This window comes from Anguilla rostrata, chromosome 5 (genome assembly GCF_018555375.3).
Source record: "Anguilla rostrata isolate EN2019 chromosome 5, ASM1855537v3, whole genome shotgun sequence".
NCBI classification, from domain to species: domain Eukaryota; kingdom Metazoa; phylum Chordata; class Actinopteri; order Anguilliformes; family Anguillidae; genus Anguilla; species Anguilla rostrata.
The window spans coordinates 18,935,700-18,992,776 of record NC_057937.1 but is presented as its reverse complement, the minus strand read 5'-3'; the positions used below and the strand labels follow the sequence as shown (position 1 = coordinate 18,992,776).

The 57,077-nt window shown below is 42.8% G+C and overlaps 1 protein-coding gene across 6 annotated transcripts; it reads right to left on the bottom strand.

Moving 5' to 3' along the window:
- Positions 1–37,145: 37,145 nt before the first annotated feature.
- kcng4a (potassium voltage-gated channel, subfamily G, member 4a) lies at positions 37,146–50,430 on the bottom strand. Of its 6 annotated transcripts, none has more exons than XM_064335490.1 (3): positions 50,329–50,430; positions 46,767–47,643; positions 37,146–38,429 (listed from the first exon to the last, which is right to left on the bottom strand). In XM_064335490.1, the coding sequence occupies exons 2-3, from the start codon at positions 47,514–47,516 to the stop codon at positions 37,569–37,571; spliced, it is 1,611 nt and encodes a 536-aa protein (XP_064191560.1). In that variant the 5' UTR covers positions 47,517–47,643; positions 50,329–50,430; the 3' UTR covers positions 37,146–37,568. The 6 variants fall into 6 exon arrangements, with proteins under 6 accessions (XP_064191560.1, XP_064191561.1, XP_064191559.1 ...); XM_064335491.1 differs by lacking the exon at positions 50,329–50,430 and adding an exon at positions 49,910–50,310; XM_064335489.1 differs by lacking the exon at positions 50,329–50,430 and adding an exon at positions 49,747–50,309.
- Positions 50,431–57,077: the final 6,647 nt, after the last annotated feature.

Here is a 57,077-nt window from a genome sequence, read left to right as displayed (position 1 = left end):
TAATTTTAAACTTTATTTTTATCTGCTTTAGAAAGCACTTTGTGCTCCATGCTTGAAGGTGCTATATAAATAAAATGTATTATTATTATTATTATTATTATTTTTACTTTATTTATTTAGCACATTTCATACAAGCAGATGCAATACAATATGCTTCACAGAAGATAAAAAGCACAGCAAAACAACAGATAAAAGAGAGGAGGAGAATAAAAACTAAAAATATAAGAGGAAATACAACAGGACAGCACAGCAACTTCTAAGAATGGGCCAGACCAAAGAGATAGATCCTTAGTTTAACATTTAAATGATTACAGTTTCAGATTTTCTCAGATCTACATAAGCATGAAGAAGCTGCATGTGCTGTCCAGTGAAGCCACACCCACCTCCTCATCCAGCACAGCAATGAACCGTGAACATGGTGATGTGAATCCCTCCAGCACACAAAGGACAGAGGCTAGAGCAGCAGGATGGCTACCAGTATGGTCACAGTTGCCATTAGCAGTCAGTCTGTGTACACCAGTCACAGGTTAGCCAGCCAGACGAAGACCGCAAAGACCTGCCAGGTCCAAGGCAGCTGCCACAGACACCAGCACTGTGGCCTGGTGCCCCTCTGCTCCCCGTCTGTGGGCGTATGACACCAGGAAGAGGGCGGGCGTAAAGAACCCCAGCCATAAACACACTGAAGAGTGAGTACACCGTAAATTGAGCATCGCCCATAAGCACGCAGTCCACACAGCATAAGACCCGATTCCTCCAGGCCAAGTCCTGGCCCAGCAATTTGTGAGGCAGTGATACCCAACAGCACAATTTAGAGTCCACGTGAATGTACATTTAATATCTGTAATAAAAATGTAGTTTCACATAAATGTGCAATACACACTGTCAGTTTGATGTGTAAAGACATCATTACATTCAAGATTATGAGTCAATAAGCCCCACTAAAAGCAAACAACAATAATAATATTGCTCTGGCTTATTTTGTTTTAGTAGGGCTACTGTACCAAAACTGTGAACTTGGACCGAGCACCATGGGGTTGGCAGTTCTGGATGGTAGAAATCGACCATGAAGTACATTGGTAAGTAGGATATTGCAGTGCACTTTCAAGACTTCAGACATTTTTAAAGCATGTATTAATTTGTACTCAGAGCACGTAGGCTGTATGTGAGGAGTGCCATCTCGTGGTGAGTATGATGAATGCAACATAATGCAGCACTCTCCGCATGCTGTAGTGAATAGTGTTGCCAGTGTTCCCCTGCAAATGCGTGAACTTGCACACATACACACACAGACACAGTCATATATACAGATATATATACAGATATGTATATTGACCTTTATTGACTTACCTCAGAATCTTGAGTTTGAGGATTGTACTGCAGTTTCAATAAATATGTCATGTATGTGTATGTGTGTGGGTGTGGCTGAGTAACTGTGCACAAATGCGTGTGTATGTGTGTGGGTGTGGCTAAGTAAACATGCACAAATGCGTGTGTATGTGTGTGGGTGTGGCTAAGTAAACATGCACAAAAATGTATGTGTATGGGTCTAGCTGAGTAAACTTGTGAAAATGCTTGTGTGCGGGTATATGCCCAGGATGGTCACGGGGGTCAATGTCACCAGTATGGACAGTGGCCACGACATTGGAAGTGATCTTGGATGTCCATGTTGCTGTGACATAGATCCCTACATTACACACTCCAAAATCCTTGATCACTGTTAAGGTCAATCAAAAGACATAGGAGGCAAGGAAGCAGGATGGGGGGAACCCCATTTTACTCACTGCCTCCTTATGGAAGAGTCCATTTTGTGGGGATGCAGCTCATTGCAAGTTTGAACACAAATTAGGGATATTTATTTGCTAGCTGAATATAGTCAACAGGAAAAATTACTAGTGCACTTTTAATACCGTTTTGCCTGGAGATAGTCCTATCAGTTATTTTATGGAAAACAGGCTGAGAAACAAGCTAAATAAACTTTGTAATCATGCGCTATAATTTACATATGGCACACCAGAGCCATTTTCAATGAGAAATAATCGATGAGCCCAATGGAAGTAGCACTGCCTTGATGATATTCTGAAAATGTAAATTTTACTTTAAAAATGCAACTAAATTGTCTGGGCTAAACAATGAATAAGAAATGTTGTTGATGTTTTTATTGGATAGAGCAAAGCTAGCAGCCAAAAGGCCTTCATTAGGATGGATCATACGTCCACTGTGACACAATGTTAGGCTCTTACTCAAAAGGCCGTTAATAGGCTTTGCCTGCGGACCAAATTTAACGATCAAGCATTTATCTTTTCAAAGGTTAATAGAACAAGTACTTGCTCCAGAAACAATGAGCATATCTGAACCAGAAGTTCAGCCCTGACAGAAATAGCATTCAGTAATATACAGAGAAAGAAATGTAATCCTCATGATCTATGACACCACTACCCCTGCCCATAACAAAAACATTATTATCAGCAAACAGAAACTGCTCATATCGGTGTATGAGTTATCGGGATACTAATTTCATACATATTTAATCATTACTTATGTTGTTGCTGTTTTTATTCACTGTGATTGTACTACGGATTTACAGTCCTCACAGATAGAATTTCATTCAAAACTTTCAGGTACATAAACCTGGCAGGAACAGCAATTTTAATGGAGACAGCATTGATCCACAGGTCACTATCACATAACACGCACTGACCTCTACACTCGTTAACTTTGTACTACACAGTTAACAGCACATTAACGCAGCCAGGTCTCCCTGAATCTTTGACTCTTTCCTTCGTTTCGATGCCTGAGATGGTGTGGATATGTCTGAATTTCCCTCTGGAGAGGTTTGAGCCTGATGAGTAGCTTTTGTACGGGTTGACCTTCTACAAAGGTCTAGTTTGGACATGCTATGCCTGGACATACAGGAGAACAAACAAAGACTTCCTACATACCAATCACTCCTCCATGAATTAGATGGGTTTACTTGCCTGTAGTGGAGCAGAAAAGGAGAGTGTTAAGTGTGCCTCATGTTGTGCAACCGGTTGGGACCAAGCGGCCAAAACCAGACTTCGTTTTTGAAGCTCATTTCCTGGTCTTGTTGTTCCTGGTTTCTCACTATCGCCACTGTGGTTGGCTCCAGTATAGGTGTTTTCATATCCGGTTTCCATGTGAGTCTACGGTACAAATGCGATCAAAATACAAAGTCAATAATTTTTTCTCACAAGAATAAATATTCACAATATGTGTATTTTATTTGTCTTATGACTGTCCATGGGTCGATTTCATGATTTATTGTGTCATTTGGGCACTGTCATAATATTTGTTGTGGACCAATGAGGTACAGTTTGCGTCACTTCCTGATTACTGCGGACAACTAAGCTACAGTAGGGGCTACAGTCTATGGTCACTGGGGTGGGAGGTGGCGCCTCTTGGCCTTCTGAGGCCTATTGCAGCTCTCACTCATCGTACACGGTCCACCTGTGCGAAGTCAAAAAATGCAGGCATCCCATTTCGTAGTGATTTCATTATGGCGTGTGCTATTTACAGCTGCACTAGACGACCATAAAATAATCCTCCTCTGAGGTTTTTTCGGTAGCCAAGTCATTTTTACTATTACCTTTAGCCTACTTAACCAAATAATTAGTTGGCAGAAAGCGTAATCAGCTTGCTATATTTGGTAGTCCAGTAGCCTATGCTAAAACAGTTCGCAACTTTGGCTACCAAGCCATTTGACTAGCTAGCTAACCCTAACCGGCAAATATTCAACCTGTCAAATGTGTTTGACGGCTTGTCAGTCGTGTACATTCCGTAAATGTACGTACATTTTTGTGTCTAGGTTTATTTGCTGGATAACATAGGCTACAACGCACGATGAAATCACACACACAGAATTTAACGAAATTAACCATCATTGTAAGACTGGGAGGAACATGTTTTTAGCATTTAAGAGACCGACAAGAGCATTTAAGCCAGTGGTTTAAAAGTGACTTGCGAATGATCGGTCAGCTAGCGTCACCCAGCAAGTGAACACCACAAACGGCGATGGAGTAGCAGTTACTGGCTCATTAACTGACTGTGGCGAAAACCTACAGTGATAACTTACTCTGTAACAGCAGGTCTACCAGACAGTTATATGAAAATTAGCCTAGTCAAATCACCAGTACACATCTCTGATTGACTGACTATCAGTGTAGTCGATGTTCTTCCCCTGTGATTCATACGGTTTATGGGTTCATATGGCTAATGCGTTAGCTAACCACGGATAGCCTACCTAGCTCACTGGCAAGCTGATATGCTAGCTAAGCATATTCGTTTTGCTGAGAAACATAAATTGAAGATAACTGAACATAATTTTATTATTAATGTCATACATATAACGTGATTACATGACACAGTACAGTCACGGATGGAAATTAAACTCCGTAAACATTTGATAATATATTTTAAGACATAACGGCAGACAGTCAGCTTGCCTCGAGTTCGTTCTACAATCGTTCGTTCAGGTTGATGGGCTTTTCCGCACCGGACTGTCAATCACATTGTAAAATCACAGAACCGCTTAACTCTATGGTTTTGGCTCCAAATCGACAACATGGCCGCGCCCGCCATTGAGCTTCAAAACGTGTTTTAGAGACCCATGGAGAGTCAATGGGTGACGTCTGCCAGCACCAAGCTCTCGAGGCATGGCCTCCATGTGCCCCAGGAGGCTGAAAGGAATCCTTGTTCTCTTCTGCTAACCTTTCTGCTCCTGCTCCCATTCCTCCTGGTTCTCTCTGCTGCTTGTCTCCCACTCTTGCCCCTGTTTTTGCTCCCTGGTCCTTCGCATTTCCTGGTTCTGTTCTTCTTCAGCTGCTGCTCCTGTACCTACTCTTAATTTTTTTTACCATTCCAAATCCACTCAAGCTGCTACTCCTGCTCCTGTACCCGCTCCCTCCCTGCTCTTCTTTCTGTTTTGGGCCTAGCCTGAGCTGTCCGTCATATGGCAGCTCACCCCTCTCCACCTCATCTTCACAAGAAGAGACACTCTGCCCAGAAACTATGGGCTTTTATCTAATCACTGAGGATCTTCTGGAGTATAAAGGCCTCTTAGAGAGAAAGAGAAAGAGAGAGTGATGCCTCATGTTACAGAAATTCAAAAACATTGATGCAAAACGTGTGTGTGCATGTGGAAGCAGTTACATCAATTCCAGTCATTTTAACCATTCCACTGTCTGGGACCAACTATTTTTTTTCCATCATTGTGAGGAGGATAAGCATTGCCATTTTCATAAACAGCGCTGTCAGCCATTTTCAGCAGTGATTTACAGTCTCTCGTATGAGTACTAATCAATGATTAATGTTTCGAATCTAATACTTTTCTGTTTGATACAAGGTCAAACTGTAAACTGGACTGAGCAGCACCTTTGGACTAAAATAAATTTCTCCAATAAAGTGGATCACTGTGATTGATGAGGGTAAGGCCCCATAAAAGCCCTTCTGGGTTTCTAAAGCCATCCTGTACTGTCTATGTTCATTTTTCAATGAAATGTTATGTCCTCTGTTTTGAAACATTCTGAAACTAAACTAAACCAAACTAAACTAAACTAGATTAGACTAAACTGAACTAAATCCACTTCTGGGCTTTGATGATGCTTCAGTCCAGTCCTTTCAGTGTCTCAGGTCCACACTATCCCTGTTTGCCCAGTTGGGGTAAAGGAGCCTGGTCAAGGTCGAGGGTTTGGTTACCACAGGTAGCTTGGCAGTCACCAGTTTGAAACCAGCTCAATGTGTTTAAGCATAAAAACTGACGCAGTGGTTTGAATGTAAAAACCATCACGGTTACCTGCTTCACAATGATAAGTCAATAAATAGAAGGAGAGATTCAATAATGGCGCATCTCTGATTTTGCTTTGTTGAGTATGAGCCCTATCCACTTTTCAGTATTAAGTTAACACTAAAAAGCGGCTGCATGGATGGTGAGCTGATGGTGGACAAGCAAATGGACCAGCAGACTCTGGCACAAGGCTTTCAACTAACTCAAGCTGGCTGGCCAGACCGGAAATGCAATTACTCACAGAGCCCAGAGCTGACCAAGAGACGGCTAGCCTGTGGGGCCTAGCCTGTGCTGGGAAAGAGCACTGTTAGCTTGAGGCTCCAGGGACATGATGCTGAATTTCAATCAGGGCTTCGGGCAGGGCACCAGTGAGTCCAACATGCGGAAGAGACTGTGAAAAAGTCTGTGAAAAAGGCCTTTATTTAAACACATTGTTTCCATATTGTTTTTTTGATGCAGGTGAAAACTTTAAAATCGTCGATGATAAATTAAGAGCCATGGCGCGTGTTAGTGAAAATGAAAAAGTGATTCTGAATGCGTTTTGTTCTGACCTGCTCTGAACCCTGTGGCCTTATACATTTTTTTGTCCAAATCACACTCTGTTCAAAGCCACCATTATAACAGATAAAGTGTGTGTGCCTGTAATAATGTGTACACCTGCAAGTGTGTACTTTTGTGTGTCTACGCAAGGAAGCAGTGGTGTTAGGACAGTGTGTGTGTTTGTGGGAGTATGTGAGGAATGTGCTTGTGTGCCTGTGTGTGTGTGAGTGTGTGTGTGTCTGCGTGTATCTGAGTATGTGTGTGTGCATGTGTCTCAGAGAAGGATAGTATATATTTCTCACAAAACACATGTATTCATCTCTGTCCATCTCCTCCAGTCTATTTGTAGCTATTTTTGCTTCATTCATTATTCAGACAAAACTTCAGGAATTTAAGACCAATATCGATCTTTCTCTCACCCCTGTCTCCAGCACGGAATCATGAGCTGGTTTTCAAACAGATTGCTGTTTGCCTCCTGGTTGTCTCTCCAAAAGAGCCGCAGGATTATTTCGATCGAATTTAGGCCTTTTCTCTGAGGACTCAGAGATGTAGATGCTCTGTCTTCCCCTTTATGATCGCTGTGCATTTTCATTCATATTAGCCGAGGTTATTATGATATGCTATCCATCTAATGGCACTGAATATTCAGAGGGTGTATCATGATACTTTACTCAGTATATCGGGTGTGAAATTAGCGGAGACTGCTCCTAGTTCAGTGCAAGGCGATTAATTTTAAGTTCCATTTGCTGTTATTACGACTGTTTCTTCAAGCATAGCCCATTTTTCTTTAAACAATCTAGTTTGGTCACAGAACAAGTACAATTCAGGAATTATAAGACTGTCAGCATTCTATTATTTGAGTTCACACTGGTGAAATGCAGGGACTAAATCTGTCTGTAGCCCCTGCCTCACCTCTCCTATCTCTCCCGTTCTGTCTTTCACTCCATCCAGCTCAACAGGTCAGTGCTTTTATAACCATTAATCTTGGAACGGATGTCTGTTTGTCTGCTCAGAACCAGTGAGCTCATGCTGTTTTCAACTTTAATCTCTGGAAATATTTTACGAGTACAAAATTGATAGCGGGGGAATAGCGGGGATATAGAGATGTTATCAGAGATTGTGAAGACACACTAATAGGTTACACTTAAAAAGGCCAATGTGGGCCATCCAGATGATTTAGAGATCAGCGAGTCCAGGGATCTCGTGCATTAACCTTTATTAGGTACTTCTGTTACTGTAGGCGCATTTTCAGAATCCCAAAGGAGCTACAGCCAGTTAACTAACGCTCCTTTTTCAGTCAAGATATAGACTACAGTATGTCCAAAATATTTTATATTTCAAGAATGGTTTGGTATTGAATTTTATAGTATTAATGAAAGAATGCAACAAGTAGTAAATTTCCAAATGAGAAACAAGGCAGGCATGTACATGTGCTTGTTAGGAACAGAGAGAGTGTACAGTATATCAAAACAGGCTATCATACTCCTAGCATAGCCAAGCTTTGTAAATCTATTACAGTTTTCTATTGCTGGCAAGCTAGAACTGTGGCTAGCTACAGTCAGGTTGGCAATATTTTAACTGCATAGTTAATATTTTTTTAATTTCACCTTTATTTTACCAGGCTAATCTGTTAAGGTCAAAGATTTCTTGTGAGAAACCTGGCCAAAAGGACTGCGCATAAAACAAATCAATGCAAAAACATGGACGCTAAATGGAAGCAAAGTGATAAGAAAACAAAAGCAGAGTTGATGAAGGGATAATACAACAGAAAAATTAAGAAAAGAAATTAAAGAGAAAAGGCTGTGTAAAAAAATAAAAATAAACCAAAAAAAAATTGCAGTAGGGGGATAAAATAGCATGTTTACCACAGGCTGTAACAATGTGCAAATTGTGCATTAAAACACTGAATTATTTTAAAATGTCCAGGACTTGAGTCTTACAGTCACTGAGAGCTGTGAAAGTTTGTAAATGTACAGGTTTTTTAAGTCCATTTCAGACAGGAAATGCAAAAGCCCTCTTTCCAAACCCAGTCCAGGTTTCAGGTATTAAGGCATGTACAGAAAAAAAGTTCTCTGAACATAATTTGTAATTTAGGTTTGATGGAAAGGTTACATACTGTATGCAACACAGCAGAAAGGCAGCTGACTAGGTACTGCTTTGTAAATTATGCCAATGAAACAGCCAGTGCACAGTCAAGGATGCCCCCTCTTCCAGAATATTCCACAATATTATCTGCATAAAAATGAATGTTTGCATTAAAAGCATTTTACTCTACATTATTTGTGGATATACACTCTCAGAAATAAAGGTACACAAGGGTACAAATTCTGTACAAGTACAAAACTGTACCTCTAAAGGTACTAGTGACAAGTGATTGTACCTTTCTAGGTACTGAATGGTAGCTTTTTTCTGGTAAAGGTACAGTTCTGTACCTTCAAGGGGTACTGGCAGAGTGACAAGCGATTGTACCTTTCTAGGTACTGAATGGTACCTTTTTTTCTGAGAGTGTACTAAATAATAAAAGACACAACACTGAGCCTTGTGGCACTCTCTGTGCACGGATAAAATATCAGCAAGGTGATGGTAAAGATAAAGTGTGGCCAGCTAATGATGTTCTTATTTTAGACATTACTCAACATATGTATGAATCATTTATATAACTGGCCAGCATGTGGAAAAACATTCAATGTGACTTCACATTCTTCTGCAGTAGAAAATAATATGTTGCTCATTTACTTTTCTGGAACCAAACATTCATCCTGTAGGCTTATATCTCACCTTCCATTAATTAAGTCTTTTTGCGGATGAATGGACATATGATTACTTGCAGCTTAAACAAAGCTAACTGTATTAACAGTGGTTTTATGGATGGTTTCTTTAAGTCAGCTGGCTTACTTAACCCCTTCATACCCTTTCTTGAATGATTGATCATTTGATTTACTGTGAAGTTATCAAACTTGATAAGTTCTAAGTATTTCTTATATCAATAATAGGTGTGAATGTATTTATTTATTTATTTATTTATTTATTTATTTATTTATTTATAACTGGAGTTTTAAACATAGAAAATATGAAAGTCACAATGCATGTAGAAATGTCAAAATATGTATTCCAGATTTATAGATAGTAGTGTTTGTAATCTTTTGGATTATAGCTCTTTCACATTCTTGTTTTCAGAAGCAGCTTGTGAGATGATTCAAGTTAACATTGTTCTGTAGACCATTGTTTCATTTTAAATAACCTTATATTTCTTGGATCTCTTTCTTTCCTTTCCCTAATTTGGAATGCCCAGTCATAAAAAACTAAACTATTTCCAGACAAGGTAAGTGTCTGAAATAATGGTGTATAAGGTTTGAGTGCACTCATGCCTTAGGTTTATGCAAACTGTTGCAGCAAAATTTCTTCCCACAAAACAAGGATGTCTTTCAAGATGACAATGCCACCATGAGTAGTTGGCCAATGGTTTGACAAACATGACAGTTTCTCAGTCCTAAAATCCAAATCAATAACGCATTTATGGAATATTCTGTAACAATGTCTAAGAAAAAAATTTCAATTGTCAACTAAGCATTTTTTTGATGAAACTGGAAAAGTGGTATATTCCCCCAGCAGAATTCCAGATGCTGGTATGCTCTATACGCCAGGGCATATACAAGCTGTACTGGCTACAAGTGGTGACCTAACAGTATGTGAAAACTGAAAGTGGCTTTACCTTGTTTTCTTTGTTTGCTTTCTCACCGCTTTCTCCCAATTTGCAATTCTCAATCATATCTCAAAGCTCATAACTGGACTGTCAATTCAGGAGAGCGCAGAATTCTTAAAGCACCACATCTTATCTTAGCATAGATTGCATTCTGGGATCACGCAGGGGTGAGTCAGGGGAAGACACTAATGGGGGTCACTGGAAAAGACACAGATCTCTGTCAACTGAGCCCTCCTGGATCCTTGTTAATGCTACTGCTAATTATGACCAATGAAATGCATTGAGTGTGCATGGAAAATGTTAATATATTTATATAAACATTAAGGGTCTGAATTGCTAAGCTGTTTAGCATGTGCAAAACCTTTCAACACAGCCAAAACCAATAACATGGCCAATGATAACGGTGATTGTTTTGCACTAAACATTGGTTGTGTTATTAGTTTTGTGAGCAGTAAAAGGTTTCGCACATGCTGAAGATTCTTTACATAAAATTATCCAATGTTCTGGCTGCATTTCGACTTGCTTCCCTGGGCTTCTTATCTCATCTACTAATGAATAAGTAGACTACTGTATTTTAAAGTTATGGTCTGGCACTTAGTTTACAGGCAATGACAGCCCTAATGAGTTGATTTTATTTACTAAAAGCAAAACGTTTCAAAGAATACACCACACCGTATGCTGCTGAACATAACAAGACTACAATAGGCCTACTATTTAAAGATAACCGCTACATAGCCTAGTCAGGCTTGCTTGTAAGAATTATTTCCAGTGCTCTATTGCCACAGATATTTTTGCATTTCCCTTCACATCAGTTATTAGTTGTTACTGTCCCTCAATTAATGAAATAAAGTCAGTAGGTGGAAAATCCAGGTTCAGAAAGTAAAACTTCTTCCCAGAATTGTGTTCCAACCACCTGGATTTGCTACAGTTCTTCAGCCAGGAGGCAGAACTAATTAGTGAAATCAGCTGGCTGACTTCATGGGCGGAAGAAACACAAGGCTTGAGTTTTACTTTCTAACCCCTGGACTTTCCACCTCTGGTGTAGGAATTAATTTCAATTCTGACCTAAAGCTCGCCAGAACAAGTTTATCCACTAAAAGTTTTTTTTTAAAAGAATTTACAATGTAATGCGTATCCATCATCCACACAGAGACAGCCAACATGTGAAAAACATTGTTGAAATCAAAGTTAGTCTCAAGATACAGTACACTGCTGCTTTTTCAAAAATCTGCCAGTTTGTATTGATTCCATTCCAGTAGATTAAGGTTGCGCAGGGCTTGGTTTTGCTTCCACAGAGTTTGTTAGTATCACATACATTTGACCGATTGAACAATGTTTCAACAAGGAGTACACCTCCGGCGCAGTAGCATCCACATTCTCAGATTTCCTAACGACAGAATCAAATTCCTAATGACATTGCGCATGAAAGACAGGACACATTTGGAAACTGCAGCATTATTTGCATTGCACTCTGCAGCACATCTCCAACATTCACACTTCTAGATAATGCACAGGCTATCATATTTCCCGAATGACAGAAATATGATTTCAAAGCTGGCCAACACTTTAAGAACCTCCGGATTTGAGTGCGAATGTGTCTCAGTATCTTCCTGTACATTCCTGCAAAACTCATTTTTTTCACTCTTTTCGTGTAGCATGAAAAGTCATCATACACCTAAACAATGAAAGCTCCGACATGGCAACTAGTTCTGCTGGGGATTTGATTGGCTGTTTTTACTGAATTGTTTATAAAGTGACGCTTGCAGTTGCTCTTCAAAATGGGTGTCGCTTCTTTTAATTTTCTCTGGAAAATATACTAATGTTATCACAGATTCATTATCAGTACCTGATAGATTGACGGCCTGTCCAGGGTGTATTCCTGCCTCTCGCCCAATGCAAAATGGGACAGGTTCCAACTCCTCTGCAACCCTGCCCAGGATAAGCGGGTATAGAAAATGGATGGATGGATTACCTGTACTGTTGGCACTGACAAACAGGCTGTTGCTCAGGCTGTTGATAGTGACAATCTGTTGATAAATGGCTTCATAGAAGTCTAGTAATGCATACTTAACACCCTCAGTTGTATAGAAGTCAAATCCTGGATTGTATATGGAAATTTAGTGAGTTTAGTGTGGCCACATTTGGATGCATTTGAACAGGCATCAAAGGACTGATTGGTCTGCAATTCTTTTGCCAATCACTCCTGGATAATTAGGCTTCTCTATGGAATAAATGCTAACACGTGACATAGCCTATCACGGAACACTGCCAGCACTTGATTGGATACAAGCTAGGCGGTCCTTGGTTTTGGCTCCCCTTTTCAAAATGGAACAAAGCGTTTATAAACTTTCTCTTGTTCCACCGAAATATTCCACAAAAATATATTCATGAAAACATTTCAGGCAAGACATAGGCAATGCAGTTGCGGAATCTTGGTTAATATTTGGTTTGCAACACTTAGTTTGAAAGCTTGATCCGAGTTTCGTTAGCCAATGCCAGCTATGTTGGATGCCTTCCTTAGCATAGAACAAAGATGGAGTACATTCTGTGCAAATACAGGACCAGCGATGGCACCACACCACTCGCTGGACTGCTTCCATCAGGCACTACGCAGCCTGTCCTTAGAAAATGAATAGGGAACATCGAGTGCCAGGTCTGGTATAAATCCCCCCTTTACAATGTTTGTGTTAGGGCTGATCAATTTTCAGCAAATGCAAACATGTCACAATGTGGTTTTTTTGTGATTAAAAGAAATGTCATGGTAATTCAGGCCTCCTGATTAAAACACAGCTTCTCCTGTACTTATTTCACCAAAAATCTGCACATTTGCTCAATACATGGGTGAAAACCCTCACGCCAATTTACAGTTCTCTGTCTGACACGACATTGACACATTGTCCCTCTGAGCTGTGTAGGCCTAGGGGATAGTGGGGGATGCCACACACACACACACACACACACACACACACCTAACATGTCTCACCCATAATCACTTATAACTATAGGCTTGTGTGTTAATTACTTTTTCTCCTATCTTGGTCTTCATTTAACTCACATTTTCAATTGAATAGTTTATTGCCTTTTTAAAAGTACTTACAGTTTATTAAAATCATATGGATATTTTCCATTGTTTAGTATATTTGGTCAATATACCTGTATGGTTGTCACACCAATAAATCAAAGCCAGCTTTAATCTTTAAAGTATACATACTGCACAGGTCTATCAGATGTTATCTAAGACTGTAGCCTCTGTTGTCATGTTATAAACAGTTACTGCTGGATCAGAGCTGGATCAATGCCAAAAATATCAGAATGCTGTTATAACTATTCAGCTGGCTTCTGCTCAGACATCATTAATTATGTTATATATCAGTTTACTATAAAGATTATGCAGTCATAACAAGCTATTGTAGTATTCTCTTTTATTTCCTTTAAAATATATATTTTAGGCTGCTCCGATATGTGGTAGACTACAGCCTCCAGAATGCGGTGCTAGTTTTTTCTCTTATTTTGTAAAGTGTCGTCTGAGTTTTTGTTGAAATCCTACTGCTTTTTTGTGAAAGTATATACATAAGGTAATTTGAGTTATTTGTTTTTTTATTTTTTTAAAAAAGGTTAACATTAACATTTGCGATTCTGAATTTTGCAATACATTAAATGTCACATGAATATTCATTAAATGAATCACTGTTATGAACTCTTTCTGCGTTTTGCTATTCTTGGCAAGGGGATTTCGTAAATATCCGCTCAGGCTCATAAAGGTCATTCTGTGATTTTCTGCATTTGGGTTTTTAAAGGCCTGAAGCTTAGAGTGGAAAAAAATCTGTTTAATCTAAAGCTGCAACCATGTCCTGGGAGTAATTTAGGAAAAAAGAGATTCTGCTCTGCGTATTTTGGCAAACTTGTTTCCATATTATTCTAGCATAACCTTGCTAAGATTCATTTTAAATGGAGATTCAGTTCAATGATTCTGTTTGAAAGTAGATTTGTTATGGTGACGGAATCTTAAGTAATACATTTCAGATGATCAGCTACGAGCTGCTCAGGACAGAGGAGTTATATTGGTGAGACACTCTTGAATAACACTGAATAATTTATAAAAGTGACACCTCCTTAGAATAATAAATCCAAACTGGCAGTGGAATAATTTATCTTTGAATTATAGTGCATTTATGCCCACATAATAGATTTGTACTGTATTTATGTTCACATGAACTATTTATAATGGTTAATCGTTCCCTGAGTAATGAATTTACAATATATTGGTGACTTTCCCCTTGATTGTAATATATATATGATGTAATATTTACACAGGTAAATCCTTTCCTGAAAAAAAATCTGTTGGTGTACATTTTAATGATGCTGCTGGTAGGAAAGATTCTGGTAATTTAAACAGACATGCCTTCTCCTCAGTGAGTCATTTAGATTTACACACCTCTCCTCAGCCTGTAATTTAGGTCTACGCCAATTTTGTAGTATATCATTTGGAATGACACACGTCCTCCTCTGTCTGTTTTGGATTACACACTTCTCAGTGTGTAATTCAGATTGACACACATCCTCTCAATCATACATTGTCAAATCTTCAGCAAATATTTATATATTCAACAAAGTGTTAAATAGATAACACACTGTAGAATTGGCCCAGGTTTTGTGCGTGATGTAGGGTATTTTATATACTTTAAAATGATCTGCCTGCCTTAAAACGCCTAGCATTGGGGCATTCATGGATTTGTGGTTTAAAGCACACCAATACACTTCAAATAATTTAGTTTGTAGGGCAACATAATATTTGCAGACGCGATACAGTACACATTAATTTATGGCAATTATTCACAATAAAAATCTTAATTCCCAAGGTTAAGGACCAGACAGCCACTCAGCTAGCCTAGCCAATGGGTAGCTGCATTCTTGCATACTTAATGTACAGCTACTTACAAATTGAAACCAAATTTATTTCACAAATAAATTACATTTGTGGCACATGGCAACAGTATAGCTGACCAGATTTAGCAGACTTTGCTAACCAAAGGACATCCTCTATGGGACAAAACATTTTTGGCCTAAACAACTAGATGCCCTTGCTAATGTGAGAACGTTGGCAAAACCAACCATGGACATGTGAGCAGAGGCCTGTTCTTGCATTGTTTTTTTTTACAAAGATGTAGAAAAGAAGCACAAACACAAATGCCCTGAGCACTGTACAAACCCCTGAGCTTGTGTGGGGCCAGTAATTTGAAGCTCACTGCAGTTACTCTTTTTTTTGCCATTTCCCCCCCATTGTCTTTCCAATTTAGTCGTTATTCCAATTCCCTGTGTGGACCAGCCAAATTCCTGGTCGATGTGCTATCCTCTGTTGGTCTGGGGAGGGTGTAAACTTGTCACTTGCCTCCTCCAATACACGTGGAATCACCAGCCGCTTCTTTTCGCCTGACAGCAAGGAGTTTCCCTGGGAGAGCGTAACGCGTGCGGAGGTTCACACTATCTTTCCCAGATCCCCTCCCTGCTGAACAGGCGCCCCCACCAAGTAGTACTTCTGCCGGGAATTGAACCCAGGGTCTCTGTGCTGGTAGTTGAGTGCTTATACCTCTACACTACCCAGTCCCCGATCTTTCTATATAGGCCCTGCACACGTGAAGCCATTTGGGTCATCCCAAAGTAATTCCAGGGTTTCATTAGTGCAGCGCCACACTGGTTTTCTGTTCAAGGTTTTGGTGATCCACAGATGGGTTTTGGGTTATAGCCCTTCAGTGGGCTGGTATCCGGCTTCTTCATCTGGGCTGCTTCAAGGCATATTCACGCGCACATGCACTCAGGTGTGGGCTCCATGAAATATTTTGGCAAGACAAAAACCAAATGTGCAATTCAGCCTCAGATCCAATATGAACAGGGTTTCTCAGATGTATCCAATGCAATGATATGTAGTCATGTGTGTCTTCCTCTTGCTTTTAGTTTGAGTTTTGGCATTGAGGTGCTGGCCCTCAAACTCTGACCAGTGTGAGGAAAGTAAATTCAATGCAGAAGGACATTTTGTGGCTGCATTTTCATGCATCATAGCTTCAGGGACTCTGAGCTGATTAACAGTCTCAAGAGGAAGAATCAATGCAGATTCTATGGCCTTTTCCTGAGTTATCTTCACCCATCCAGATGGAGTCATTTCTCTGACTTCTCTGAGTATGTGTGTACCCATCTGTCGTCTTCAAAGTGAGTGTAAACTCCTGTGTGTCCTTTGTAAGTGGGAGTGCACACTCCTGCATTCTCTCTGTGAGTGAGTATGCACTCCTTCCTTCTCTCTGTGAGTGAGTGTAAACTCCTGCCTTCTCTCTGTGAGTATACACTCCTGCTTTCTCTTTGTGAGTGAGTATGCACTCCTGCCTTCTCTCTGTGAGTGAATATGCACTCCTGCATTCGCTCTGTGAGTGAGTGTATACCCCTGCCTTCTCTCTGTGAGTGAGTGTGCACTCCTGCATTCTCTTTGTGAGTGTGCACTCCTGCCTTCTCTCTGTGAGTGTAAACTCCTTCCTTCTTTCTGTGAATGAGTACGCACTCCTGCATTCTCTCTGTGAGTGAATACGCACTCCTGCATTCTCTTTGTGAGTGAGTGTAAACTCCTGGCTTCTCTCTGTGAGTGAGTGTAAACTCCTGCCTTCTCTCTGTGAATACGCACTCCTGCCTTCTCTCTGTGAGTGCACACTCCTGCCTTCTCTCTGTGAGTGCACACTCCTGCCTTCTCTCTGTGAGTGAATACGCACTCCTGCCTTCTCCCAGTGAGTGCACACTCCTGCCTTCTCTCTGTGAGTGAATACGCACTCCTGCCTTCTCTCTGTGAGTGCACACTCCTGCCTTCTCTCTGTGAGTGAATACGCACTCCTGCCTTCTCCCAGTGAGTGCCACCTCCTGCCTTCTCTCTGTGAGTGAATACGCACTCCTGCCTTCTCTCTGTGAGTGCACACTCCTGCCTTCTCTCTGTGAGTGAATACGCACTCCTGCCTTCTCTCTGTGAGTGAATATGCACTCCTGCATTCTCTCTGTGAGTATGCACTCCTGAATTCTCTCTGTGAGTGAGTACGCACTCCTGCCATCTCTCTGTGAGTGAGTGCAGACTCCTGCATTCTCTCTGTGAGTGAGTGCACACTCTTGCCTTCTCTCTGTGAGTGAGTGTGCACTCCTGCCTTCTCTCTGTGAGTGAGTGTACACTCCTGCATTCTCTCTGTGAGGGAGTACACACTCTTGCATTCTCTCTGTGAGTGAGTACACACTCCTGCATTCTCTCTGTGAGTGAGTACGCACTCCTGCCTTCCATCTGTGAGTGAGTACGTACTCCTGCCTTCTATCTGTGAGTGAGTACGCACTCTTGCATTCTCTCTGTGAGTGAGTGTGCACTCCTGCCTTCTCTTTGTGAGTGAGTGCACACTCCTGCCTTCTCTCTGTGAGTGCACACTCCTGCCTTCTCTCTGTGAGTGAATACGCACTCCTGCCTTCTCTTTGTGAGTGAGTGTACACTTCTGCCATCTCTCTGTGAGTGAGTGCACACTCCTGCCTTCTCTCTGTGAGTGAGTGTACACTCCTGCCTTCTCTTTGTGAGTGAGTGTACACTCTTGCATTCTCTCTGTGAGTGAGTATAAACTCTTGTATTCTCTCTGTGAGTAACTGCACACTCCTGCCTTCTCTCTGTGAGTTAATACACTCCTGCCTTCTCTCTGTGAGTGAGCACGCACTCCTGTATTCTCTCTGTGAGCGAGTGTACACTCCTGCCTTCTCTCTGTGAGTTAGTGTACACTCCTGTATTCTCTCTGTGAGTGAGTACGCACTCCTGAATTCTCTCTGTGAGTGAGTATGCACTCTTGCATTCTCTCTGTGAGTGAGTGTACACTCCTGTCTTCTCTCTGTGAGTGTGCACTCCTGCCTTCTCTCTGTGAGTGAGTGTACACTCCTGCATTCTCTCTGTGAGTGCACACTCCTGCCTTCTCTCTGTGAGTGAGTGTGCACTCCTGCCTTCTCTCTGTGAGTGAGTGTACACTCCTGCATTCTCTCTGTGAGTGAGTGTACACTCCTGCCTTCTCTCTGTGAGTGAGTACGCACTCTTGCATTCTCTCTGTGAGTGAGTATGCACTCCAGTATTCTCTCTGTGAGTGAGTATGCACTCCTGCCTTCTCTCTGTGAGTGAGCACGCACTCCTGTATTCTCTCTGTGAGTGAGTGTACACTCCTGCATTCTCTCTGTGAGTGCACACACCTGCCTTCTCTCTGTGAGTGAGTACGCACTCTTGCATTCTCTCTGTGAGTGAGTATGCACTCCAGTATTCTCTCTGTGAGTGAGTATGCACTCCTGCCTTCTCTCTGTGAGTGAATGTAAACTCCTGCCTTCTCTCTGCGTGTATGTACTCTCATCCACCCTCTGACAGGAATCTCTCAGCAGAGAGAATTATTGCCCTGCCGATCCTCAAGGGACCTGGCTTGCTGATGGTGTCAAGACCTGCCAGAATACTGCTGATCCCCCTCCTTCTGCTCCACAAAGAATGATCACAGACACCGCGTGCTTAGCAATAAATCTGACATTCAACCACTGGCGTGCAGTAAACCTTTCCTGCACCCTCTCTTACTAGCAGGACTTGTGGAATAGCTTCTCCTGGTTGGGCTCTAACCACACGGAGCGTATTATGGCGCTATAATGTTAATGTGAACGCTGGTGTCTCTCTTCCCTATTGGCTGGGTCTCTGGGCCAGGCACCTCAGGCTGTCCTCAGCTTACCTTGCCCCAGCCCACACATGCTCCACCTCCCTGCCTCAACAGCTGGCCCCACCATGGGACACCGTGTACAGTAGCGAGCTGTAGGTAAAAGCCAAGAGGGCCAGTCACCGACGGGCCACCTCCATTAAAACCTAATCGGCGGAGAGTAGAGCCGGGACCAGCTGCACTGAAAGCATGTCATCACTCTCCTTAACAGGAATTGCCGGAGATTCGGGAGATTATTAGAGACTGAGAGGCTGCATTTAATTTAAAATCAATTTGCTGCTATTGTCGTACTTCATTTTAGAAATGATTTTTTTCCCCCACCCTCGAACGCAGATGCGCGTTTGCTTTTAAGGACTCCTGGTTTTGAAACAGACGGCATGAGGAGAACACGTTCACCCTGAAGGAAACCTGCCTCTTCTGCTGGTTGGTAGGGCAGAGAGAGCCGTGCTAGGTTACGTGAGTGTTAAACGTTGGATTACATATATAATTAAATTAGGGTGGCCGCATATTGGATTTCAAAAAAAGGAGGACAGGGGCTGCTGTGCATTATGAACATAATACGAAGCTGCTTGTTTGTTTATATATTATCCATGGAGCCTGAAAAATCCTAACCGGACATTTTAGGAATTTATAAATCCAGCACAAATGGAAATTTTCAGTCTCAGAAAGAACTGTCTGGGAAAAAGAGAACGTCTGGTCAGCCTAATCAAATTGTTTTCCGAACCCCAGGACTGCATTAGGAGTTTTTAAATTATATTCTATAAGTTTGAAGACCAGTTATGCTCCATTACTGTAGGATACTTTCCCCACTCGGTGCCCTCTCATTTAATTATTGTTCATCATTAGCACACACATGTACACACACGTGAACACAAAAACACAAATGAGCACACGCATGTGCACACACACACACACACACACACACACACACAGACACACATGCAAAGGCACATATACAAACACACACACACACACACGCACACATTCATACACATGCATGCACATGCACAGGTGCACGCACACAAACACACATTCGTACATACACAGGCCTGTGTACATTAGACTTGTGCAGCTATGACTGCTCTAGGGTGGACAAGAAGAGCATATCTATTTCTCGATTTCTTGCAAACTTCTTTTCTTTATTATTTTTCTAGCACAATCATTAACATGATGGTACTCTGACAAAATCAGCCAATTTAGCTGAATTCCTTGAGAAAATCATGAATGACTGCTGAATAATGATCTTGTGTCCCTTTATGAAAAGTTTTATTGTTTTTATTGAATCGATGAGTCAACTGCCATTTCTATATACATAATTAGTTAATTTAACTAGAGTGACTGATGGACACAAAAAAACATACACACATTAGCCCTCCAGAATTGGCCACAACTGCTCTATATCTACATATAGCACTGAATCATGAAAAGTCTGAAGTAACTACTGTGTACCTATGGCACTGGTGCACAGCCCCATTCCTGGAGGGCCAGTTATGTGTTGGTTTTTCTTTCCTGCTATTACCCTGGCTCAATTCGCTAATTACCTGTAAAACAACAATGCCAGTGCACTCGTAGGTTATTACACAATAATTATGATGCAGTATGTGTCAAATAGGGATGCAAAAACATTCCTTAGCTGTCAGTCATAAATTTATTGAGAAATGCAGCTTAAAGGTCAGATAACATAAATTCTTGGGGCTAATGAAAAAATGAAGAACAGATAAGTTAGAATGAAATCCAAAAATTGAAGCGACCCTCCTGGAGTGGGGTACCCCATCCTTGATCTCACCCCATAATGCACCGCCCCACTTTACTGCCATTTTGTGGACCCTCTCATCCCATTTCACTGCATTGTCCTGTCTGTTTCTGCAGATCCATAATCTCAGGGAGACCCATTAAATTCCACTCTGTGTGACAAGCAGAATTAAATGGTAGAGCTGGTGACGGGTTTAACATTCTGTCATAATTAAGAACTGCACCAGCTGATTTGCATCATGTTTTTGTGAAAGAATGGAACTGGCTTGTCGCTGGAAAGAAGCTTAATCACTAATAAAAAATAAAATAAGTAAAGGAAATTGTATTGAAGGTATGTAGTGAAAGGTGTAATTAATAAAATGGTGAGGAAAAGATAAAAGCAAAAGGGAAGTGCAGCTGTAGGTCAATCATAAGAGCAAGATTTATGAATGACTTTTACTGGTACATTTGTGCAAGTTATTTAAAATTGGTTTTTGTATTGCATCATTATGGAAAGTATCCTGAAGCTCACTTGTCAGTGCTCATCTATCTATTGAAAGTTAGTTTCTGAATACGACAAATATCACTATATATCAGGCCATACAAATTTGATTTCTATTTTCAGAAAGGGTGAGTAGAGTTGACCACACTAAACTGTAAACCTCACTGTATGATTGTTGGCAACCCCAGGACTTTGGGATAGTAAAGCCCCTCCCCTTGAAGTTGTGCGGTTGGGAGTTCATACATGGTTCATGAACGTCCAGCCTAGATTGATAAAATTATGGAAAAGTTACATTTCAGAGTACTTGTTAAATAAATGAAATCTAATTTATGAATTTTTTTTAATGAAAGATGTTTTGAAATTATTGTCAAGAAATTAGCAGAATTATCAATAGCATAAATGGTTAAAGGCATACTATGAAGGATTTTTACCTTTTAAATATTATAACATAACCATGCTATGGCATTGTCATGGTTTTGGCTGATGCCACATTTCTTTTCCTTCCTGCGCCTTTTCTTCAGTTATTACGGCCATTGGTTTTTTTATGCGCCTTTTCTTCAGTTATTACGGCAATTGAGTTGATTGAATTATACACCTGCAAATTTCTTTTTACAATTTGCACCTGTTGGCGTTCTATTTAAACCCCAAGCAAGCTGATAAGCTTTGCTTCAGTGTCACTTATGTTGCACGAGAGCCGGTATTCTGACAAGCGAGGTAAAGGTAAAGGTAAAGGTAAAGGTAAAGGTAAAGGTAAAGGTAAAGGTAAAGGTAAAGGTAAAGGTAAAGGTAAAGGTAAAGGTAAAGGTAAAGGTAAAGGTAAAGGTAAAGGTAAAGGTAAAGGTAAAGGTAAAGGTAAAGGTAAAGGTAAAGGTAAAGGTAAAGGTAAAGGTAAAGGTAAAGGTATTTGATTGTTGTGGCTATAAAATTAGCACAACAATCTTTAGCTTTTTTAGATTGTTGGCAACAAGTTAGTGCCACAATCTAAGCTCAGTATTCTTTCTTTAGGGTGTTATTTTTTCAGCCTCTGTTCGAGGTCTGTTTTCTTTGAGTTGCCTCGTTTTCTGCTCCGGCAGTAGTTTTATTTTCATACTCCTTAAGCTTTAGTTTTTTTTTTTACCCAGTACGTGGGTTGTGTAGAGCTTTTCTTTGGGATACTCTCCCTAAGGAGTATTGTTTTCCTTTCCCTTATTTTTCCGCTGTCCTTGTCTCTTGAGACTTTGTGGCTATTTTTCCTCTGGTGAATAGCTTAAAGAACCCCCTGTTCAGTCGCGGTTGGTCTCCCAAAACCCCCACTACCTCACAGGCATATCAAAGATGCTTGGAAAATCTCGGTCTTTAAGCACTTTCATCAAGTTTATGCACCTTCATCTGTATTTCATGTTCATGTTTGGTACATTTCTGGGTGTGGTGCTCTTTTCTGTGTGGGGAGGGGTTGGTGTGGCTACAGAGCCTGTGGTTTGGGATAAGAGTTCAGTGGCAGTGAAGACAAGAGACATAAAAACAAAAAGACAAGCCAACAGGACTCGTTCAAGAACTAGTTAACCTTGAAACTTCTTTCCTCGGTGGTGTCATTTGAAGTTCACCAAGGGGATGAAAAGTGATGCGGAGTTGGCATGTTTTCTGTTGTACGTGTAAGTAATGTTACCTCTAGCAATCCAGCGAGCTATGTCAGGTAGCTAGATGGCCAAAGTGAGATACTCGAAGTGAGTGGGTGGGGCTGAAGATGGAGGAGGAGATTTATTTTATTGTAAACACAGGACCGCAGCTAGGCAAAAAAAATCATGCATAGTCTGCCTTTACAGTAAGTAAATGTGCAATATGTTTCTTAATCAAATTAACAGCCTTGAAAAAATATTCAAATGTTCATAAAAAAATACAATTTATAGAAGACACTAACACTAAATCCAGAGAGAGGGAAAATTCAATCTAAATGTTGAATGCAGGCAGAAAAAGTGCATTTCTGGCTTACAGCACTCTAACCATACAGACGCTATGAGATCATTATGTGCTATTCAGCGTCAGCAAATTCAGTTTTATTTCTGTAGTGCCATTTAGAAAGACATTGTCCAAAAACTTATGGTGTGGAAAAGATACAGCCCATAAAGCCTAGCTGTTAAAAAATGTGAATAACAGACTATGCTGCTGATGAAAGGCATGTTTACTTCAACAACAATAATTATGGCTAAACAAGTTTGCTGCTACAGAGGATTAAGCAGAACAAATGTGTGGTGCATTCTGAAAATACTGATGTTGCTATTGCAGCATTGAATTCAGTTTCGGGTTCAGAGTTGTCTGTATTGATTCTCAGAACCTGCACAAAACGTTAATATTCAGCTGAGAAACGGAGTAATTGATGTTGATAAACTATTAATCAAGTTTGTATGTCCTCACTGTTTCCTATAAAACAAGGCGAAAAGCAAAAACAATTCCAGTCCAATATATCCTCTCCTTAACAAAGGTAAGAGATTCACAAATGCATTCATGGAAGACAGAACAGAAAGTGTAGTGCATTGGCCTTATACCTACAGGCGGCTGCCTGGTGTGCATCAGCTGTGCAGCAGGTGCATCTGTGGTGTTTTTTAAGGCATATTCCATCTGTTTTCCGACCGTGTTGTGGATATGTTCCAGGCAGTTTCTTCCTCTGTGCACCAGTCACGGAATATTTCAGGTGCTGTGTGATCAAATTGTATCTGAAGGTGGGCCCTTGTGACTACAGACCTTTCACAGGTAAACAACAGGGAGATGAGTCTTTGGCTTAACATAATAAACACACCTGGGAATCTCCAATTCGCTCTGCCCTTTTATTAAAATTTACATTACATTCTCCATTCAGGCAGAGTGACGCAGTGAATAAAGTACATCAAAAAAAAAGTCAAAGTGTTTTCAGAAGTCTAAAAAAAATCATGTTTTATTTACTGCAGAATGCTATCTGAGGTAAAATATTTAAATAAATAAATATCCTGGAAGACCGTCTAAACTGCCACAGTATATTGATATTCTCCAGAATGATGTGTGGACTGCGATATCTTATTTAATATCAGCATGGTGCAATAGTATTACATCATGTGGTAAACACAGTAATAATGTACTTGAGCTGGCTTCATGTGTGGCAGGGTAAAAAAGAAACCAAACTAAAGGTCTGTCTCTCTCCCGCAATGCAAAAACACAATTTCAGAGGAATAAAAACAAAATATTCCTATATGACATTGGCAGTAGGTTAAGTGACAGCCTTTGGTTCAACTTTAATAACAAGTATGTAGGCCTTTTTACATATGACATGTGGGCTTTGGGCGGCATGGTGGTGCAATGGGCAGCACTGTCTCCTCACAGCAAGAAGGTTGTGGGTTCGAATCTCGACTCAGAGTTTGCATGTTGTCCCCATGTCCATGTGGGTGTCCTCCGGGTACTCCACAGTCCAAAGGCATGCAGGTAGGCTAATTTGTAAATGTTCTATACAAATACTCTAAATTGCCCATAGAGTAAGTGAGTGAATGGTGAGTGAATGGTGTGTGTGTGCTAAGATAGATTGGCGACCTGTCCGGGGTGTATTCCTACTTCTCCCAGTGCAAGCTGGGATAGGCTCCGGCACCCCCCTCGACACTGCTCAGGATACGTGGGTATAGATAATGGATGGATGGATGTGCGGGCTTTGACTGGCAAAAGGTCTGGAATCCTGAATCCTAGCTGTGGTAGTACTGGGTGTGGTCATCAGCCTTGATTGGCTGTGGCTTCACTGAGGGGAGGTGTGATTGTAGTCTAAAATGGTCGATTGGATACCTGCTGTTTGTCTATGCCAGCTACATATGAGCGTCCTCCAGCCACACTGCTCGCTGCCTCTTATTTTCTCATTGAAAGCAGGTCAAAGTTGAACTTGATCATTCCACTGGTGATTCAGACATGGACTGTGATTCACAGGGAAGTGGCTTAACTGCATGAGGATAGTAGAAAATTGCCTTCTGAGAATCTGAACACTGTCTGGCACATCCCTGGCGTGCATATCACTGCTATAGCAAAGGTTGCTTTCAGACAGCATGATGAGAATGTATCGATTTGACTGTCTGGGTTACAGGACTAGAGGCAGGCATGCTGGTCTCAGAAGGGGGGGGGGGGGGGGGCATTCACATCGTCAGATGAAATTTGGCGGATAGATAGATGGGGCCTTTAACTTCTACCTAGAACTCTCTTCTAGCAAGAAGCCTGGCATTAATTGAGGGCATGCTTGGACATGGGATGTGTGTGGGGCAGAAGCAAGGGTCTCCCAGTGAGCTTCCTTATATCAGGTATTCAGTTATTATTGTATCCTGTCTCACTTCTGTGCTGTGGAGCTGACAGTTCCACTGTGAGATGTGTCACACTAATTGAATGTTTCCTCGACGCCCATCACCTATTGGAGCCAGGAATGAGTCGGGCTCTTGAGCGAGGGTTGTCATATCTTGGCTGGGGAAAACAAATCTTTGCCAGAAAAATCATTTAAATATCATTGCACTCCTCACTTTGGGTTCCCTCCGAGGGGGGGGGGCAGTCGGGCCTCTTCTCATCATCCAGGCGGGACACGTTCCGGAAAGGGAATCGCATTACTGGACACATTACAATGCAATACATTCCCAAGGCGGAAACGGCCTTTCTCTGTAAAGCGATTAGCGCAATAGCTTCCCTTATCCCCATCCGGACCACCCTGGCCGGGCCTCCTATTTCCAAAGTCTGATCCAAAGCAATCCCATTCACCTGCATTACTTGTAGAAGTATTTTTTTCAGATTTCATTTAAACCCAAACATGCGGCCTTCTTGTGCTGATGCGGGTATTAGGGTTATTTTATGAAAGCAAATCTCTCAAAAAAAAGGAAAATATCCACCTGGTCTTTTTTCCTTTGGATTTTCTTCAGTGTTACTCAGGGTTACCTCAGCACATGGATATTTTTAAACTACTTAATAAGAATTGAAAAACGATGCACAAGGATAAGGCTTGCTGTAGTTTCTTTTTACCATTTATTTGTTATTCAAACAACATTATCCTAAGCAATGAACAGATTATCCTTTGAGGCATTCAAGCCATATAAGTATCTTGTTCAAGGTTGGCTGAGGGAGCTCTATAACTACCAAGCCACAAAGTTATTATTTCTTAACCACATTGCCACACTTATGCCTGTTGTAATCCTATGGGTGGGTAAATTAAATTAAACATGCTGGTTCAGAAGAATAAGTTATGGGAATCTAATAAAAAAGCTTTTTATCTTATGAATTCCCTGACAATTTATGGTTATGACACTTCTAACGTATGTTCTGTTTATGTATTATACTTTATTTAGGTGGGTGGGTCCACTGAGGATTCATTTATGATTTAATGTGGTTGTCTGGGGCAAGAAGGTAGGGGTTAAGAGGTTTTTTTATGACTGCGGGACCGTGGTTGCGGCATCTTAAAGATGGTGTCCCCTAAAGCACAGTGTCCCCATCAATGCACTGAGGAATTGGTCATTTTTATCCACGATCCATGGCAGGGAGATATGACCCCTAATGAACCACTAATGCCCCATCCAACTGAAACCTGGTTTCAGGAGATGACTTCAGGGGGTACAGCAACTGGCTGTTAAGGTGGGTGGGATTTACACAAAGAGGTAAAAGAGTAGCAGTTCACATGGCTAGAATATTCTGTGGGTCCGAGTCTGTAGACAGGATAACATCTGACCATTACGACAAGGTTGTTGACTGCGTACATCTCACTATAGACAGCACCACATGGTACTTATGGTATAGACTGGTCTTATCTGGTGAACTGGAAACAGGAGAAGGAGGCCCCCTATTCATTAAAGCTGCTTCCTTTTATTTTCCTTGATTAACAGTCATCCAGTTACAATGATCAGAATAATCTATTTCAAATGGTATTACTAATTATGTCCACATTTTTAGTGATAGCATTAAATGGTAAATGGACTGCATTTATATAGCGCTTTTATCCAAAGCACTTTACAATTGATGCCTCTCATTCGCCAGAGCAGTTAGGGGTTAGGTGTCTTGATCAAGGACACTTCGACACGCCCAGGCCGGGGTTTGAACCGGCAACCCGACTGCCAGACAATCGCTCTTACCTCCTGAGCCATGTCGCCCCGCCCCCGCCCCGCCCCACCCTGCCCCGCATTATTTTTCACTACATCACAAAATAATGCAAAGTTTTATTATACCTACAGTTTGTAGATAAATGTGCTCTTTTTTCTCCATGCTCAGATTCAAGGAATAGTAATGAGTTACCACATGACACTACCCTGCTGAGGTCACTCCACTGGCTACCGGTCACTGCCAGGGTCAGGTTCAATGTCCTGACCCTGGACGGCACTGCAGCCAACAGGACAGTCCCCGCCTACCTACAGGACATGATTCAATCCTACACGCCAGCTCAACCACTCTGCTCTGCTGCAGCAGGGTGACTTGCACCCCCTGCCATCCGGGTGAATGGTCCTCACTTGTCCCAACCACTGAGCTTCTCTACCCTAGCTCCCCAGTGGTGGAACATACTCCCCATTCCTCTACAAACCACTCAGTCATTGCCCATCTTCTGCCGTGGTCTGAAGACGCATCTCTTCTGACTGTACCTGGACTAACTATTGTACTCTGCCGGGCACTCCAAATCTAGGATCACTCTTATTTGAATCCTTCTAATTTGTTCCTGTAGCATTTTTACATTACACTTGTACCTCCATCCAGCACTTATACTGAATGTTGTTATCTTGATGTTGTAGCTTGTTGTCATGCCTCCTATTTTGACTGACCATAACTTTCTGACCTGGCCTATGCTTACTGTGTGAACTGGACTTAATTTGTTCATGGCTATTACATAATGGACCTGTATTTTGCAGTTGTTCCAATGACCTTCAAAATGCACTTATTGTATGTCACTTTGGATAAAAGCGTCTGCCAAATAAGTGTAATGTAATATAATGTCATGACATACTGATGAAGGAACCACAGCATCTTGATCTGCAGATCAAATCCTACTCTCTGACTTTCTGAAGTGTGCTTGCTAAGTTTTATAGAACTCAAAGGTGATGAGATACAGAGGCAATGGGATTTAAATTAACACTATTCTTCGAAATGATTTCATTCATTTGATTTTGATCATGTAAATGTTGTAGCTTAATGAAAAGAGGATGCTACAGAATGAGATAATGAAATGAATGCTTTGGGATTACTTGCCAATGGATTATTCAGATAATTCAAGTTCTTTTTATTCAAGCAAAATGCATTTACAGTTGAGGACCGTGATCCGATTAAAGGCAAGATTTATAACTCTCTTTCAAGCTCGCAAGCTGCTTCTGGTACAGAAAAGATCCTTGATCTGATATGTGAAGATGTACAATAGTTGGAAAGGAGCAGAGAAATTGATTAAAATTCTCGATTATTCTTTCATTTCAGAATATTCATTGGTTTAAATGAGATTATAAGTACAGATGTTCTATACAAAGCACAGGGGCCTAATTTATAAAAATGTTCTTCGATCTAAACTTGAACTTAATCGCATGATTATTTTCCAACTTGTGCTTATACCTGATTTATAAAAACAACAGACTGAAAAAAGTTGCTTACATTAGTGTAGAGTGGTGTATCTGTGTCTCAGACACCAGTAATATCTAAAGCTCACATGATCTTGCCTCTAGTGTATGTGTTTCACCATTACCCCTTCTTGTGAATTCAGCCAATAATCAATTTTCCTCAAAAAAAAAGTTGTATTTCAACATTTCTTGCTCTTCATGCCTAAAATTGATTATCAAGTAAATGTTATTCTTAAAACTTAAACTCAGCCTGCCTCAGGGATTTTCATGTGATCACACCCCTTTATGAATAGTCATGATGAGCCAACAAATCAGAGCAGAGTTTCAACAATAGTGGCAGTGACAGAGATTTCAGTGTTGATGATTATGTGCACTGGTCAGTGTCAGCATCTGTACAGTAACTATAGCTTTTATCTTCAGGGTATGGGACTGGGGTTTTGAACCTACGACTTTTAAAGACCAGAGTTATTTGGGTATTCTTTTAACCACCACTCCACTTGGGTCTTCTGAGAGAATTAATGAGACTTTAAAAACTTGTGACACTGATCTGCTGCTGTTTCGCAAAGCGACTGCTCTTTTTCCAAGTGTGGTCACCCAGGTGTGTCACAATGTATAGGACATCTCTCAGAAAGGCAAGCAATACGTTGCCACAGATAAGATTTCCATCTCAGTTGTCGCGGTAACTTCACGTATATTTGTGGTGCCTTGTCTCATTACTCTGTTGCCATCATTGATTAAAGAATTTTTATCACCTTTAGTTCCTCCAGTCTTATTTATGGCCTTTGTCGGTTGTTAAACGCCATTGTAGTAAATCTCATACCGGTCCAGGGTTTCAAAGAGGGTGCACTCAATGACATATTATTCTTCCTGTTGTCAAATGTATACCCATGGATACCGCACATACCGTTATTTTTGTTTTTATTTTTGGGATTGGCCTACAGAAATTTGTTTGAAATTCCACAAACATAAGGGTGGTGATTACACTTAGTGATTTTTTTGTTCTTATATGCTGTACAAACCTCATTATTGTTTAATTAAAATTTTTGTTTTATTTATTCTTTTTTTTTTTTTTTGGCTTCCACTTTCTTTTTTTTTCCTCATATTTCTGGTAGCTTTACCAAAATAACACTTTTGGTTCTTGATTATTGAAATACGATACCTAGCAAAGGATATGCAGATTGTACATTTTAAGTGCCTTTAAACTGTGTACTAATATCTATGAAGGACATATATACACTTTGTGTATGAGCAAACAATATGAGTGTGTGATTGAGAAGGGAACTGTATGTGTGTGAGACCAGGGATGTCAACCTGGTGAAGTAAAACCCCATTTGAGTTTTTGAACAGATCAAGAACACACTCCAGGATGTAGGCAGATGTGTGAAAGACTACCATAATGAGAAGCATAACTCAGAGGGTTCACTGTTAGATGCAAACCACTCAAGCCTCAAGAACAGCATGGTCTGGCTAGAGTTATCTTAAAAGTTTGTTAGAAAACTGTAGAGTTCTGGAACACAGTCTTATGGGCAGATGAGTATTAACCTGTACCCAAGTGATGGAAAGAGGAAATGTGGAGAAAGAAAGGAACTACTCATGATTCAAAGCACCCCTCCATCTATGAAACATGGTGGAGGTAGTGTTATGCCTTTCTATGTCTAAAAAGGGCTGTAATTCCTACATAGATCACCCAATATGGGTGTACATACCCACAAATTAAAGCTGACAGTCTACACTTTATATTAACTGTTTTAGTTCAAATACAATGAGCTGGAGCACAGAGCAACATGGATGGCCAGGCATCACCTGAAGCTCAACCTCAACAAGACCAAGCTGCTGTTCATCCCTCACAAGACCTCCCTACTACGGGAGCGCTCTATCACTGGTGACGGCACCACAGTGACTGCCTCTCACGCTGTAAGAAGCCAGCGTATGTCCAGCTGTACCTCAAGGAGCGCATGACAGCAACCTCATGGTTCTGCAGATTCCTCTTGTACAACATCAGGAGGATTCGACCATACCTGACCATGTACTTCACCCAGCTACTCGTCCAGGCCATGGTGATCTCCCATCTATATTTCTGCAACTCCCTCCTTGCAAGCCTGTCAGCCTGTGCCATACAGCCACTGCAGATTCAGAATGCTGCTGCCTGACTTGTCTTCAACCTTCCTGAGTTCTCAAATGTCACTCCTCTGCTGAGGTCACTCCACTGGTTACCGGTCACCGACCGGATCAGATTCAAAGTCCTGACCTTGGCCGACACTTCAGCCAACAGGACAGCCCCCAACTACCTACGGGACATAATTCAATCCTACAAACCAGCTCAATGGTTTTCACTCGTCCCAACCATGGAACTTTTCCACCCTAGCCCCCCAGTGGTGGAACAAACTCCCTATTCCTCTTCAAACCACTCAGTCATTGCCCATCCTCCACCATGGTCTGAAGATGCATCACTTCACACTGTACCTGGAATAACTATTGCTACACTGCAGGGCACTACCAGTCTAGGATCATTCTTATTTGAATCCTTCTAATTTGTTGCAGTAGCACTTTCACGTTATACCTGTATCTTCATCCAGCACTTCTATTGCACTTGGATCGTTATCTTGATGTTGTAGCTCATCGTCATGCCTCCTAGTTTGACTTACCATAACTTTCTGACCTATGCTCACTGTGTGAACTGGACTTAATGTTTTCATGGCTATGAATAACAGTTACATAATGAGTATTGCACCTTATCAGACCTGTATTTTGTAGTTGTTCCAATGACCATCAGTATGCATTTAGTCTACATTGCTTTGGATAAAAGCGTCTGCCAAATAAATGTAATGTAATGTAATGCGTGGGTGAGCTCTAAACCGGGAGGGGCTTGGCTATGTGTTTTTGTAGTTTTGCACAGTTATATATAAAGAAATAAACAGATAAAGAAATATATAATGAATAGGGCAGATAGCCAGACAAAGTTAAGAGGGAGATACACTAGATAAATTATAGCCAGAGATATGTGCCCACAGGCTATAGCTAGAGAGGTACATAGATGGTTTAAAAGACAGCTAGGTATATAGACTGGAAATGGTCTTGTTCATAGAAGGGGCATTCATATTCATCCCTTTGGCCAAATCCATAAAATATACAATATATAGGCAGCTAAAATATGAATATAACTGCAACTAGTACTTGCAGGTATCCAGACCATCAACAGCAGTCTGAAAATGTGACTTCCTTTCAAATAAATGTATTTTAAGCTTTGTTTAAGCATGAGGAAATAGAATCAGTTACTGTAATATATAGAGGATAGGTAAAAATATGTATTTTTGTGTATTTTTTTATTCACTGCCAACCAAGGCCTAATTTCCCCACTGGCAGTTTTCTCTTTTATACAATGCACCTGTGTATTAAATACCTAATGTAGGCTTTATAAAAAGAGTTCTGGCCCTAGAATCACCCCCACAAAAATAAAAACTCTCTACCATGCAGTCCAGAAATAATTGTGAAATGAATAAAGACAATTTATATTAAGTTTTTGCATTGGGTGGGACCATTTAACATTATAATCAAAGTATCTTCCTCAAACATCTCCACCCTATGTTTGCACCCAGACCCAAAATAGTGTGGACCAACATGTCATAGGTATGATAGACAAAGACTTTGCAATGAACTATGGGAGACTGAGGCAAGTCTTCAATGTTTTTGAAGGTAGTTTGAAAGTATGAACATTCCATTAACACTTGCTCAATTCACAAGGACAAGTTCCTGCACAAGCGTACTATTGAGTTGGAAACTGCAAAGATAAAAACAAGAGCATGAATGTCAGTGAACTTACACTTCATCAGAAGTAATCTAACACCCCGCTTTCCTGCAAATAAAGGTGTTACATGGATCAAGCTTTGGGTGTTCGTTTTGTATCTGAAGACAGTAAAATATTTTTTGGGTGAGTTTTTTTACTTTCAACATTCCATATAGCTTGGCCCTCATTGGATGAAAACTTTAGCAGGTAATTATCATGAAGAAAGTTCTATTTTATGGTCTAAAAGTTTTGCTTGGAACAGTTCTCAGACAAACTGTGTATTTATGTTGGGATTGATTTGTGGTTGATGTGTAGTGATGAGGTCGCTGTGATTCATGCCTGTTGTTCTGTAAGACAGTGAAAAATACAACTGACTGGCTTGTGTTTTGTTTTGTTTTTCATTTTTTTGGTTGGAAAAACTTTTGGCTTAAAAATGAGGCACACACAGTGTGTGCCTCCGGTTGCTTTTGCAGGTGGCTGAAATGTCCTTGTCTGCTTTCACTTCAATTAGAGAGCCCTGCCCTGGGGGCTGATCGATCAAATCTCTGCCAGGATTTCAGAGATAAATCTAATTACCCGTCTGTTAAGATGTGATCATTAATGTAAATCTATAATAGGTTTTAACAGCCTGGTTTAAAAGCTCTGGCTCCTTTCCCTCTCTCTTCCTCACATCCGTTACTGTCCCTCTGTCTCTCTACTTATTTGAAACTATAACTGGGGATAGACAGTGACAGAAAAAAAACATTCAAAATGTCACCCAAATAAATGGTTCAGGTTGTAGGCTGCACAGAGGTGGGTGTAAACCATACAAAAAGAGGGTCTAAACCTGTATGAGGGTTGCATGGTTATGCAGCGAATAGCACTGTAGCCTCACAGCAAGAAGGTATCAAGTTTGAATCCTGAACAAAGGTCTTTTTGTGTGGATTTTATATGATCTCCCCATGTCTGTACTTTTGCTTCCTCCCACAGTCCAGAGATGTTTAGTAGGCTAATTGGATACTCTAAATTACCTGTATGCATGAATGCATGAGTGACTGGTGTGTGTACCCTGGATAGACTGCTGCCCTGCCCAGGGTATATTCCTGACTCTGCTCACTGTATACCTGAATAGGTTCTAGCCCCATCCCCAACACAACCCTGACCAAGAATAAACAGTTTAGGAAATGGATGGATGGATGGACACACCTGTATTACATACAAAACACATTTGTGCAAATCGTGTACATATTTCCGAAATGTGTACAGCCCCCAGCTCTACTGGAGGGCTACAGAGTCTGCTGGTTTTTGGTTTCATGTTAAAACCAGAAGCCAGAAAGAAGACACAGGGTATGGTGATAACACAACTGCTTTTTAGTGATCATTAAGTGCTGCATAACCACGAAAACCACCAAACTACCAAACTTGCTGCTTTCCAGGACCAGGCTTGCAGACCCCTGACCTAATGTGTTGGTCACAGACAAGTCTACCTTGTTTAGTCATTGAGATCTGGGTCTGTATTCAAAAAGCATCATTTCAGAGAGTAATACAAGTCAAATCCAGCCACCTTCAGCAACTCCGAAACAATTTAGGAGAGGGTGTTGGGAGTCTTGTATGCTTGTGGATTTAAGTATTTACTTGTGGATATACTTTTAAGGCACAAAAGTGTGTTATGAACAGCTTTATTCTTAGGTATAAAAACATTTTGCACTTGTTTTATATTCTGAGATGTTGAATGCAGACCTTCATCTTCACTAGTCGACTGCCTATAATCTCAGATTCAATTTTGCTGCACGAGAAACAACCGGACCCATTTTATAGTCTCTGTAACTTTATTTGCTCCTGTTACACAATGGCAATGCAGTGAGAGAGCGGTCAGACGGTATGGGGTAAAGCAGCTTCAGCCTGGTTCTGGTTGTGTGGTGGTAAAGGTCTGCCACGCCCATTTCCCACTCTGTAATCGTGGTTCGCTGTCAGTCCTGGGGGAGCTTCTGCGACTGTGACTGCTCCATTTGTGAGACACCCGGCACAGCAGGGCTCCCTGACCCTGGTTTCGGAGAACCGCAGGATGCGCTGGTGTCTTGTTGCCACGTAATTGATCAATTGACGTGGTTGGCACTTCACAACTAACTCGCCTTACCTGTTTTCTTGGGTCTGAATAGGTTTCCCGTTTGTGTGAAAATGACAATCAGCAGACTCAGACCTTATGGCTCTCCAGGACCAGGGCTGAAGAACCCTGCAGTACAGCATCCGGTCAGGATCATGCAGACTGACTCAGCGTGTTACCTTTATTCTTTATTCTGCATAGAACATTGTCACCTCTGTACCTCTGAAACACGCACACACACACACACACATGCACACATACACACATACACACACACACAAACACACGCACGCATACACAAACACACACACACACATGCAGACCTTGTAAACATCTTTGTCTTCCTGCCTCAATTGCACATCAATTGCATCCATATCAGGGGAGGGAGGAGAGAGAGAGGAAGGGGATAAAGGGGGTAAAAAAGACAGAAAAAGAGAGAGAAGAGTAAGTGAAAAGACAGTGAGAGAAAGTAGATTTGAAAAAGAAAGAGGATGAAAAGGAATGGAGTGAGAGTAATGGAGGAGAGGATAGAAATGGATCCTTCATCCAAACCTGGTTTATTACAGCCATTATAGGCGGCTCAGCACTTTGACTCAACGTGTCATGTTCAGAATTTCAAATAGGACTTTTCACTCTTATTTATCTACCCTTGCTCTGTTAGACTAACACCAAAGACAGACAAAATGTGGGCAACTTTGTGTGTACAGAAGGCCGACCCACCCTTAACTAGCTCCCTATCCTGGCTGTCAGATAGTTTAAAGGATCTTCCTAATGGAACCCCCCCGCCCCCAAAACTGGCTCCAAGTCAGTGAGGGTTACTGTATCCGCACTCACACCCAAACCCCCCCACCCCCCCCCCACCCCCACCGCTCTCATCTTATGGCACAAACCCAGATCTGAAATCATTCATGCGCAAAAAGAGAAAGGGAAGTCACTCCACCATTAAATTGCGCTTAGCTAGCAAGAAAGCCTAAAATATTGTATTAATAAATGCATCCCTTTAGCCAACTCAAGGTCATCAGTGAATCGCAGGACTAGCCCGATGCTAAGCCTCGCTCTGAAATGGCCCCGTTTCAGTCTTTTTCTCAGTGTCTGCTCGGACGTCACAGTGGCCGGCGTCGCAAAAACTCGCGGAGGAGGAGGAGGTGTTCAGACAGGTGATGGGAATGCAAATGCTTCCCTTCATCTGCCACCACAGCCCTCTAAAGTGTGCTGAAACTGCAGAGAAAGTGTCTGAGAGGAGAACGTACTTAAATTTCTGTTTCTCTCCCTCTCCCCTTTCTCTTTCTCCTCTACTCTATACACACGTTCCCCTTCCCTCATCGATTTCAGTTCAGCTGTTGTTTTGTTTAATCTGTCGTACATGTTATCTTTGTTTTGGTAGCATTGTGGAAAGCCATGCAAACAAAACAATGCAGTGTCAAGCTATTGCGTAAGAAATAATGAAAATGAGACTGCTGGAGAAACTGAATAAAAATACTAAAAGAGGAAAAGTAATATAAATGTGTTCTGAAAAATACACATAACACATGGTCAGACACACAAGCACACACATTCAAAACACATACTGTACTAACAACTAACAGCACAGACATTATAGCCTCTCAGAACCCAAGCAATATACTGAGAAAACCACTCATAACACTGACATTCTACTGCACAAAACACTCAGACCACTGAAATTCTACTGCACAAACCATTCAGAGAATTGAACTCCTACTGTACAAACCACACAGAACACTGGCATTCTACTATACAAACCACTCAAAACACAGACATTCTAATGCACACACCACTCAGGACACAGACATTCTACTGCACAAACCACTCAAAACACAGACATTCTAATGCACACACCACTCAGGACACAGACATTCTACTGCAAAAAACATTCAGAGCACTGTGACATTGTGATACAAACAGAAGGTCAAGTTGTGATCGTTAATTATTTAATTAAGGAATCATCGATTGTACAATACTGTGAATATACTGTCTTTCATGAGGCAAAGGAGTGAATATTATGTTATCCCATTATACTGGGCCTAACAGTACTAGATAAATGGGCTATCAGAGCATATTATAAGTGCCTTTTGCTCATGTCAGCTGTTTGCTGTTTACAGACTCCTGCAGTGACCTGACAACGTGGTCAAACTTCAAATCAGCAATCCTTTTATCAGAGAGAGGGAGAGAGAGAGAGAGAGAGAGAGAGAGAGGTAAAAAAGACATTTTCGTTGGGACGTGCCATGAATAACTGCAGAGCGTCAGCGCATCCCCCGCACCCCCCACCCCCACCCCACCCCCCCACGCCACCTGCAACCCAGAGCTTCTGTGCTGATGTCTAGTTACCCATATGGAAAGAGAGGAAACAAGATGTCCTCGCTATGCTAACTCCCTTCCTCGTCAAGATTAAGCCCTGCATCTGGCATTGCACCGGATGGCCTTGGTCCCCCCCATGCGACCTTTGAACCTCCACGGTTCGTAAAAGGATGTGAGAGACCTCACGTAAACCCTGGGAGTTTTTTGTTTGGACATAAACAAATCCACATACAAACAGCCCCACCCCCCTTGCCGGGTGCCCCCGAAAGCCAGCCAGTGAGCAGATGGTGGCGGCCCTCCTGGCCAACCCCTGTCTCAGTTCTGATGGAGGGAACCGTCCTCTGGATCAGCATTAATCCAAAAACCAGATTACGCTTCTCAGAAAAAAAGATTACACGCAATGCAGAGGGTCAGTGGGATTATTTGTTTTTTATTTCGGTCCCTGATGAAGTTTGTCTCTTTTTAAAAATAAAAAAAGAAGCTCTATAGCCATAGTTTGTCTAGTGCCCTTTGGTGTTCGGAGAGGCAAATGGTTCTGGAAGACAGTGAAAGAAAGGGAAAAGCACAAGGAGAAGCAGAGACCGTTCTGCTGTGTCCTCACAGGAGGATACAAGATAGAGGCGCAAAGCAGAAGTGTGGTTCTTCAGAGCTCAGAGAACCCATGTTTCATAGAAGGTACCCACCAATTCCAGCTTTTCCATCGACAGCGAAGGCCAAAGTCTGAGTCGACAACAGATTTGTCCGTCAGACTGAAAAAAGCCCGCCCCCAGCCCAAGGCAGAACCAATGTCCCCAAAATGTCAAAGGTCAGATGTCAGGGGTAGCTCAGGAGGCTCAGAACGCCCCAGCCGGCAGGGTGTGCAGATTCTCCTCGGAGGGCTCCAGCAGAGTGAAGGACTCTTGAGTGAGGTTTGGGTTCAAGTAGAAGTGGCTGGAGGGTGGGAAGCGGTCCTCCCCCTCCTGTAGGTCGTCGCCGGCAGCGATGGCGGCCGCCTCCGCCGCAGCCCTCTCCTCCTCCTTGAACACCCTGTCGTGCTCCTGCTTGAGCTCCTGGTAGGAGCGGGAGAACATGTGGAAGATCGAGGTGGCGGGGAAGGCCATGATGAGGATGCCGCTCAGAATGCTGCTCAGCGCCACCACCTGGCCCGGAAGACTGCGCGGCACCATGTCCCCGTAGCCCACTGTCGTCATGGAGATGATGGCCCACCAGTAGCAGGCGGGGATGCTGCTGAAGTCGTGCGCCCCGGGCGTCAGCTCGCTCTCCGCCAGGTGCACCAGCGGGGAGAAGAGTGTGACGGCCACGCAGAGGAAGAGCAGGAGCAGGCCGAACTCCCGCGTGCTCCGGCGCACCGTCAGGCCCAGCGTCTGCAGGCCCAGCGAGTGGCGCGCCAGCCGCATCACGTACAGGATGCGCAGCGCCCGCATGATGCGCAGCACCAGCCCCAGCTTGTCCAGGTAGCCCTTCCCCCCGCCGGGCCGCTCGTGCGGCGGGCCCGAGCCCTCGTCCTCGTCCTCCACCAGCAGGGACACGTAGTAGGGCAGGATGGCCAGGGCGTCGATGATGTTGAGGGGCCCGCGGGCGAAGGCCAGCTTGCTGCGCGCCTGCAGGAACCGCAGCAGGAACTCCAGGGAGAACCAGGCCACGCACACCGTCTCCACGATGAACATGTGGTAGCACTTCTGGGAGCACTCGCCCTGCGGAGAGGGAAGGACACAGAGACAGAGGGAGAACGGGAGGAGAGTGAAAAGGTAGGGAGAGAGAGAGAGAAAGGGAGGGAGGAAGAGAGCGTATCTCATGCCGATAAAGCATTTGGAATTAGAATTTGAGAATGTGAGGAAGAAAGGAGAGAAAAGGGGAGGGAGTGAGAGACAGAAAGAAGGGAAAAGAATGAGGGAGATAAGAAAGGAGAAAAGGAAGGCATAAGAAAGAGAAAGACAGAGAGAAGGGAGTTAGTCTAGTTGACTGGGCTCCAGATTCCCCTCCTCTCGCCAGATTTTGTCTTCTTGTCCAATGAGATTGGACTTGTTCTCCCTTGGAGATCCTAACATTGCGATTTTGGTTACATGGATTATCAGTGGCCCTGTGTGAGAGGGAGTGTGTGTGTGTGTGTGTGTGAGATCTGTATTCATAGTTTCCCTTGTTCTATCAGTGCTGGCTTATATAAGGCAGACATTTTCTCTCTCTCTCTCTCTCTCTCTCTCTCTCTCTCTCTCTCTCTTTCACACACATACACACACACAACTACATGCGTGCACATTTCCCTACACATACACAAAACAATCCTTCTATTCTTTAATTCCCCATCAAAGTTAAGGAGAAATGTTGATGGAATCCCAGCCATAGATTAGGAAGAGTCACAGCATCATACAGGGAGAGTAGGAGATTAAGCTTGTTTTCTTGGCCATTACAATTCTGGATCAGTGCCAGGCAGTGTGGGAGACACATCTTCATTAACAATCTGCTGACACACACACACACGCGCACACGCACACGCACACACACACACACACACACACACTTTTGAGTCTGTTCATGTAGCATGCATAATTTACACCTGGCACCCACCACCTGTGGCACTATACCTTTGAAGCTGCAATGTCTAGACCTGAGTGTCGCCATTTTCTCTTTGCTGCGGTATCATAAAAGTTAAACTGCCTCATTTGAATATTCAAATATGGACCCTGTAAGTGCTGACTGTGACTGGCTGCACGTGATTGGACATCCTAAATTGGGGAGAAAGATATTCTCCTCTCTCTTCAGTATTGGCATCATGGAAGTTAAACTGCATAGATCAGCTAATTCCCCTCCTTCTCCAGCTGGCACAGAAGCAAGCTTAGCCAAAGGGCAATTTTTATACAAGTGGGACAAAAAATGAAGCTAAACTCAGTCAATAAATCACCCTGATTACCTTGAGGAGGAACCCTCAACATATGGCATCGTGATGAGGACATATTTCACTGTGACACTGCGGTCACATCTCAACTTTGGAAAGCAAGGAAGCACTACGCGCTCAAATGTCCCCGCACCATCTGCTCCAGTGTTCCTAAAAGTACATTAGGGACAGAAAACTGGAGACCCTGGTTATCTCTGCACTGTGAACATGTTCTCTGGTCTGCATGACCATTATGTGACTGTGTACACAGGCCTGCACTATATGACTTTCACATGGCAGTTTAAACATTACATAACTACAGTATATGGCCTGATCTCCTGTAGAATTCCTTGGCTCTGAAACTCTAGCATGTAAAAAATGGTCGTCCTCAACGTTAGCTGATCTTACGCAGGGGTCTGTAAAACTACTGCATGAATGTACAATCTGGCATAGCCCATTTTTTCTGAATGTACTCAATGGATTCCACAATTGTAGCATGACTGCACAATGGCAAGACAAACGCCAATGAGCATTGCTGTGTGTGTGTGTGTGAGAGAGAGAGAGAGAGAGAGAGAGTGTGTGTGTGTGTATGCGTGTGCGTGCGTGTCTGTGCAACATAAACTGGTTCATCAAAATTTCCCCCCCACTCAGCAGTTCTTGTAATTGTCTGATCTGCATGAGAGGGTGCTGCTTTCCTTGACTACCTCCCTCTGTGTGCTAATGAATAGGAATCACTACCACTGAGTTTCAGTCCTACAGACAGGGAGGGGTGTGTGAGGTACAGACAAGGAGAGGTGCATGGGGTACAGACAGGGATGAGTGTGTGAGGTACAGACAGGGAGAGGTGTGTGAGGTACAGACAGGGATGGGTGTGTGAGGTACAGACAGGGAGAGGTGTGTGAGGTACAGACAGGGATGGGTGTGTGAGGTACAGACTGGGAGGGGTGTGTGAGGTACAGACAGGGAGGGGTGTGTGAGGTACAGACAGGGAGAGGTGTGTGAGGTACAGACAGGGAGGGGTGTGTGAGGTACAGACAGGGAGAGGTGTGTGAGGTACAGATAGGGAGAGGTGCGTGAGGTACAGATTGGGAGGGGTGTGTGAGGTACAGACAGGGATGGGTGTGTGAGGTACAGACAGGGAGAGGTGTGTGAGGTACAGACAAGGATGGGTGTGTGAGGTACAGACTGGGAGGGGTGTGTGAGGTACAGACAGGGAGGGGTGTGTGAGGTACAGACAGGGAGAGGTGTGTGAGGTACAGACAGGGAGGGGTGTGTGAGGTACAGACAGGAGAGGTGTGTGAGGTACAGATAGGGAGAGGTGCGTGAGGTACAGATTGGGAGGGGTGTGTGAGGTACAGACAGGGAGGGGTGTGTGAGGTACAGACAGGGAGGGGTGTGTGAGGTACAGACAGGGAGAGGTGTGTGAGGTACAGACAGGGATGGGTGTGTGAGGTACAGACTGGGAGGGGTGTGTGAGGTACAGACAGGGAGAGGTGCGTGAGGTACAGATTGGGAGGGGTGTGTGAGGTACAGACAGGGAGGGGTGTGTGAGGTACAGACAGGGAGGGGTGTGTGAGGTACAGATTGGGAGGGGTGTGTGAGGTACAGACAGGGAGGGGTGTGTGAGGTACAGACAAGGAGAGGTGCATGGGGTACAAACAGGGATGAGTGTGTGAGGTACAAACAGGGATGAGTGTGTGAGGTACAAACAGGGATGAGTGTGTGAGGTACAGACTGGGAGGGGTGTGTGAGGTACAGACAGGGAGGGGTGTGTGAGGTACAGACAGGGAGAGGTGTGTGATGTACAGACAGGGAGGGGTGTGTGAGGTACAGACAGGGAGAAGTGTGTGAGGTACAGATAGGGAGAGGTGCGTGAGGTACAGATTGGGAGTGGTGTGTGAGGTACAGACACGGAGGGGTGTGTGAGGTACAGACAAGGATAGGTGCATGGGGTACAGACAGGGATGGGTGTGTGAGGTACAGACTGGGAGGGGAGTGTGAGGTACAGATAGGGAGAGGTGTGTGAGGCACAGACAGAGAGGGGTGTGTGAGGTACAGGCAGAGAGGGGTGTGTGAGGTACAGACAGGGAGGGGTGTGTGAGGTACAGATAGGGAGGGGATTATGGGAATAGACAGGGAGAGGGCTGTGGGGATACAGACAGCAGTACAGAAAAGCAGACTGTCCCTTTCACAAACTATAAACTCAAATATCCATCAAGGATACACGCACGCACACACAGACACACACACACAGAATTAGCAGCGGCAGACCTGTCACTTCATTATCATTACTGTGGTTCCCAGGAGGATCTGCACCAGTGTGCTGAGGCTCTGGGCATAGTGGGGTTTCGACGGCTGTGGCGGGGCTGCAGGAGACTGCTGCTGCAGAAGCAGCCTGTTCTTGAAAATAATGCAATGTTATGTAATATCCCCTCAACGTTCCCCCTGAATTACCCCCGCATTCTCTTACCCTCTCCTCACCTCTCGCCACTTCACAGAGCGCAAAGCCGCCGGGGGCCCGCTGCCTCTGCCAGCAGGGTCACCTTCAGAGCCCTCTTACCCTGCGACATGCAGTGTGCTAGGATCAGAGTGTTTGTGTCAATATGTACATTTGTGTGCGTGTAAGTGTTAGCATGCTCATTAATCTGTGTGAAAGAGAGAGAGAGAGATCATGTATGCGTTCGTATGTGTGTGTGTGTGTGCACGCGTGCATCTGAGCATGAATGCGTGCATGTATGTATCTGTGTGTATGTTAGAATAAGTGTTCTGTATTTGTGAATGTGTGTGTGTGTGTGTGTGTGTGTGGGAATTTTTCTACATGACAATAATCCCCAGTACTCTACTATTCAGTATTAAACTGTTTTACTTCCTCGCTGAGCCCTATAGGATTTAAACTCAATCTCAGTGAATACTGAAAGGTATATCAGTGTTTCCCGGCCATGCTTCTCTTCTCCCCTGAGCGTGCCAAAAACAAGCCAAAATACACATTTTACAAAATACACGTATGTAAACTACAGTAAAAATGATGGAAGTGCAGGTTGCTCAGCAGTTTGCACACAGGTATGAATCATACAAAAAACACAAGAGCAACTTGTATTACATGTGAAATGCATACATGCAAATGCATGTTTAAAATACAAATAAATATGGCCCCTCCCTATGTATGTAAGGGGTGTGAAAAGGGCACGCATCAAGTGGCTAAAGGGTACTGAAGTTAATGGTGGGTTTATGTCACGTTCACGTCATATGGGAGTTACTGAAATGACCACCTTCTGACTGGGAAAACCATTCAAGTCAACCTTCCGAGTTGTGATTCCGAATAGGAAATATGGGAATTTTATGATCTGGGAATGGCTGATATGGGAACGATATCTTCCACCTGGCAGTAAAAACCACAGAAGTGTGTGAATGCAGCAATAAAAATGGCTTCCACGGCAACAAGCTCGCCAACCGTTCAATCATAATATCATTGAATTTGTCTATATTGTATTTTTATGCACAAATTGAGATTTATTTAATGCACAACAACCATCTTCAGTTCCTAGCGAGTGTACAATGCAAGAACACTTGGGATGTCTCGGGAATTGGGAGGTCTTCTGATCGCTCTGCTTTTCTACCAAAAACCACAGAATATTTAAGTACTTGTTTACACTTTTTTAACCGCAATAAATCGGTGTCAACATTATGAGACAAGATAAAATAATGTAACCACGAGTACGTTAAAAAGGGTTTTTCTGAATTTGAATTTCCGCTCCGGATTGCATTAACGGGAGAACGGAACGCTTGACTGACGGAGGCGTTCGCGGCCGCGAGGTGACCCGCGTGGCGGGAACGCGGAATGACTCCCAGGTCAGAGAGAGGAAATCGCGCCCGGCCCACGAGGTGTGAAGATACCGCCTCTGCATCTGTTCCCAAAACCGGAACGGCGCCAGACCACGACGGTGGGGGTGAGAGGTATGGCTGTCCCCTGAGAGAGGGCTGTCGTCCAATCACATTTTATCAGCGCCTTGGAGGCCATGGCGGTGCTCTTCGTCGAGGCCTTGGTCAGTCTATGCCACAGGTCACAGGTAAGACATAAATCCGTAGATAGTGCCTCCCTCCCCATCTTCCTCCTGTTACAGTACTGTTTTTCCCGGGGAGTAATCTCATGCCACCCAATTAGACAAACCCAAATTTTCTGATTCTCACCCCCCATGAAAATGAAGCAACTGGCGTCTGCTAAACCCTGAAAGCATGCCTTTCAACTTTGAAAGGCAAACTCCATCGTGAGATGAGGGCTGCTGTGTAAGAGTTCTGTCGTGAACTCAACTCTAATGGTGCTTAAATGCATCCAATGGGGACAATATGTACTCTAATATTATTAGATTTGATCTTAGGCTGAAGATTTTGCTTTTTGGGGCACAAGTGGGGCTGAGTAACCACTGACCATATGCCTCTGAACACCACTGTTTCTTCTGTTTTTCCAAAAAATAATCGAAGTGGATCCACAGAGAAATGCTTTTAACATTGCACAGACCTGCTGGCCTATTGAATTGAACCTCTTTACATCCACCTGATTAATGGAAAGCATAGTGCAGTATGTTCCAGATGGAACCTAACAGCAGCCAATCAAAAACTCCTCCAACATTTATGGTTCTAATAACACTAATAACACACTTGTTCCAACTTCCTCCTGACATTAGTATGCCACAGCCATCATCCTCCTGGCAATGTGTGACAACAGGAACACCCAATTACACAACCCCAAGAATGCGGTACATATCATCCCAGTCCCAGGAGAAGTTAGAATTATTTAACTATTTTGACCTTATACAAAATCTGGTCTGGATAAATAAAATTTTAAAAACATGTTGCAGTAAAAATAACTTCAAAAATATAATTTATTTTATTTTTATCCAATGTCCCTTATTGTGTAGGTTTCAGCATAGTAGAATATATGGTTGCTGAGACTCAAACCAGAGACTCACGTCTCCTACAGGGGACATAAATTAATTGGTCACAGGTCTCAGGAGGCTAAACACACTCCACACCCAAATACCATGTATGACCTCTTAATACTGATCAGATGAGCATAGGGCACAGTCTAGGTCAACGCTCAGTCACTTGATAGAGAATTTGCAGTTGGGGTTAGGGTTCTAAATACGAAGCCAAACACCACAACTCATGAAAAAACATTAGGAAGTCTGGTTGTGTTTCTAAATAATTGCATTAACGTCATTTCGTAAGTGTTCAAATGATAACTTCTCAGAAGCACAAAATGAGATGAGAGATGGTCCCACAAGTGAGCTCATGTCACGCGTGTCACGCACACACGTGTCCACACAAGAAAAATAGTCACATACGAATACATGCACTACCATCATATTCCAGGTAATTAACTTGAGATTTAGAGAAATTTTAAATGAACACCAGGCAAGCAGTTGCTGAGACATCTCTCAAGGCAAGGGAAATGGTCATCAATGCTCATCATCAATGCGATTTCATCTGCTTTCTCAACTATGGGGAAAGTATCTACATCATAGCAAGGCCACACCCACAGCTAGGGGAAAACAGTGTCCCCTACTGACCATCACTGACCTCCATTCAATATGTTACATTTACAATACTTTTGCTTCTTTTCATCCCTCAAATTTGTGTTTTTTCAGGTCCATTACATTGGAATTTATATATGTGTCTAACTACATAATTACTTTTTTGTAATCACCTCATTAAGTCTATCCAATTGCATAATTAAACTTACATCTAACTACAATGTTTCCTTACATATTTTCATCCGTCAAATTTGTGTTTTTTTCAGGTTCATTACATTGGAATTTATATATGTGTCTAGCTACATAATTACTTTTTTGTAATCACCTCATTAAGTACATCCAATTTCACAATTAAACATACATTTAATTACAATTTTTCCCGAACAAACATTGTAATGATGCCAAAAAAAAAAATCGCCGTGGGCTGTACCAATCATCGGCAAAATAAAAATAAAAATCCCAGCCATCACCGTCAACAACCTTCAACAAACACTGACACAAGGACTTCATATCTATATACAAGCTTCTCGCTGGCTTGTTTACAGACCTTACCTAGTGCTTAGCTTTACTTACATAGAGAAAGTAAAAATACCCATCTGCCAGTCTAGACAGATGTATCAAAACAAAATCTGTTTCGCAAAAATGCTCCTGTAATGGAGGAGTGCACTCCTTTAACGGTCTAAATCATAGATGAACGGTTGTTGAAATATCAGTCAGAGATAGTCTGCTACCAGAAAATTTTGGTCCTTTATTTTGGTCAAGTCTAAAGCCAAAAAGTGGACAGTACAGCCCTTTAATGGTCAAGAAAACAAACAGAAAATATCATAAGAGTTGTTTGGCAACAGACAGATGTCAGAACCTGGCCAGGTCTTAAGTTAATAGTGAACAAACATGGCAGTATGGTTCACAGTATTAATAGTCAAAGGACAAACCAACATCAGAGCAGAGCATTTGTTCAAAAGTGAGACAGATCAATACCAGAAGAGTATGATCTTTTAGATCATGTATAAGGCCAAATGCTGGGCTGTATAGTCCTAAAAAAAAGTGTGCTTTCAGAACAAATGAACACGAGAGAGAGATACATTCTTTTCTCTTCTCTAACAGAGAACATTCTTGCCAAGCTCACTCATACAGTACATACACACACTTCCTTTCTCCATTTCTGTCAAGCCTGATGTTGAGTGCAGAATACTAAGCAGAGAAACATACTCCATGATATGCCTTAGGGACGTGCCTTTTTAAAACTCCCACAAAGGAATCCTCGCACCTGTGTGTGTGTGTGTGTGTGTGCGTGTGCGTGTGCGTGTATTTATGTGGGTAGAATTCATGTATCATTGTAAAACATGTCATACAGACACTGATCTCCTGACATGCCCGGATTGAGACAACCTACATTATGTGTCTTGCTGTGAATTAAGAATGAGTAAAACATGGATGCGTGTCTTTCTCCATGGCATAGTATTACTCCCTCGCTGTGTCGGGTTTGAATTTCAGTCTAAAGCGAGCCTAGGTGAGTGTAAATGCATACCAATTACAGTAAACTGAGCTGGCAGATAGCTCAATTTACAGTGCTCAGTGCGATTGCACAGTTCCCCACTCCCCAGCAGGGGACGGTGTGGGTTACTCACCCTGTCCTCCTCCTCCCTGAGGTCAGGCATGGTGCTGATGCAGAGGCTGACCACGGTGATGACCACCATGATGACGGAGAGGCAGGCGAACACCTTGCCCGGTATCCCCGAGTGCGGGTTCTCCACCGTGTCCCTCAGCCAGCCCATCATCCTGCGGTAGCGCGTCTCCTCCACCGGGGGGCGAGGCTGAGCGTTGCACCGCCTCCTCTCCTCCTCCCGCCGCTCGCGCTCGGCCGCCTCCTCCATGCGCGTGTACATCTTCCGCTTGCAGCAGCGCTCCATGTAGGCCATCTCCACGCCCCAGTACGCCAGCTCGTCGCTGAGCGACAGGGCGCACATCTCCCGCAGGAGGCGGAGCTTCCCCGCCGCCAGGAAGTTGAGGATGACGCGGAAGGCGGAGGGGCTGCGGTCGAAGAAGAACTCGCGGGCGGCCTCGTCGTAGTCGTCGCACACCTGCACGATTTCCTCGTAGCTGCTGCAGAGGCGCAGGCGCCCGAGCCGCGTCAGGGGGAACTGCTCCAGCGTGGTCCAGGGGAACGTGTAGCGGTTGCCCCCCACGTTGATGACCGCCAGCGCCGCGTGGTCCACCGAGAGCAGGTCCTGCGGCCGGCGAATCAGCTGGGCACGCTGGTAGTAGACCCCCTTGATGGTCTCGGTCTCCGGGATCTCGGTGAAGATGCGGTCGAGGCTGCTGTCGTCGCTGAGCGACAGGTGGCTGAAATCGTGATTGGCGTTGCTGATGATGGGCATGGCGGCATGAGGGCGGGTGCCCGGGAGGCAGAGTCAGTAGCGCAGCGGGAGGGCCAAGAGGGCGTGCCCTCCTGATTGACAGCTGAAGTGTTCACGGAGGGCCGAGGGGGGCAGCTACAAGCAGAGGCTGTGCGAAAGGGCAGAAACAAATAAATCACCTTTGAAGGATGACAACAGCACAGTGTACACACACCCACACACACACACACACACACACACACACACACACAGAAAGAGAGCCTCTACATAGCTGTCCTTCATCACAGCACCTAGACCCACTTAGAGGTCTGACAGAACCAGAACCACTCTCTTTGTCAATCTAATTATTTTCCAAATTAAAGGTGTTTTATTGCCATAACATTACACAATGCTGCCCAAACAAAGATGGTAAATAAAAGAATAGCAAATAACAAACAAATAACAGTTATATATACATAAATATATACAAGGTACATATACATAACAGTATATTTACTAAACAGCAAATATATTTAGCCTACATAAAATACATTTCGCTCATATGTAATATACATATATACTCTATACTAGAAAACAATTACCACTGACAAAAAAAAGGACTGTACCAGGTGGGCCTTCACAATAAGAATGGGGATTTTACACTTTCTCTCCTCCTTGCACACTCTTCCACCTCTTCCTCTCTCCTTTTCCCTCTCTCGCCTCAGTTGTTTCCATCTTTCTCTACTTATCAGTATTCAGTTTGCAGAATATAAGCCTGCTGTAAAACCAGCTGCCCATTTTAACAACACACTTAACCTAAATCCGTCAGATTTTGGTGTGGTGAAATTTTACTGGTATCATTTCTGAACAGACATACGCTTATTTAACATGGTGTTACCTTTACTGAAGAACATTTTACAAACTTATTACTGTCTTGCAGATAAAATCATACACATCATGGATTACAACTGGTGAAGAGAGAAGCAGAAATTACATCCGCAGTAGTCTACTGAGTTTCAAATCTAGGAACATTGCGTAGCCTGGTTATGATTACGATACCGCAATTTAGCAACCTGAGAACCTGCGATCAACTTGCTTTTAACAGCCTGGGGTACAAAGCATGTTCACATAAAACAGGTGAGCGACCACATAAAGCTACGCCGGAAATAAACAAACTAAATTCTGGAGAAAGCCATCAGGTATTCAAAACACATTGTGGTTGCCAAGGTGTTCCATCTCGTTCGGGAGAGGGAAGAGTGATAAACTATTTATTAACGGCACCACTGGTAACAGCATTCCCATCGGAGGGCGGGTTGCTTTGCCGAGTGGAAAGTTAATTGAGGGAAGTGTTTTAAAGCGCCGCAGTGACGACGTCAGGGGCATTCTCTCCACTAACCCAGGAGACCTGTAAAGAGTCCTTTTCCGGAAGCTCAGAGGCTTCTCCGTGGCACTTCGCTGTACACTGTAGGTCAATTGCGTCTGTTTTAATTAGGAAGCTTGCAATCACACTTTGAAAAGGATTGTAGGAAAAATAAATATAGGCTATACAACGTTAGTGCTTAAAATAAAGTAAAAGAAACACATTTTCCTCTGGGAATGAATATTAACCCACGCGCAGTGTATTTTAAATCAGTTGTTGATCCTATTTACTTGGGATGATATATATATATGCAATATATATATTGCAATATATATATTGCAATATATATATATTATCGTGGGCGAGGGTCAGTTGACCTGAAGTGAATCAAAGAACGATTCGTCTGATTTTGCCTTATGTACGGTTTGTTACTTTGATGAGGCGGTCTGACATGAAAAGAACAGATTAGGACAAATGAACACAGACATTGCAACTCCAATCCATCTCTACCCCACGACCCCCCTCCTCAACTTGTGATATGGTCACTTGCCCGAAGGCTAGATAAATAGCAAACTCGCTTTCGAGGTATTACCCCGTTAATTGGCAGTGCTCAGCGTGAGAGTCACTTATACGGTTGTCTGTGTATCATTTCAAGTGTACATCAGTCTCGACCAGGGTTTTGGTTTGTTCAGATTAACAGGACATGTTTTAAACGTGTGAAATATCCAAGTACAGTAGGTTGCACAGAGGAAATTAAATAGGCTAATTCGAAAGCACTGGATGAACGCGAGGGATCTGCCATTAACGTTTTCTAATTTCAAAAGTAGGGAAAATATTATACAAAATTACTATACACGCATATACCGAAGCATTTTGACATAACGCTGTAAAAATAATAAAGTTTACACTCACCATATTTCTGACGAGAGTCCCTACCTCACTTATGTAAAGCGATTTTCACTTTTCGCAAAATATTAAAACACATTCCTGCTAACATTGGCTCTCCAGTAATTCTGGAACGTCCGAGAAGAGTGCACTTCAGCATTAAGATGTCCCGTTGCCAAAGGAAACGCACCTGTCCCATTCGAGTAAAATCCGTTTCGAGACACTTAGCGAGAATAAGACAGGGAATCGGCCACAAAACTGTCCCGTCCGGTCTGACAAGGCTCCCAGGCAGAAGTCACTGTTTTTGATGCGCGTGTGCGCGTGCGCGCAACACAGTCCGCACCAGCGCTAGAGGCTAAGTTTGCAGAGTCAGGTGTGTGCATTTAGCCTGTATGAGAGGGCGTCCTCACTATCCATTGCTGGCACGGCGCGTTCTGTCCACATTTTAAGTGTAGTAGTACTTAAGCCTTTGCTGATATTATTAAAATCACGAGTTCACTGAAGGAGGGATGCTGGGAGTAACGGAGATTAGTTAGGGAGTCTATGTTCCTCATTCGGTCACGGAGCCGTTCGCTGCTCAGACCTGGCTAGAGTATTTTATTAACCTACCTGAGGTGGGATATGAGTGTCGACCTGACGGACTCGTTTTCACTCTGCGGAAGGAATACGCAACGCCGGCTTTACGGTATTCCACCAATCGAGATTTGAGGAAACACTGAACTTTCAGTGGTTGATTTTACTAATTGCAATGTGTAGTCGACAATCAATCGTACGCCGCAGTGTAATTACAATCAAGTCACATATTTGGCGGTATCTTTCATTTGTCTGTCATCTGTGCCAGATTCGTGTACTTTTTAAAGTTTTTTATTTTTTAGTTTTGAATTCTACCTCACATTGTGTAACTTTTCTAAAGGAAACAACACTGATGCGTATTTCTATTTTTTAATTTTCATTTTGATCCCGTTTTGAGGAGACAACCATGTCGCAGTATTTTACAAAAGTGAAATACCAAATAAAATGTAATTACGTCATGAGAAACAAAAACAAAAACAAAAAAACACGGGCGTAAAGATAAACCAAATAAATTGACGGGCCATTATCCATTAGGCGAGGCAAAATCTGTAGTTATCTCCGTTTATGCCGTTATGTATTCATGTTGCGGCATCCAAAACAGGGATACAGGAGCAGCCAGTCAGTGTTACCCGATGATTCCTGACCGTGCAGGGGAAGTGGAGCGGTGATATGCAGATGTTCATTTGCGTAATGTATGTACACCCCTCAGGACATACATGCATGTGCACTGACATGTACCTTTGCATGTTAAAACATACTCTGCCGTTTATTTCCCATTCCCATGTGGTCTCTCTCGCTCTCTCTCTCTCTCTCTCTCTCTCACACTCACACACACTCTCACACAGATGCACACAAATGCTGTATATAGGCCTTTTATGCATATAAAATATGCATTAGCGTAGGAAGTATCACAAACATACTGTGAAACATCTATGTGCAAAGAGTTGCTGTATAAACCTTCTAATTCACACAGAAGCACACATATGCACTGTGCACAGATGTGCACACAAATTGTTATGGGAATGTGAGGAACTGAAAGGGAAATCTAAGATGTAGAGGGCTGCAGCTGCAATGTTTTCAACTCCTTTTAACACATTGATTCTATTCATTTACCCCAGGCACCCAGAAAGGCATCCTTACCAACTTTAGCAATAAATAAATGAATGAATTGATAAATAAAACCCAGGTCCAATACCTGCTCCTATTAATTTGCATGATTACCAAAAAAAAAAAAAAAAAAAACAAGCCTGGGAGAAAGTGCATGAAAGACTACCCAATGCAACAGTAACTGGGGCTCAGTGGAAGGCTTCATTTGTTCCCTCCACCCACTTTAGTGCGAACCACGCACCGTAATTGCAACGAACGTTCAGAATAGATTCCGTTGGTCGACACGATAAGGGTGCTGACCGCGCCCCGTATCAACGAACGTTTATACACGCAAAACCTCCCTACGAACCTTAGTGCATGAAATCGTTTTTCATCTTTACATTTAAATACGGTCTTGTATGTACATTTAACTGATAAAAATGAGAAAAGAAGTAGGCCTGGCCCACCATATCACTGACAATACAAAAATAGACAGTGGCATATTATTGGAGTGTTTTTACCCCCTAATAAATATAGGGGAAAATATATGGCTTTTTCCTTTCCCCCCCAAATTTCCTACGCTATGTTATTAACTGCTTTAATGTACATGGATTAAATCTAATATGCACATTTTGAAGGGTCTATGCCATGGTGCATCATTTGCAAAAAATCAAATCAACAGGACTCTGGTGGGCTGGTGAGATGTCTTCAAATACAGTTTACAGTCAAATCAAATCATGGCAGAGATCCAAGAAATTCTAGCCAGCCAGCACGCATTAAACTATATATTGTGCATTAGATTGAGAAGACCAAACGGAGTGTCACTACACAAGCCGAATTTAACCAATTAGTGCAGTGGTTTGGGGGGGAAAATGACACCAGTGAAGCCAACTGAAAACCCATTACAGTCTGCAGTATGGTCATACACACAAAAACAGGAATAACTGTTAGCTACCAAATGAAAAAGCTCTACGCTTAACAATTAGGAAACTTAGTTTTCTTGCATTGGAGATAGTCTGTGCATTGGGGGAGTTAAGGGGGGGTGGTCTTCATAGCCTGTCCTTGAGAGCTCATTAAGTTTTACATGTCTGGGGAGATGCTAAAACAAGCAGATAGTTTGTAAAGTTCTTATCATGGAAGAGTGGAGACATTAGCATGGAGATAATGGATATTGAGCCAGGAGAAGACGCCTGTGACACAGACACTCTGGAAGATTATTTACCTTCTCAATCACCCAAGGACTTCATTTTTGTGTCTGTGTATGTACAGTAACCCAGACAGGTTTGGAGACATTACACTCACATGCACACACAAGCTCATACAAACACACACTCACGCATGTGCACGCACTCGCCCACACACACACAAACACACTCGCACACGCTGTCTCTCCTTCAGTAACCCTTACCTTCACACATACACAAACATACCTCACTCTCTTAGCCACACTTTCTCATGCACACTCACACAAGCAGGCATGCACGCACGTCTTCTACACACATACACATGTGAACTGATATTCACAGAAGCACATACATATTCTTATGCACAAATACAGACTCACACACACAGATGCACTGTCATGCACATGCCCTGTCACACTTATAACCCAAACCCCCCCCACCCCCCCTCTGGGTTCGCGGGCACCACATGACACGCACTGCATTGCAGGTGCTCTCATTAGTACCAGGGTGCCCAGCAATTCTGGCAGGCCGTGATCTCTGGTAGGATAAAATAATTTAAAAAATCTGCACAAAGATTAGTGATAATCCCCAGCAGAGCAGGATGAGATCTGAACAGCGAGCATGCTGGGAGATCAGAGGGAACACTGAAAGATGTGGAGCCACATATGGACGCAGTCATCCCTGAAGCTCCGCTGCCTATAGCCTGGCTTCTGCCAGGCGCTTCGAAATGACCGCAGGCTTCATTGAGCTAATCACTCTTGCAGCATGTGCGTGAGGACACAGTATGCAGATTAGCAATGCTTACCATGGCTAAATCTCTGCGTGTGAGTGATTAACAGCATCTGACATTGCATATAATTATCTCTGCATAACAGTTGTTAACTCGCCTTACATCAATTATTGTCCTGGTGGGTCAGTGATGAATACTGTGTGATATTGGTTATTCACTGTGTATCATGAATTAATACTATCTGCTCTTGGTTATTCCCTGTGTCTGAGCAATTAACTCTGCATGTCTAATATTAGTTATTCTCTGTCTGCCTGTGCGTGTCAGCGATTAATACTGATATTGGCTGCTGACTCTGCGTGTCTGTGATTTACACTGCCTGATATCAGTTATTCTCTGTGTATGTTTGTGGTGATCAGCGTTCGTTATCGGCTATACTTTTTGCATTTTGATGACGGGAACTTTCTAACATCAGTTATTCTTTCTGTGTCTGGCTACCACTGCGACATATCAGTTATTTTCTCCCATTTCAGTAAATTGCACTGCTTGATATGATTACTTGTCTTTGTGTGTTGGTGATTAACCCCAGCAGATAGAGGTTATTCTACTTGTTGAGTTCTTTTCGTTACTCTTGTCATATATTGCAGATTGATTTTCCTTAACATGGACCATGTATTAGTTTAAATGGGTTTGGATAATACGTGCACGTTTCAGTCAATCATGGCCATGCACTCCATGTACAATGACAAGTGGGCATTGTTGCAGTTTACTGATTCAGGCGCTGGTATGTTATCTTCCTTCTGCTCTCATTAGTCATAAGAAGTGCGCTGGAATGGACCAGAACACTGTCCTGGAAACTCTATGTTTTGCTCATATGAGTGCTGGCACTTTTTCTACCACTGTACTTCTTTCTTGGATTCCAGTGCTTCTTCCCCCCTCCACAAGGGTGTCCAAATATCGAATTCCCTTCTCATCTGGGCAAATGAGTTTCCACACTTATTTTTTTCCACTTCAAGCACGGAAAGCATTGAAATGACCATTGAGGCTGAATGGAACTTGCAAGCTACTGAACGCAAAGCTAAATAAAGTTACCTTCACAGTTGCAGTGATCCAGCCAGGAGTTGATTACTTTACAGTACATTGATTTAATGGACACTCTTATCCAGAGGGACTTGCAATGCAGGAGAACATTAGTGCATCCACTGCAGATATATGAGCCACAGTGACCAGGCCAGGCTAATGAGATTACATCAGAGAGTGAGATTTCTTGCAAGTGCTAATGTAGGTTAACCATGCCAACCATGACAGAACTGTAAGTACATACAATAACATGAGTGGTTCTTCCAGTGCCATAACAATCACACGATGAATTAAATAGCGACCGCTAATGGGGGTGGGAGAAAGTGTCACGGTGCAGTCTGACGAGGTCAGCCATCAGTCTGGTTCGCTAAATGGCCGGTGATGCTGCTGGTCACATCATTGCAGGAAGCTCAGCCTGTGGAAGTTTATCGACATTGACATTGTTGACATTCCACAGTAGATTATTTTCTTCTCTGTCTGAAAAAAAACACAGTGCACGCTGTTTTTGTATTTCTTGCTTTATTCAGCCAGGGGAAGCATACTCAAAAATTAAGGCAGAGTGGAGGAACATTTTTGTTCTTTAAGAAACTCATTTCCCAAATGTGCCCTGAAAGTAAAATAATGTTCTATTTGGCCACTAATGAGTACCTTTTGGAAGCAACAGAAGTACAAATTAATTGTGTATTGCTGGCTAGTGGTACAATAGGGATACCTATAGGCTACCACCCCAGGGACAAGCATGAGTGCCTTTAAGGCACTTTTTCATACATTTCTCTGAGAGTGTAGAGTAACAGATACAGTACTACACGTAAGGGACCTTTGCACAGAAAGCACCAAGGTAGGAGATCAACCCCCCCCCACCATACGGGTGATTTGTACATGGCTTGGGAGTCGGCTGCTCTATGGACTGCACTGCATATTTCACCGTACACCTGTCACTTTTAACCATGAGCACAATCTTTCTAATTATACAGAATAATTAAAATAGATTTGTTTTGTTCAAAAGAAAGCAGTGTGGTATAATGGTTTGGGGAAAAAAGACTTTAAGTGTCTTTGTGATGTACTTAACCTGAATAACTGTAGTAAATATCTAGCTGAATAAATTGTCTGAAAGAAATATAAATAGCACAAGTATTTCTGGGTAAGAGCATCTGCTAAATGTCAAAAAATTAAAATATGTTGGTGGATGGTAGGCAGCACAATGGTCATCCGTGTATTGACTCAACATTCCACTGCTTATCCACACAAGTTGCACCAAAATAAGTTTCTTAACTACAGAACCATGTCATTGTCACTGCTGCAGCTTGTATGACCACTAATTACTAGAAATCGGATGTGAGAGCCTCTAATTGGCAGAAATCGATCCATGACACTGTGAGACCTCCTATGATTGGGTTGGGCGAGGAAATGGGGGACGGTGGTGGAATCTGAGCTGACAATATTCTTGGAATACATAGATTACACCATAATCCATAGCTACATTGAATTACATCTTAATCCTACAGATAGAGTGCCAAATCAGCGGCATGTCTGCTCGTCGCTGACAAGGGTGGATCCGGTCCTGGCCATCCAGAAGGTGGATTCTTCTCTGGAATCAGAGGGGGTACACTGTAAGCAGTAGTGGCACCAGGGTTTTGGACCCCACTCCAGGCCATCCCATCCCGGGACAATTACAGCATCATTTTTTGAGGGCCCTTGGAATCAGAGGGCTCCACTGCCTGTATGGTTGAACGTTCATGCCAATTTCAGAAGTGTGGGGGAAAATAATGTGCTCCTGTGGTATGAGGTGTGATTTGAAGCATTCTCAGATTTTTGCTGATGTCATATCCTGCTTGGTGCCAGGAAGTACCTGCCCCGAGTTCCTCAGCTCCATGTGGGACAGCTGGGTGAGCTAATTAGCACATTTAATGAACAGGACATGACAAGACCGAATTTTCAATCTCCATGACTCCTCAGAGTCTACTAAAGTAAGTTACCTGGCTAAGAATTCTTTAATCTATAATTGCCCTGGCTACTGAGCATCTATTATAAGTAACTTAATAATAACTGTAATGAAGCATGACTGCCATTATTTTAGCACATATGACCTGAACCCCACCCCTAACCCCTCCTAGCCTATCAGAGGACACATCACCTTCTCTCCCACAGGGCACCTGTGAACCCAGATCTGCCAATCCAAACATACACTGTACCTCAGAGAGACAGAGAGGGAGACAGATTGAGATAGCGCTCGCGGTATCTCATGAGAATGATCAAATTAAATGGGCTGTGTGTTTTTTCAGCTCTCCTGTGCTGTCATCTAATGCTACCTATTCTTAGGCAGGTACACCTGGGAAAAAAACTAGAGAGCGTTCTTTAACCTTGTGGCCCAAGAGTCCACTTACACCCGTACGTCTAGTGTTTCCCCTACTCATTCCTCCCGTAAGGTTGATCAATAAGTGCTACGCTTCCACATGGGTACTATTCCTACCCAACCTCCTCTCCTCTCTCACTGTAACAAAATACTCAGTATATGTAAAGCCTGTGTTACACTGTGTGTGTGTGTGTGTGTGCATGCGTTTACATGTATGTGTGATGGAGAATGTGTGTATATATGTTTAAGCATGTATGTAAATGAAAGAGAGAATATGTGCACTAATGTGTGGTTTTGTGCACCTCTCTGAGTGCATACAGTATAATCACATATTATGGTGCGAAGAAGGGAGTTT

Coding starts and splice junctions, on each gene's coding strand:
- kcng4a (XM_064335490.1), bottom strand. CDS start 47,516: ATGCCCATCATCAGCAACGCCAATCACGATTTCAGCCACCTGTCGCTC. Junction 38,430..46,766: donor TCAGGGAGGAGGAGGACAGG/GTGAGTAACCCA, acceptor CCCTCTCCGCAG/GGCGAGTGCTCCCAGAAGTG.